We start from the raw sequence: 72,089 nt of genomic DNA, 5'->3' as shown, positions 1-72,089 counted from the left end.
CTGAGATTCGAACCCGGGTCATCTCATTGCGTAGCACCAGAATATGATAAAAAAATGTTTTTGTAATTAATGAATTAAAATTTCATTGTGAGGAACTGGGACCCGATTTAAAAATTTAAAACCAAATAAGCCTGGTTTGTGGTTAAAATGCTTTTGAATGATTTATAGCAAAAAAAGAATTACGAAACATAATAGAATCGAGGCTTATATTAATTCAAAATTTCTTAACTTATAAATGTAATATACAATTGTTACGGGAAGAAAAACTTGAAAAAATTAAAGGGTCCCTAGAAACTCTCAGAACTTGTGATAAATCGTTTCTTTCTTTCTTTTTTTTTACGAAAAATATTTATTTTGCGAACAATAAAATTTCGTCGGGATTTTCTATAAAAAAATGATTTGATCTTCGATATAAAAAAAGAATTGAAATAAGAGCGTGTTAATCTTGAAACCAGAAAAATTAATATGTCGATTGATTGAACTCATTCTTTTTTCTAATTCATAAATTTCGTCGATTATTTGAAGTAACACTTAACAAATTTTAATGTATGAAGATATATTGATATAATATTAACAAAATAACCATTCAAAGGGCACATATTTAAATACAGACTATGATAGTACGTAATACTCATAGGAATCAAGTGGTATAAAACAGTGGTTGGTAACAAATCTAAAAAAAAAAATTAAAAAAAATTGAGGTAAATAAGGAACATGGTCCTCTTTCCTCTTGCCAGTTCCCAATTTAGAAATCCGAGGCTGAAGTCACAAAATTATCAGTGACCACACTAGTCGTAACTTTAAACCAAATTTACTTCTTGTTTATTTACTTAAAAATGCATATTCTTGCTCTCATATTTGTATGATCTGCACATCGCGATCTCATGCAAGAAATAAGAAAGTTTAGATGTTCTTCGGTTTTACTCTATCAGCAACATTTTTCAAACCTTGAAAGGTTGCTCTGCAAAACAAAAATATTATGTTTCTCAATATACAACGCTGGCTTAAATTATTACATGGAAAGGCTGGTCATTTTCTCAGGACCCCAAATTATTAGGACCATTGAATAAAATGTCACTTTTTCAAAAATTCTTTTTTTTTATATATTGCAGTAATTATTTGTTTTAATGTGATGTTTTTCTTAATTACTCTTGAGTATGATTGAAATATTTATAGCACTAAAATGCAATAATTGTTTTCCTTTATTTTGTTTGATATTATGTCGTTTTTGATAGTAATTGCTTATGAGATTATTATTATTAATTAAATAATTTGAAATTAAGAGTATACTATACCGCCGGGAAAGTTTTTTTATCTCAAATTCTTTTTCACCTCCATAAGTGATTAAAGATTTAAAGCATAGAAAAAGTGAGATCAGACAAACCTACAAGAAGCTATGATGTATTAAATACTGAAAAGAAATTTTAAAAATATAAAAATGTGAAAACAGATTATGAGAGGATAACTTCCGAAGTTCTCCTCCAATAATTTGTTTTCATTTTGATATTTTGAAAATTTTTCTTCGGCAATTGAAACTTCTTGGCTTATTCTAGGTTTGCTTGAACTCACTTTTTCTGTACTTTATATTTTTAAATTACTTTCGTAGGTGAAACAGAATTTGAGATTAAAAGCTGCTCCCCCGGTATAGCATTCTCTTTTTTTTAGTATGATTAGATTTTAAGCGTATTTTAGTTCGACGTAGATAGCTTTTATTAAAATTAACTCAAATTTCACTAATTGCGTTACTTTACCACAGTACTGACGTGAAATATCCTCAGTGGTAGACGGATCATGGGTTTGAGTCTCCTTGCCGTCAGGTTAACCGTAGGTGGTTTTCCTCTCCGTGTAATGCAAATGGATTCTGGATCTAGGCGTTCGTCTTCTGGATTGGGTTCAAAATTACAAGGCTACGGAGTTAAACATTTGTAGTCGTAAACTCAAAATCTGGTCGGCTGCTCAACGACGAAATAAAATGAAATAAAATTAAGTTACTTTTAATTCTTAGTTATTCATTGAATTGTCTGGGAATTTAAGGTTTTTTAATATTATTTATGTAACTCTGATCAACATCCAATTTTTATTCAATACCCAGATAGCAGGCAACCTTACAGCAAACATTGTTTTTTCCTTTTCATTTGGTTGGTTATAGAAAGTTTGACTAATTAATTCGTTTTTAAAGTTTTTAGAAATATTAGTATGCCAATCTTGTTTCCTTAAGGATTCAATAAAGCCATCCTACAATTTTTTAAAAAAGTATCTTGTTTTTTAGCATTTACTCTTTCATTTTAGCTTTATCCAGGCTCTCAAAGGCAACATTTTGTTTGTATTGAGAACTCAATGATCAGCCCAACCTCCACTTTTAAAGTGTTAAAGAAAGTATATAAAAGCCTGCGCAAATTAGTCTCGTTTCAGTAATGGTCATAAAATCTAAAATAAACCTTGAGAAACGGAATTAATCATCGGTTTGAGAACGCTTTCTACTTTTGATTTGTGAATGACGATTCCTCTACAACTTCAAAAGGTTTTTCTATCCTTATTTTGAACAGGTACATTCAATCTCGATATAAAAGGATTGTCTATGCAAGTTTAAGGCAAACCTCATACATAGCTTCAAGATTGCATGGTTTATTTGCTAATCATTTATAAACCTTGTTAGGTTTTGTGATGGTGGTTTTTGCTTAAACTAAAATCAACTGCACGCAGCTATATAGGTAGGTATTTTTCTAAAAAATAGAGGTAATTGATGGCTCTCAAATTCGTTTTATGCCAGGGTCCCGACTGATCTTTATCGTCCCTGTATTCATTATCCCTGTATACGAAAAACTTCGTAAATAATAAATAAATTTTTAAAAATGCTTAATGACGAGGAGAATATACTCAAACCCGATATTAATTAAACTCACAAACTGTAATTATTTTTTTAACGTCTTGTTTGTTCTTACTTATATGTCGTACTACTTCCTCAAATAAATAGGATTGTCAAAGCAATTTTGAAAAAAGCTTTTACATGTTTACTTGAGGAAAACAATTAACAAAAACAATGTTCAAGCCTTTTTTTAGCACATATGGAATGAGACCTGTATGACGAACTTATAAGGAAACTGTATGTTTGGTGAAAGACATGTAACTCATTAATTATTCGCTGTCGTTCATCTAGGGCTACATGTTATGCTGTTAAGATGTTTATTTTTGAACCTCGTTAAGAACATTTATTGCAACAATAAGCATGTAATTTTTTCTTCTTCTCTTAATAGACCCCGCTGATAATTCACCTTCTACATTCCCCACTTGCAAATGCTCTACTGACCAACATCTTCCAACACGTTTTACATGAAAAGAGAAATGTGCTAATAATTGGAATAAAAAGTTCTTTTTCTTTCTGCGGGAGAGTTTCCCCGCTGACTGATGCAAAATGGATATAACAATATATCACACGGATCGGACACGGTCTCATGCACACGCTTTGTTCGAAATTCTATGTCGAAAGTTAATTAAGTAAAGGAATAGTTTTCAATTTGTGAGGAGAGTATCGGGGTTGGAACAAAAACATTCTATATGGAACGTCGGAGAAATTGTTCTGAGAGTAAATGGCGTACAAAAGCAGTCATGAGGTGTTAAATACTGTTGAGTTTTATGCTCCAGTTAAAGGTTAAAGTGATGGAGTTTATGATGTCTTTTATACTTAAAAGCATTGTTCGTTTTAAGAAAAGAAGGAAAGCGAAAGATTGATTATACACAGATATAAATCTTCTTAAGAAAGTGAAAAAATAAAGACTCTCGAAAAAAAAAGAGATTCGTAGAATTAATTTCGTTTGTAAAACTAATTTTGTTTGCATTGTATTGTGTGAGATTTAAACTGCTGCTAAAAATAAAGTTTAGATCTTGACATATTTCATTTACCTTTTTTTCCGCAATAGAGATTCGAATATTTTAAGTAATTAATTAAAAATTGCATTATGTTAATAGGTCAACTTAGAGTATTTAATATAACTATACATTCTATTGATACCAAGGTTATGACAATATTAACTTTTTTAAGTTAACCTTTTTATTTCAATGCAACACTTTGATGATCCACAAAAAGTATACTCGAAACTCAGACGGTAAAGGGTAGTAGTAATGTTTTACCATTTCGCAAGTCGCAATTTTATCAATGAATTTTTTTAGGTCAATGTTATGAATTCCACTGAAGAATTACTAACAAGAAAATTGCCTGAAAATCTCTGAGTTGAATAGAACTAAAGAGAATTAAATAAAATCATTGTTTGAATGTTATATTTACTGACTCATGAGCCACCAAACTCAAAGATAACAACACGTGATGGTAGATACTCAAAATGAAAATCTCTCAAAACACGGATCTCAAAGGACTTACGACTCAAGGTTATACGATGGTATAAAGAAAAAATTTACATTGGTCACCGGGCACAGGGCGACAAACAATAAAAAATGGCGATTCAAAATATGTTAATCGCGACCCATACCCATTTTTTTTTTTCGAAAATACACCTCTCATGCTCCAAAACACGTGTTTTTCAACTTCTCATATTATTAATTACACGGGAAATCTGCATTCATTTCCGGAATGAAGGTCCGATTTTCAGATCTCGGGGTCCTCACAAAGCCACTCTGAGAACCTCTAAAAGTGTCAAGTTTCAGTTAACATGTATGGCTTTTAATTATAATATAAAATAATAACTTTTTAGACAACAGTAAATTGTAAACAACCTGATATCTTATTTATAAATGCACAATATAAAAATTCAAAATTTAATTTAGCTAAGCTATTAAAAAAATTCTAAAAATTATTTGATAGAATAAAAATTGTTGGTTATAATAATACTGTATGATCACCATAAATTTATGTTATTGCAGTAGCATACAGCATTATTATTATTATTATTATTGAAAAAAGGAGAGCGATTTTTTTTACTAAAAAATTAAAGGAAAAATTTGTGGACCCATATTAGTTAAAGGACAAACTAGTAAACAAAAAAATGAGAATATTTTTCCTTCATTGTAATTTAGGATGGCTCCTTCCAAGTTGGGAGCCTTGGACTCGTGCTCCGAATGCCCTTCTGTAAATCTGTCCCTGCAAGAACGTTCAGGTTACAGTGGTTAAAATTTCATTTGCGTCAATTTCATATTGCTTTTTTTAAATTTATGGTCGATAATATTCAAAAGTTATCTAATTGATATAATACCTTCATTGTGATAATAACTATTTCAGATTTACTTTGTAACGAAAAAAATTTATGTTTGTTGACCCTTTAAGGCAGATAGGACACCGGTGTCCCTTTCTGATATTTTTTTTCCTGACACTCTATTACAAGCAAATAAATGTTTTGATTTTTTTAATTATAAAAGGGCAGTCAATAGTTAAAAAAAATCTATATCATTTTGGGAATTATATCTGTACCCAATAGATTTTATAAACTACTAAATATATTTATACTAATTTGTATAAATTAAAAAAAAAAGCAGCCTGAAAAATTTTTTTTTTTTCATTCATAAATATATATTAATATATATTAATATATATAATATATATATATTAATATATAAATATATATTAATAATTAATTTTGCAAATTAAAGAAATTTCGTTGATGAATAAATATTTCTTTTAGAACTAAATAACTGCAAATAAATGCAAATTTGAAAAATTATTGTTTGAAAATAAGACTTGTTTGGAAGATTTTAACTTTAACGCAGAAAAATACACCGGTGTTTTATGCTGTATTTCATTACCATAAATTATTAAAATGCTATATATAATTTTTTTTCTTCTCTTATTTTGACCTAAAATAATAAAAAATAAGGAAAAAGTATGTTTAATAAAAATTCTGCGTCAAAGGGTTAAACATAATCTTTATGCTGCATTATTGGTTCAAAAACTCAAACCCTAGATTTCACTTGTTGTAAACGTAATATACACCACTTAAATTTTATATAAACCTATTTGAAGAGGTCAGAAAAATTTGTTTTCACTCTAGAAATGACGCATATAGTGTTTGCCGTATTTTGAGAAATTCGTTACATCAATAGAATTTTTAATAGTTTAGAATTATAAATTTTTGGAAAACTGGCCAAATGTTTTCAAAAATGGACTCGGTTAAAAATGCTACTAGCTGGTAACTAAACATTCTTAATTTTACCCTATATACGATAGTGGTAGGAACTAAACGCAAAAAATAGAATAAAAAAAGAATGAGGAAACTTAAAAACTGATTAGATTAGGTGAACTCCCCCTCTTACAATAAACCCTTCAGAACCTGATTGACCAACAAATTTTCGAAAAACTCGTTAACACATAAAAATTTGGGGATTTATTATCGTTTCAGATTATTTTTCAATAATGTTATGCTGGAGGGACCTGAGAAATAGAGCTTGGTCCAAGTTAGAACTTATATCTAGTCCGCGATCAATTCGAATATTGTTTCAGACGCCAGTATGTGCTAGATGTATCAATAGTTTGAATCTAGGGCCGGGATAGCCTGGTTGGTAGGGCACTGAGCCCATGTTCACGAGGTCGTGGGTTCGATCCCCACCGGGTGAAGACTCTCCGTGTAGAAAATGGTGACTGATGCACGTTAAATCTGTCTGGTCACAAAGTCCTCCATGTTCCCATAACAAAATCATACTTCTAGGGGTACTGATCCAGGAGTTTCCTTGTCTTCTGCATTGGGTTCAAAATTATAAGGCTACGGAGTTGAACATTAGCTGTCGTAAACCCAAAATTGGGTCGGCTGTTCAACGAGAAAATAATTTGAATCCTTTTTCCATGGGCTAACCGTAGGAAACTTTCATGGTTTCTCTCACTATGTAACGCAAAAGCTGTTTAATTCCATCAGTTTAGTACTCCATTTAGTTAATTCTGTTTAGTCTTCCGCAAAGATTAGAGTGATCCTAGAATTTCTTCGTACAAGGCTACTAAATTGAATTTAGACAGCCGTCAACTCAAAATGGCTGCTCAACGAAGATCATAAATTAAAATCATTCTTAAGAGTACTTTTAACTTAACTTCATATTTTTGCGAATAAAAAAGAGATTTGTTTGTTGGAAACAAAGTATTTTGTGCAAATTTATATAAATTACGTTTTTGCGACTGAAGAACACATTTATTTCGGGCCTACAAAATCAAGTTAGATTTCATTTGTTTGATACAATATTTAGATAAGAAAAACGAAATCCTTTCTGATCACTTTATATCTAATGGTATTTACAGTTGCTTCAATAGTTTAGAAAAAGTTAAAGATAGAGAGAGAAAAAAATTTAAATACAAAACTTAGAACTGATAATGTTTTTTATTTTTTATATTCTTTTTATAAGCAAACGATCAAAATTAAATTATTTAGACATCGGACTAACAATGGAGTTCTAGATCTCAATCTTATTTTTCCACTTCTCCCTTTCTCATTATTAAAAAAATAAAAAAATAAAAAAAATAAGCAAAAAATTATAATAAATAAAAACTCATGTATTTTGCATGCAGTGTGCCAAAATAATTTCGGGGGACTTTTGTTGACGATCCCTGTGTGTCTGGGTCAAAAATGGGCTCAATGTTTTTTTTTATTTCGTTCCCTTCACTTTAGGTCCCTAATAGCATATTTCAAATTCCTGCTTTCAACAATTAACAATTGTCCCTCAAATTCGGAGGAGGGGTGGTTTTAAGCATAAAATATTCTTTGACTTTAGATTAATGATAGTTCGGAGGACCTACTAGGTAGCGTCGTACCTACTGACCCCATTTCAGAAAAAAATTAAGAACCTGCAGGCAACGTCAAATTACTAATGAAGGTCAAGATTTCCAATGGCGTTTGGACTCTTTTTAATGAAATTGCATCTACTTGTTGCAAGGAAAAGTTTCTACCTGAAGTTCGCTGGTTTGCGGTTACCGGTTTTGTTTTTGCTCTAGAAAAGTGAGATCGTACTTATTTATCATCGTAATCATTTCGATTCCCTATCGGATTGATATTCAGTGAAATTTTTAAAACGGATTCACGAGAAGAAAAAAAAAGTGAATGAAACTGAAATTTTTGTAATATATATAAATGCGACTGTGCAATTCGGATCATCATTCATTGCAAACGATTTTCAATATATATTTATGAAATATATATAAATGCGACTGTGTAATTCGGATTATCATTCATTGTACATGATTTTCAAAATATATTTATGAAATATGTATAAATGCGACTGTGTAATTCGGATCATCATTCATTGTAAACGATTTTCAAAATATATTTATGAAATATGTATAAATGCGACTGTGTAATTCGGCTTACCATTTGGAGTAAACAATATTAAAAATATATTTATGAAATATGTATAAATGCGACTAGCAATATGTATAAAAACGACTATGAAATTTGGCTCACCATTCAATGTAAGCAATTTTCAAAATATATTTATGAAAAAATAAAAATAGTTCTTTCTGCTGTTATACGGACCTTCAGGCCCAGTATAACAGCTTAAAAACATATCAGACCCAAATTATTTATGCATTGTGTTATTCTAAATAATCTTTGATTCAATTTATTGCAACAAGAATAGGGAAGAATAAACTAAGAAATCCATTACCTTTGCAAAGCTGCCAACTTTTTTATGCGCTTTATAAAGTAACAGTAAAAGAATAATAACAGTTGGGAGAATTTTCTAAAAATTAAGAAATTTCGCCCAGAATTCATAATAAGCCTGCCTAACTTATAGATTGCATGTAATTTGCTTGAATTATTAATTTTAAAACCCAAGGATTGCACAATCAAAAACATATGTTGGAGAAAGTTTTTTCTCAATGACCATACAAGTTGGCAGCCATACCACTGAAAAAAAAATTAACGCTATTAACATTAAAGTTAGATTTAGCCGATCAGCTTCCGGAGAAAACTGGAAAACTGGAAGTAAAGTTTCCATAATAATATTCAAAAACTCATTGCTTTAGCTTCTCAATTTAATACTTTTTGAACAAAAATCCCTGGTAAGGTTATTTCCTTCAAATATACCCAAAGATAAATGATTTCTTTTAAATAATAATTGGAAGTAAAGCTGTATTTTCGAATTTTATTTTAGAAACTTTAAAACTTTTTTTCAATTTTACTAACTAAAATATAAATAAATTATAAAAAAATAACTTTTTAAATTTTTTTTTATTGGGACGCGATTCAATGTAAATTACCAGCTTAATGCACGTTAATTTTCACAAACTGGCGACATTTCAATGATGAATAATGATCAATGTTTTGGCGATATTTGCAACGATTTGACAATATTTGTTAGGATTCTTATAAGTTAATGTGTACTGGCGATAATCTGGTGAAATATAAGGTTTTTAGCGAAATGCTTCATTTTATTTTATTTTTTTGCCTGATTTCTCGGTGTTCTATCATGGAATTTCAATTATTATTGTTTCTTGCATGACAATTTCCTTAATGTTCAATATTATAATTAGAATAAGATTTTTAAGTTTTATTTTTCATTCGTATACTTTTCGGATGCGATTGTTTTTGTGACTTATAAATTTCTTCAAGCGTTTATTAATCTTTTTAGAAGAATACAAACTTTATTTTTTACAAACTTTAGTTTTACTGAAATTCAACCCATTAAAATATAACAAGTGAATTTAAATAATAACTAATTTTGACTAATCTTCAAAAAATTCTGTTCAAAAGTTCTATTAAAAGTTTTTACTTCATTTTTTCTTAACTTTCAACTGTATTCTTGCTAGAAAAATAACTATTTGTATTGTTCAACAACAGCTAACTACGAATTTAGGTTGAAACTTTAATTACTGTTATAATTGTATGGAAAAAATATCTTCTTTTCAAAAAAAAAATAAAATTAAATGCATGTTCTCAATAATTCCAATCAGAATTTAGAAGAATTGGTGCAGTGACTTTATTGTCTAAAACTCATAACTGAACTGAAAAACACAAAACATTATTTTGACAAAATTATGAAAAACATTATTACAGTAATGCATGGAATAGATATTAAATATTAATAGCTATCCTGAATTGATAAGTTATATTAATTTTAATTTAATAAACTGCAACCTTTAATGGGAATGATCGAAACATGTTTACGTTGATTGTTTACAAGAATAGAATTGTTTAGTTTCTCCCACACCTACTTTGATGTCACGTTTTACTTTCTTTATAATGGTTGGAACGATTATAAATTAATGTTTTATTTTCTTCGTCAGTTACTAGTTTATTTACTGAACATTTAGTTATCAAGTCCATTTACTGAAATTTAAATTTAAACTATACTTTTTTGCTGAAACTAGAAATTTTATGTTGTTTAATGGAATGGGGATGAAAGTTTAACATCAAGACGGAAAAGAACTAAAACCGGTAAGAAAATAATTACTTTCTAGCTTGCTTCAAATTTAAAAAATGTACTTTTTTGCAAAAACTAGACATTTTGTGTAGTTTAATGGAATGGTATGTAATCAGGGATGAAAGTTTCTTTAATTTTATAAACATCGTTGAACAGCCGATACAATTTTTTTTTGGTATTACGACTACCAATACTCTTTCGTAGCCTTGTAATTTTTGAAATCAATCCAGAAGACAAGGGAACTCCTGGATCAATTATGGAGAGAAATTTGTATTCGTGGAGGGACTTTTTGATGGAACAAACCCTCATTTGCGTTACATGGTGAGGAAAACCACGAAAACCTCCTGATGGTAAGGGGACTCTAATCCACGATCCGTCTAAAACTGAGGATATTTTACTTTAGTGCTGTGGTCCGTGCGAGTCGGGTGCGGAACTCGTAGATGAAAGTTTATTAACATCACGACGGGAAGCAGCTAAAACTGGTCAGAAAATAATTTCATTCTAGTTTGTTTTTCGGGGATATTAGTAGCAAGAAAACGCCCCAAAACTGAACTTTTAGAATTTGATGAAAATTTTACAGGTATTAGAAGTACTGATAGAAAATCAATACTCCAAACTAGCTGTCAAAATACAACGGAGAGGCTATAAAAATTAATGAAAATTAACAATGCTACCTTTCGTGACGAGAATCCAAAGAAAAACGCATATTTCCGAAATCAAGTAATCAAAGTTTTCATTGTGTGATTGTTTATATGTATTAGAGTGATTTTGCATTCAAAACTATTTGAAATCGGATTTAATTATACATTTTGCGTTTCATGATATATTTTCTGTGATTCTTTACAAGAAGTTAACGAATTAACTCAAAGATATAATTTTTTTTGTTTTCTCTCATACTGAAAAATAGTTTTTGGATTGGTAAACTTAATAGTGCATTCTTAAAATTTTTTTCCTAAATAAGTTGAAGAAATTAGCAAGATGCTATTTTTTTATGTTGAAAAGTGTTGTTGATAGAGCTGTTTATTTTTTTAAAATATGAGTTTTCTAAAAAAAATCTTTTTAAATTGTTGGTGACATTAAAATAATATTCTCACAGAAGATAAATATTTTCAACATAATGCGGATAAGAACAGTCACACTATATACAGAGCTATTTTTTTCTAACTATTATACTATATATAGAGCTGTTTGTTTCCAGAGTAAAAGTAAATAGTGAGGAATAGTGTGTAATAAGTAAGAGCTTATTTCTTCAAGAAATAAGCTTTTTACGTAAGAACTTGTTTACACCTCATAAAAAAAAGCTAAAAATGAAAAAGTTTTACTACCAGTTTTTTCTCACTACAATCTGATTTTCTGCCTGTATACAATGAAAAAACTTTAAAAACATTTTACGACTTCATATTGATATAAAATATTATTATTATTATTAATAATAAAATAAGAAGATAAATAAAATAAGAAGAAGAATAATAAGAAAAATAATAATAAGAAGAAGAATAAGACAAAGAAGGAGAAGAATAAGAATAAGAAGAAACAGAAGAAGAAGAAGAAGGAGTAAAAGAATAATAAGAAGAAACAGGAGAAGAATAAGAAGAAGAATAAGCATAAGAAGTAAAAGAATAATAATAATAAGGAAGAATAAGAATAAGAAGAATAATAATAAGAAGAAATTGGACACAATGGCGTAACAATATTGATATGTTTTTCATTTAAAATATTTTGCTTTGCTTTCCTACAGCATATGAGATTATTATGTGAAACACTTAAACAGCTTTATAATGTATATCACAGGACAAAAGTTCCCATTGAACTGGATTGCTAATCCCCTCTCAGTTTTTGACAACAGTTATATAGGCAATTATTTATTGGTATTCAGGTTTCTTCAGGATAAATCCTTAAGGTACCTCAAACCCTAATACCCTGTCGAGGGGACTTAAGGGACTCCGACCCTTATTTCTCACTGGGCCTCATTACTACAAAACAGCCTCAGAATTCGGGTAACAAAAGTCTTAAAGATTTATGTAGCCCAAAGCGTGACTGAGACCTGGATCTGTCATTAAAATTCCCGGCCCTTAGAAGATTATGATTTATAACGTTATTAATAATTTTGCATTAAAATGTTGATTGCAGATCTATTTTAAAAAATTCAGACGAACAACTTAGAACAAAACCGACCACTCACTTTTGTAATACATTACGATACATTTTTTATATTAAAACTTTGGTGCCAGATGACGCAGGTATCAGAGCTGATAACTTTCTACGATTTTTGGGAGAATTTCTTCTGGTGGTATCTAAGTTTATGTTTTAATGTCTGCTGTGACACTAACTACTACAGAGTCACCGTATTTTCAGAAAATATTTTGTCTAGTGGTAGCAAAAGTTATGTATATTTATCTGTAATATAAAAAAGAAGAATTTGTGTGTCCCTCTTATAACGTCTGAACCGTTTTATTCTAGCGTCCTGAGATTTGGAACAGCAAATGAGAGAGTTTAATTTTAGCTACCGATCTTAAAATTTGTTCAAAACATTCCTACTACATCGTTCAGGAGAGACGTTCGAAAAATGGAATTTTTTCATCGGTTGCTATTTTCTCCATGTTAACTATTCATAAAAATAAAACTCTCAAACGATTCGGTTCGTATTTTAATTATAACGTATCAGTAATGCTTTCTAGCTTATAGCTCTCGTTGAAAAAGGAAGTTCATTGCATGTTCTTTAATATTTAATTATTTGCTTGGAGAAAATTATTTGGTTGTGGTAAATTTTGACTTTCACGAGTTGACATCGAGCAACAGCATCATGCTAAATGATATTGAATATGGTTAATCTTTATTTCATGGAATGAGCTACTAAAGCGTACTAATCTAATAATGTGAAGCAACCTGAAAGTGTAAAAAAAGGTAATAATGAATCAGAAATATTGCAATTAATTAACCTTCAATAAATATGTTGGTGTATGTCTTTCAGTTTTGTACATGATTTTGTTGTGTCGTTTTCTGTTCGAGTAGTACTGAATCATTGGTTATTATCTTTTCTTTCTTTATTCCGTAACGAAATTCAGCTAGTATTAACGGATATTTAGCTAGCATTTTATTAGCTTGTTATGTGTTAATAAAAATTCTACGTCAAAGAGTTTAAAAAAAAATTATTCTACCTTTCTTAAGTTGGCTGGTGATTTTCTGTTAAAATTATCATGCAATATTTTTTAATCTTCTACAATAATGATCTTTAAGTAATTATTAATTGTGGTAATTATAAACTTATAATTTTTCTGTAAAGCATGCAAATGGTAAAGCGTTTTTGTCACAATATAATCAATTTTTTAAGAGCCCATTTCAGATTTATGAGGGCAGTTGTAACACTTGCTCAAGTGAACTAATAAATAGCTGTTAAATAACTTTTTCTTAGTCAAGCATTAACATACTTAAATTTCCAAGCTATTAACTTTTTTAGAATAGAAAATGGACTAACATAAAAATGAAACCAGTTATTCAAGTAATGTAATGAACATCATAGAAAAAAAGAGAGCGAGAGCTTAATGGTGTTGTAACAATTTAGATTTCAAACTAAATTACGCTTCTAGTCCTATATATTTAGCTTTTCCCTCTAGAAAATGAATACCTTTAAAGGCTTATTATATATATAAAAAAAGTTCACTTTTTTATGCGTGTTCAGTATTTTTTAGACCTTTTAAACAATCGTACTTTTGATGACTTTAGATTGCAAATAGTGATAATATGCATTTGTTAAAGTTTGGGTCTGAATTTATATTTCAATTGGGATAAAGAGTCATTAGGACGAAGAATAAGTGTTTTAGTCCGAGTTCCATTTTAGAATTTTGAAGAATTTTTAATGACAGGCTTGGTCAGGTTCTGCTTTATCGATGATCAATTTCACATGATCTTTCCAATTGAATTGGCATTTATAACAAGACCAAGATATTTTGCACTTTTGATAATGGGGATAAAGAAAACAACTTAGCTTTTTAGAATAAAGCTTTTCTTTATGTTGGCAATTAGTAACTGTGCTTTTTGTTCGTTAATTTTAAACGTCCAGTATAGTCACTAAGTTTCTATTTCATTTAGCTTTTTTTTTTAATCTTCTGTAGGTTTTGGGGTTTTTGAACTTCACGCGACGAATCCAGTGTCAACTGTTTTGGCTACTAGTGTTATCCTTTTACCTTGATTGAAAACGTTTCTTGCTGGCACGTATTGACAGCCGGCGCACTTTGGCTACTAGGACATTCTGATTATTTAAAAAATTACATTTAGTTTCAAAACTGGAAATTGGGTTGCTTTTAAAAAAGAGTTAAAACTAAAACTTGAATATTTGTTATTTTTTAACATAAATTGGGTACTAATTTTCAATGTTAGATGGAAGCGGCAAACACTTTTTTTGAGTAACTCTTTCGCGCCGACTGTCTATGCCTGCCAGCATGAAACGTTTTCAATCAGGGTAAAAAGCTAAAACTGGTAGACAAACTATTTTTCAGCAGATTTTTTGCGGATGAAGTAATAATAGTTGATTTATACAACTCACCAATACTCAGTTCAAAATAAAAACTATGTAGTTACACTTTGAACCAAAATTGTTTTGGTATGTGATTAGACTAACATTAATTAGTGCGAAAACAAAATAAGTCTTATAAATTAGCTATACCCGCATTTAAGCCAACACTTTTTTTCCAGTTATGATTCTGTGTTAATAGGGAGATATCGCACTTTTACATTAACTTCGATACGTAAGATTGAAGCAACTGCGCATACTCGCTTTTATTTTAGATGCTACGTATCTTTACGTAATGTTGACGTGATTTACGCTACTTAGACAAAGCTACAAGCTCGTTGTTTATACACTGCTGGACAATTGCTAAGGACGGATAACACTATCATCCATAGCCAGGGCCGGCTTATGCATGTCGCGGCCCCTAGGCAATGCTCGTCTCGGCCCCCCCTTCCTACCGTCTTCTTACTTCCTAATATATTTTTTCGCTAACACAACACTTTATTCATAATTACGCTGTTTTTTACTACATAGGTACATTTACTTACTACATTGCTTACTACATTTTACTTTTGAAACACAAACTGTAAAACTCTCTTTTCATTCACAGTCGTAAAACTCGCAAACAAATTGCACGAAGTGAAAATTCAACGATTACATTAAAAATATTTCAAAAATGTTGTCTATGACACAATACAACGTATGTATTTAGCGGATCGGGGAAAGAACCAGTACTGCCAACCTTGTTTTTACATACTCTATGGTAGCTTGGCCATAGAATATACATACTTATGGTAGGTACCAGAACAGTAAGTGTGCATTCACAACGTAGTTTTTTGCGCGTTTTTCAAGCGTGTTGTGTTAAAAAAGCTGCTCTTGCTGTATAGTCATCTGATTAGTCGGCGTTAAAATTACCGCGATAAAATTGCTTGCGATTATATTACTGCGTTATATATGAACTAACTACCATAATATTAATATCCAATTTGAAATGCGTTCAGAAATGTACTAAAATAGCGTCGATGAAGCGTACAGAGCAAGACAATCGTCATTGAAATTTCGAATTAAATTTTTATTGTTTAAGAAACATTGTCAATTTTTTCCTCTGTAGCACAGGGCCCCTGAACGTGGCGGGGCCCCTAGGCAGTTGCTTACAGTGCCTAATGGATAAAACGGCCCTGTCCATAGCAACCACAAAATGTGGAAAATTAGAATAAGTGCGGGATATAGTAAGAAGAGGTATGCGTAAGCAAATTTTTTTTAACGTCTGTTCATCACGTGATAGCGCTACTAAGAGTTTTAAAGGTTTTGACGCGTGTGGAGAATTGTTGTTTCAAGTCAAAGTTTTACAGGAAAGATTTAGTTGACGAACTTGAAATTTTCGGCATGTCTCGCCGATATCACTTAGATGATTTTAAGCGTGGCCGAATTATTGGAAAGATCGAAGAAGGGCGAAAAATAACAGATGTTGCCAGGGAGTTCGACATCGCTCACAGTGTTGTTTCACGGCTGTGGAAATCATTTAAAACTACTGGAATATGAAGTAGGCGGCACGGGGAAGGTCGTGTTAGAAGTACGACGCCTGCAGAAGACAGATACATCGTCCTATCAGCAAAAATGAACAGGCGCACCACAGCTCAGTAGGTGGCAAATCAATTTCTTGCTGCCACAGGAAAGCAGATCTCCCGAAAAACTGTTGCCAGACGTTTGAGGGGAGGAGGACTATACGCCCGCAGACCTGTTGTGTGTGTCCCATTGACCAGACAGCACCGTACTGCCCGTTTGCAATGGTGTCGCGAGCATCACAATTGGACTGAACAGGACTGGGCATGCGTACTATTCTCAGATGAGAGTAGGTTCAGTCTGTCATCGGATTGTAGACGCCAACTGATCTGGCGCGAGAGTGGTGCTGGTTATCGTCCGGAAAATATCCAGGAAAGGGACCGATATTCGACATGCAGTGTCATGGTGTGGGCCGGCATCATGATCAATTGCCGCACGCGCATACATGTGGTTGCGAATGGGACTATGACGGGCCAACGATACATTTAAGTTATACTTCCTCATGTTCGTCCTTTCCGTGGTGCTGTCGGTGATAAATTTGTTTTTATGGACGACAACGCAACATGTCATCGAACACTCGCTGTTCAGGATTGTCTAGACAGCGAGGGTATTCAACGTCTCGTATGGCCATCAAGTTCTCCAGATCTAAACCCCATTGAAAATGTTTGGGATGCTTTGGGGAGGCAACTTGCTGGTCGAAACTATCCTCCGACAAACAAGAACACCCTCATCCGTGCACTGACAGAGGAATGGGATAAAGTGCCTCAACAGCTGCTGGATAATGTTGTGCAAAGTATGATACGACGTGTAGAATGCTGCATCACACTCCACGGTGGACATATCCCGTACTGACACCTTTCTTCAAGTTGCCTGCTGATATTTAGATGTATTGTTCCATTTTTCCGTACGCAACATCAAATGAACATTTTTTTCCCAGATGATTCATAGCTTTAGTTCTTTCCAGAACAATGCATATTCTTTTTCTAATATTTGAACAGCGTGGCAACTATATTTTATCCTACTAGGCCTCATGTCTCGCTTAATGTTATGCTACATTGCAATTTGTGATCCGTCCTTAGCAATTGTCCAGCAGTGTAGCTATAAAATGTTGCTTTCTGTTTAAGCCTGCCTTCGAACTAAAAACTAGGACATGCAACGCGAATTTTAAGGAATGCATTGATGAAATTTAGAAATGAATCGTGTGATCTTGCAACAATTGCTCCATTCAATAAATACGTAATTTTATTGGTTTTTGTTTAACATTATGGTTGTTATGGTTGGCACTAGTTCCATAAGAAACTAGCTATATTTTCACTATTTTAGAAGTATAAATTATAATGAAGTTCAAAAATATTAACCGCAGTTTTACGTAGAGCAAAGCATCTTGAATCGTATGTTACAGCTTTAAAGAGATAGTCTACGTCCATTGTAGATGTTTGTTTTGATTTTGTAGTCAAAGTTAAAATGATATTCCATTAACGTTTTTAACTTACGGATTTTTGCAAAATCTCTTGTTTTCTCTTACGTAAGCAGTGTTGCCAGGTGCTAATAACCGTTTCCCCCAGATGGCGTTGCAAAATCCCCTAAAAATTAAAAAAAAAAAAAAAACCCAAAATTTTTAACTTAATGTATAAGTATTAAAAAATAGTACACAAGTTAAATAATGTATAGAAAACGTTGCTTTAATACTTTTTAATACTTTAACATCAACAAATTAATATTTTTTACATTTCAATCGTTACATAATCTTTAATTTCTACTAAAATATTTAAGATATTTTTTTCAATACTTTTTGACCAATATTTTATTATCAACGATGTAGTCTTTTTAATATTTTAATTCTCACATTATGCTTAAATTTTTGATAAAATATCCAGCATATTTTCGTCAATTCTTTCTGATTTGTATATGTTTTCGCTGTTAAACATTTTTAACATTGAAGAAGTATGTTCAAAATCCTTTACCCTTAAACCTTAAAACTGATTTTCGTGTTCCCAATCTTTCTTGTACTTTTGTACATGCTTATTTTTTTCTTTATCCTTTGGCATTATTCTCAAACCATGAACATTAAAAATTAAATAATTTGAATTCAAATTCTCCAAACGTACAGGTTGATCGAGCTAAATAATTACCTACTACATTCAACAAAGGGGTTTAGTTCTAAAATTAAATCTTAATCTTTTTGTTTTGGTTTAACATATTGATTTTCATATTACCATCTCACACATTCAGTTATAGAATTTGATATTAGAACGTAACCAAAATGAAACTAGTAAAATTCGCAAATAACCCTAAAACAATTCCCCTAAAATATCCACTAAAGATAAAAGATCCCCCTAAATTTAGGGGAAAACTCCTAATCTGTCAACACTGTACGTAAGTCTGATATTTTTTTAAGGGCGCATTTCATCAGAACTGATGCATGCGCAATTACTTAAAATCTTACGTACGAAAGCTAATGTAAATTTGCAAAATCTCTCTAATGTATTTGTACTTCACACTTCCGAAGAGATCAATCGCTATCTCATTCTATCTTCACAACTATAAAGTTATTCAAGGATAGAACATATTATCATTTCTTCTCACAGCATTGATACATTCATTATTAAGTTTGAAAAGTTAATTTTAGAAAAGAAAAGAACGTAAATTAACTTCATAAATAGTCATGATCTCCATTTCATCAAACAAAAAACGCCCCATTTGTTCTGAATCACAAACAACTTGTGTCCGTATGATCAACTTAACAAGATAATTCACTTCCATAAAAGAAGGCGAACGCTCTCTGAAGACAATACGTAATAATCGCCATCACGTTTTGTGCCAAAGTTGGCGATGAACAGCCTTGAACTTGAACGTCAGCTCGCCACCTGGAAGCATTACTAACCTAAATTTTAGAGAAACACGGTTTCACCTCGAGAAATTTCTACTACTTTTCCCTCCCGTCGTGGAACCTCAATGCTGCCGGATCTTTATAAAAAAAATTAAATAAATAAAAGTGTGTAATGAAAAAATTACTTTTGTCATGAGAAACTTTTTTTCCCGTTACCGCCAACATTGGCATGTCCGAGTAGTCATCATCAGGATAAAAAGGACATTCTTCGTTGACTTTGTGGGTGTTAGGTCAGACGGAAATTATGATGAGGAAAAATTAACATTTGTATAAAGAATCTCATTTTCATTACAAATCACTGCGTGAGGTATAAATAAACTGTTTCGGATGTTTTAACAAATGCTTCGATCTTGTTGTAGTTAATGTAATGAAACAATCTCTTACTTATGAACTCCTACTTTTTTCAAATTAAAATAAAGTGTCATAAAACAAATAAACATACGACGACAAAAAAAAAAGAAAATGCAATTAAAACTTTTAAAAGAGCTGCTGTATTACCTAATATTCCCTATCATCTTGATATTATTGAGATAGTACTTTTATTGATTTTGTAAACTACGGTATTTATTCATTTTCTGTTTCCGTTTAAAAAAAAAACACAATTTAAATTTAAATAAATTATAAACTAAATATTTTTTACAGTAATGTTCAAAATTTTTAAGGCATTCTTAATAACTTGCTTGAGAAAATTAAAATACTTTTTTAGAATGCTATTTTGTTACATCCCCCAAATTTAGTTGAAATTATTCCAGTCAGTTAAAATATCAATATTGAAACGGTAAGTGACACGACAGTGACTGACACTGATATTTCCGTTTATACCGCGTAAGTCACTGATCACTGACTGAGTAGAATACAATCTAAAACTAAAAAATTGCATCGTTTCTAGTAATTACTGAAAATTTATTTAACATTTACTTAATTTTCATTTATTACAAGTCAAATATTTATTTATTTCAATCTGTTATTAGTGCGCTTTGCGTTGCTATACCACAATGCACTTCTAAAGAGCGCCCTACCCGTTAATAAGTTCTAATATAGAAATCTTGAAAAAAAAAATCTTCTTCGAACCTTATTTAAACTTCTCAAAATAAGATTTAACTACTACTAAGCCATTGTCACAACAACCTAACGTTTCTGTTGCTGAAATGTCTTTTAAAAAATGCTAGTTAACACTGAATTATCATCTGAAATTATGCAGTTTTGTCACAATAAAAATTTGTTTAAATGAATAATTATAATGGTTGGTTCCAATTGTTTTCATTGTAACCAAACCTCTAAACTGGATATTTTTCATAACCTAATTTGATGTTCCGATTCTAATTTATTTGCGGTCATGAAATTTTGGCCAAAAATGTACTATTATTGTGCTGTTTTTTTGTTTTGTTTTTTCACATTTAATTACGCATTTTTTCAAGTAAATAATTTTCACATATCAGTTCTCTGTCTTAATCGTTTAAGTTTTTCACCTAATATATTCAATGGTGCAGATGATATTTTAAGTAATGAAATTAGACACAAAAATGTACTCTCTCCGAAAAAAATATACTTTTTTTTTCGATGAATTCGGACCATCAAAATATGAGAGGGATTAGTCTCTATTTAGAAAATACGGTCAATGTAGATGGTCAGATGAGCGATCGAAGTTTTGTATTATGTTTCTTGTTCTTTAATGTAAATTAAACTTTTTGCGTATTTTGCACTATGTTTTGGGAAGTTTTCATACGAATTACGAAAAATTATTTTCTCGTAATTATAAAAGTCGCTTATCCAAAGACAATTCCTTGTAAAATATGAATTTGTAAAAAGCATTTATTATTTTTTGTTAAATTGAAGTTATACAAATTTTCGCACAATTTTAAAATATGTAATTTTAAACGACAAAATAGAGATGTCTAAGATGACGTCATTTCCGTCAGTTAGAGATGCAATCAATAGTAATACGTTTCTATTGGGATAATTATACGAGTCGTGCAATTGGAATAGTACAAACGGAAATTGATTGAATGATAGTGGAATACTGATCTAGTTCAGCCTCTGTCTTGGACTTCGCCAAGTTCAAATACGAAATTTAAAATTGAACACTGAACTAAATTTAATTACCAAGTTCAAGTACGAAATGCGAATTCAGTGTCCCCAGATGCGTTGGCAGTCAAAAATTAAATATCGTTAAAAATAAAAAAAAATGCTAATATACAATGAATCGAAGTTTCTGCTAGAAATTTTTTAACTTATTTGTTGAGTCTGAAATAAAATTTTTAAAGAAAAATTAGAATATTCCGAAATAGAATATTACTAAATATTGGTGGTGACTTAAAGTAAGTCGAACATACATAGGTCATTAGGTTAGATGCATTAAAAGCTTCTTAGTGGCTTAGGGCAATTAAATATTCTAGTTATTGAGACAAATAGTGTATTCTTTCAAATTATGACAATGAAAATCTTAATAAACTCATAAAAAATGATCTAAAAAGTTTTTTCGGTCAATTAATTTTTGACTTTAGTGTCTTCAAAAGAGAATTACTAATATTTTTTATAGCAATCAATAAATCATTATATGATAATGTAAAACAAATGAAATATAAATAAATTATAAACAAAGAAATAATATCCCTTTGTGTTTTTATAATGCTGATTGAAACATGAGAACCATGTGAAAATTTCGTTTGTTACATAGGAGACAATTAAGAGTCCAAAGCGGTTAAGTTAGTGACTTTAACTTTATATTTAACAATATTAATGACATATCTATGGAATATTTTCTAAAAGGTAGAAGGGAAAAAAAGTACTTCGTTAGTGATTATCGAATTTCACATCCGTTCCAATTGAGGTCATTCAGTAAAAATTTTATGCTACTAAACATTTATTTGAATTAAATTAGATATTTAAAAAAAAATTATGACTACATAAGAGTTAATTATGATTACACTCGCAGGCCAATTCCAAAATTTACCTAAAAATAAACTTGATTTAGCATATTGTATATATTTGAAAGGCTTTATCATTTTTGTTAAAATTTTTCAACTTATCAAAAGATTAACTCTTTGAAAGTTAAATAATTTTAACGATTTGCTTAAAAATATAATTTCCTTTACAACGACAAATGTATAAAGCATTAAAAAGTTCCTTACAGTCAACTTCAAATTCAACTTGGAATCTTAAATATTTTTTTAAAAATATCAAAGCATAATATATGTATTTAATTTATAAAAATATCAAATCATTTAAATATGTATCTAATTACAATGAAATCGTGTTCAATGATCCGAATTTAAATTGGTATTAAATTCAAATTATAGTTAATGAGGAGCTTTTCCCTCCGGATTTTTTTGTCCGGTGCTTTTTTTAAACTTTCTTCTCCTTACTTTTTTGGCCGGTGCTTTTTTTGAACTTTTGTCCTCATACTTTTTTGGCCGGTGCTTTTTTTTTTAACTTTTCCCCCCATACTTTTTTGGCCGGTGCTTTTTCTGAACTTTTTTTCCCCACACTTTTTCAGCCGGTGCTCTTCATTCCTCACGATTCATTGTAAAATGTAGTTATATAGAAAAATATCCATACTTCCCCACAGTTTGATACATCGCCAAGTTCTAACGGCTGGATATAATGACTTGTTACATTAGATTTTAAAATTTGAATGCCAACATTATTATTATTTTGATACAATCAATACAAATGAATATTCGTGACTACCTGTCATCTAGTTTCGAATCGTTTGACAAAAGATGTCAACTAGTCTTCCGCTTTCGCTTGTCACAATTAAATTAAATCTTCAACCCTTTGTACATCATACAATTTAAATTGTTCCGTTCTGTTGAGTTTAGCTGGAAGCCTTCTTGGAGCAATTTACTTTTCCTTATCATGAAATGTTTTCCTTTATTCCACATATTTGTCACTTTTTGGATTGTAATTGGCAACGGAAACCCCATCAAGGAAATAATTCGATAAAATTGAGGTTAATCACTAATTTGTATTAAAAAATAATCTACATGAAATAATTTCATACTAACTGATTTTATTAGGATAAATTATGTATTTTATTTAGTATTCTACTTTCAACGATAACAATTCCAACAGTAGTCCAATTTTTTTAAGTGTCGCAATTGCCAAATCTAACGTATAGCTTTTTATAATATTCGCCAACTTTTAAGATTTTCGCGTCTGATATTGTTTGGAGAAAGCCAATTTTATGCTTTAATATATTACTCTTAAAAAAATATACTTTCAGAACCGATAGTAAAATGAAAAATCAATTGTAGACAAACTTGCTTTTTATATTTTGCCAGAGTTTACTGACGCCAAGGTATGATAATCGGTCATTTATATAAATGCTTTGCAGTGGCAGTTAATTTCATTCTTATTAAAACTAATAAATAGAAGAATTAAATTGAAAAGCAAAGGTTTAACAAATACGTTAAAATAAAATGGTTTGGAAGAATTGGCAGCTAGGTTACCAGAAAAGGCCAACTGCTCCGTATTCTAAGACTATTTTAAAAAATGACAGATAACTATAAACTAAAATGTGCGGAATTCGGTTACATTTGCCAAATTTTAAAAGGCTCAACACGACAATTTTGTAACAAAGCAGCATTACACATAAGCCTTTGAATTATTTAGAAGTAGAAGTGAGTAATATGCATATAAATGGTAATTATTAAACTGAAAATCATACATTAAAACGCTAAAAGTAGATAATATTCATACGCTGCTCGAAGCAACTTGGCATCTCTGAGTTTGAAAAATCTGATTTAAAAGTATTTTTATCACCACTACATAAAGAATTCAAAAAATGTCTATAAGAACCCTGAAAATTATGCCTTATATATGTAAAAGCCTGTCAAAATTAAAAAAAATGCTTATATAATATATATCTTTAATATATATTTTTACATATCTTTAATACTTTTACTCTGCTTTTTATCTATGACACAGAAAAATCTTAACAAAAATCGTACAAGCTGGCAGTCATGTTTTCGTAACATTAAAGTAGTAGTTAATCTATAACAAACAGAAAAATAGTGAGAATAAAGCGTAAAAATGTAAAAAGTAAAAATCTATTAAAAAGAGATTAACATTTAAGAAAATGTTATCGTATCGAATAAAGGATTTTGACCGATACTCGTATCAAAGAGGAAGTAGAGAAGAAGCGATGCCCGGTGGCTGAGCGGTAGCGCTTCGCGCTGTCGTGCCACAGGTCCCTGGTTCAATCCTCGGGCCGGGCAAGGTTGACTCAGCCTTTCATCCCTTCAGTGGGTCGATAAATTAGTACCAAGCATGCTTGGGAACTAAACACTGGGGGTTCCGCGATCGGCTGACCACCTGACCGGAACATCTGTTCCTGCACCCCAGAGCCCAAGGTCAAGAAAACTGAGATGGGCACAGTAGGCCTTGGCCCATTACGGGCTGTCGCACCGCTGAGTTTAGTTTTTAGAGAAGAAGCAAGATCTTTACAAAATATTGAAAATACCAAGAAACAATCCGCAACCTAACCGCATAATTTTAAAATATTTCCGAATCCTCGTTGCCGAAATTTTATAATATTTCCGCATAATTTATAGCTTCATACTCCTGTGGTTTTTCTTCCGTTCACATAATTATTTTTTACTTTAAGTATGAGTTACCCTACATATGTGGAGTATGAAGCAGAAATATTATAAAATTTAGGCAACGCGGATTCGGAAATATTTAAAAATTATGTGGTTAGGTTGCGGATGAACTCGAAAGCAACTAAAACAGAAAAGAACTTAATTTGGATTAAAAAAAAAGCGCACTTTTTATTTGCTTTCATGTTTTAATTACAATTTGTGAAATACTAAAGTAAGTTAACTAAGTAACCTAGGATAGTAAAGGAAAAGTTGCTAAAAGAATTCTTAGAAATGAAAAAGGTACATTTACATGAGAACAAAAAATAGCATTGAGACCAGTTTATTTGCTAAATTAAGACGTTTTGTTGAAAAATTAAAATTATGCTGATATTCGGCGATTGTGTGAACAGTAGCAAATTATGTAGTGTTTCATATATTTTTACGATTTGTAAAACGCTAATTACAAACTATAAAAAAATATGAACTTGGATTATTTGTAATTAAAAAAATATATTAGAAAAACAGTTTTGTAATCAAACAGGACAAACCTCTAGCATTTTCCTGATTTAATTTCCTTACGTTTTGCGTCAGTGCAAGAAAAATTGAAAGTAAAATCTAATATTTATTGGTCTTAAGTGCTAAAAAATTGAGAGTAATGTTTCGTATTGCGTATTTTTGTTTTCAAAATATAAAAAATGCATTCCTTGCCAATTCTAAGATGTTTACATTATTTAATTCTTTTCAACAACTACTCTCAAACTATAAATCTAAATGACAAAAATATTTTTAGCTTACTTATAACGCATTGCAGAGATAAGCGAACAATTTTATCATAGTTATTATAAGACTTCTACAAAACGCTTTCTACCTGGCTAAATAATTTTGAAAACACTTTTTCACGAAACATTTTTTGCTGATTATATGAGCTGTATTATTTTGTGATAACAAAATCAACAATTATTTTGATATAAAATTTAATAAAAATAATTTGTATCGGAAAACTCTGTCTGTACTTATACTTTTTTTTACTTCCTTGCCATTTAACGAACCACATTTTTTAGCTTATAGCTACCAATGTTAGATGCCGTAGCCTTGTAATTTTGAACCGAATACAGAAGACAAGGGGAATCCTGGATTAAGTATTGAGAGTAATTTGCTTTCGCAGAGAACTTTTTGATGGAATAAAACAGCATTTGCGTTACTTGGAGAGGAAAACCACGAAAGCCTCTCATGGTTAGCCTGGTGGCAAGAGGACTCTAACTTATGATCCGTCTAGCAGTGAGGGTGGTTTACTTAAGCACTGTGGTCAGTGCGAGCCGGGTGCGGAATTCGTATCGACCAGCCATCGCTGGGATAGTATTTAGTAACAGAATTTAAAAGTCACTGAATTAAAAAGTTCCCACATTATGATTAAAATCATTTTAGATTTATTTTAAATAATAAATTTGATCTGATCTGATAAATCTGATACATTTTATATTTGTTAATAAAGATAAATTTAATGCTTTATTATTGATTTAAAAAATTAAAATTTTAGTTTTATCAGTTGAAAGAGTTTTATATAATACTTCAATTTTACATAAACCTATTTTGTGAGGTAAGAAAATTTACCTTTAATTTAAAATGAAACCCTTTAGTGTAGTAGTGAGTTTGTTGCTCACTGTTTTTATTCAAATTAAACTTAATTCCATTTTACTTAAGAAAAATATTGCTGATTGTAATTAAAATTAACAAAATTAATAAAATTTGATCATTGTGATTAAATTCATTTTAGATTTATTTTAAATAAGAAATTTAATTTGATCTGATTAATTTTAGGTTTATTAATAAAGATTAATTTAATGTTTTATTATTGATTTAAAAGCGAAAATCCCGAGTTTTATTAGTTGAAAACGTTTCGTACGTATAATACTTCAATTTTACATAAATCTGCTTTGAGAGATCAGAAAAATTTACCTTCACTTTAAAAGTGAATATTGAATCGTTTACCTTATAAAAAGATATGCTTACAAAGAAATGATAAATATTTAAAATATCAATATGTTTTTTAAAATTAATTTAGAATTTTCAATTTCGGAAAACGTTGACACCTTTAAAAAATGCTACTACACTGTAAAAAATCTCGGTTAATGTTTATCCAATACTTGGTGCAAAGTTTGCTAATTGCACCATAAATAGGATAAATCAAAAATTATTTTATCTAGGTTGCACCATAAATTGGAAAATATGATCAAGAAATGCGTTTATGGCGCAATCGATTGCACCAAACTTTCGTACTATGACAGGCACGTGACCGATGACTTATTACGTAGTTGTTGACAAGATGGACGACTTTGTTGCTGAATCTTGATATCATCTCATGCAAGTTGTCTTTGAAATTGTCCATTTCTTTTGAAGGTAAGTAAACTTTTCTTAATTATTTGCATTAATTACAGTTCATTTCTTTAATATCAACTTTAAAAATTTTGTTGTCTGTTCCGAAAGTTCCTTCAAATTTCTTATAGGAAACTGTTTCGTTGTATGAATAATTAAATATTTTAAAATCTATATTAGCTCTTTTTCAGTAAATAAGGAGATATAACGATTTTATGTGCACAGAAAGCGCATTTACAGTTTATTTGGCTAAAGGAGCATAGCTTTCCGCCAAATTCACTGCCGGTGAAAATTTTCTAGGTTCGTGTTTTTATTTCATTCTACCGATCAAAAAAATTCGTATGTGCTTTCTGTTAGGATTAAAACTTTTTATCAATATCTCTGCTTTTGTTTTGATTTTCATGTTCTATTTTGCTCTTTTTCGTTTGTAATGTCACATAATTACACGAATTTTGGTCTATACATTCTAAAGTGCTTCTGTTGTAAAATTTTCAATGCGAATTATTCACCTCAAATTAATACTAACCGTTGTCATGGAAACTAGATTTCTCTTTACGTTCTCTGAGCGCACGAGGTAGGAGAAAAACTTAGTGGGTAATATTGGCGCTAAAGGAAACAAAGCGATATTTTTTTTTAATTCGCCAATAATACCTTACTGAAATTTAGAACAAAACACCGACAAGAATAAGATTTGTTTTAGAACATTTAGAAATTACCTGATTTCTTATTAGAATTTTTTCTTAAAATATATTTTATCAATATCTCTGATAAAATATTATTATTAATATTTTTTATAAAAAATTTCAATGAAACAAAGTATTGTATTTAAAAAGATAATAAATATATCTTTTTTATTAAATACATATGAAGAAATACTTTGATACTCATAGATACTCTGCTTTAGATACTTATTTTTCGATGTTTTTTTAATTTTTACTTATTTATTTTATTTTTTGTAGCTTTAAATATATTAATTTAGCCCACATTTGTGTTTTGCGGGTGAGGGGAAGGATAATATAACCATGAAATTGAACGTTTTCATTGATCCTCAAAAATGTCATACGTATTCTTTATAATATTTACAGTTGTTTTTGTTTTTTTAAATAATTTTTTTTTTGAAAAGTTTCATTTTAATTACAAAAGTTAAATTTTTTTATTCTGAAATATATGTGCTTCTATGAAACAAAAGACCTTTAGTTAAAAAGGCAACCCTCACAAACAGTATACATGTGGAGTTTTAATACTATCCACATGACTACTGCTTGTGTGTTAATCGTCAGCCAGATTCCACCATCTTAGACTCAACACGAACTCTTTTATCTATACAAGTGATGATCAATTTGTTCATTTATTATTTTAACTGTTTACAGTTCCTTCAGTAAATTTTTTACTGTGCCGCTCTGCATAAAATTCAAAGCACAATTTCTCAAGTGGAGAAATTCTATTTTGGTGTTTTAGCGCATTTTAACAAAAATAATAATAATAATATTTTAAAATATCAATATCTTTCATTCCTTTCCGGAATCTTTGTGGGTAAAAGGAGGCTTAAGATAAAAATCCCCCCCCCCCTGTATAAATAGTTGGTCTCGAAATTTTTGTTTTTCAAGGTAGTGAAATGTTTTAAAATTTTTTTACACGAGAACTACAATTTCTCAATTTTCTTTATATTGTATTTTAAAAATAGTAATTAAAATATGACTTTCTTTGATTTATCTTTCTATGTTTTAAAAAAGTAAGGATTCAAATTTTGTTTCTTCTGTACATTTTATTAGCATAAATTACATTATTTTTAATCTTCTTTCATTAGCCTAAGATACCAACAACTTCAATGATTTTAATTGAGAAAGAGACACAGGAAAAAATATTGTTATACCCAGTGCCGAACCAATTGATTCTGCCAAAATCACCAGAATTCCAGAAGGTTATAAACAGTTTTTTCACACTTGAAAAGTGCTAGTTTCAAGAACAGCTTACAAACAAGGAATGTGTATAGTTTCAAGTTTTGAGAATGAAGAACCTGTGCTTGGAAAAACAATTATTCTTTTGTAAATAGGCACCAAAATTTTATTTGTGTGTAATCTTTTTAAAACTTGTTGTGTTTTTTACAATCAACTAAAAAATTTGATATAGTTAAAGTAATAACACCAGAAAATCTATAATCATGAATATGTAATAAAAATATTGTTTTTTCTCAAATACTCACCATCAAATTTATAAAAATTTATAAAAAAATTTATAAAAAAAAATTACAGTATTTTTTTTCAAACTGTGGGAAATTTTACTCTTTTTATCAAGTAGTAAACTATGCTTGTAAAAAAGTAATTTAGCTATATTGTAGATTTTAATTCAGATGAGGCAGAATATGCCAAGAAATTTAGTATCTTATTAAAATATAGAAAATTATTTTCAGATGATCCCAAATTTCAAAACTCTAAACATTGAGGCATAACATAATTTTTATTTTAAATTACTGTAAATTTAAAATAAGTTTGAATTGAATGCACTCTCTTAGTAACAAAAACATACTATCGATCATATTTCTGAGTGAATATTTTGTATTTTTTTTAATGAATGCTGTGATATGTATAAAAAGTATAATATATTTAAGTTTTAAGATTTTGCTTAAAAATTATTACATTCTGTCTATGTATACAAATATCAAAGTGATTGTAAATGAATAAATTATGTTTAAATATTGATCTGTATATTTTTTGCTAATATTTCCAAGTTATTTCATTATTTTTACATTTCTTAATTTACTTCAAATTTAATATTTCCATACTCCAATGTAATTAATATTGGAATGTTTCCTTAATTAGAGATTGGGGGTTGACCAATACAATATTCGTCTACTTTTTTATATAAATTTTTACTTGTGAAAGTAATATTTTCATTTTTAAATAATAAAATAATTTCAAAATACAAAGTAATAAGAATTTGATTCAGCCTAAAATTCTTTTTATTTACATGCGGTATTAACTCTATAGCATCGGTTCGTACTTTAAATGAAATGTAAAAAATGATTAAATTTTACATATATCAATTTGAAGAAAGAAAAAGTTTTCATATGAACGAAAATATTTTTAAAACGACAAAAAGCACATAAAGTTAGCATCATTAATAAATATTTATAAATATTTATAAATAATTATATATATATATATATATATATATATATATATATATATATATATATATATATATATATATATATATATATATATATATATATATATATATATATATATTAATATTACATAACACATCTAAAATAAAAATAGTTTTATTAATTTTTATAGATTTAAATAATTTAATTATAATTTGATTTAAATTATATCCTCTTTTTTCAATAAATATTAATTAATGATGCTAACTTTATCTGCTTTTCGCCGCTTTAAAAATATTTAATAATGGTGCAACCTTCCTCGCTTTTTAGTTCCCTTCAAAACACTTATTTTTGGTGCAACCTTTCGCCGCTTTTAGGCTCTTTCAAAATTCCGATTTTTGGTGCAACCTTCTCTCGTTGTTTGGAACTAGTGAAAGCACCAATATATAGTAAAACTGAGCACGACTTTATGTAGCCAGCAAATGAATACCAATATTTGGTGCCGCATAGCTTGAAATTTTTTACAGTGTACTGGCCATCCAAAATTTCCTAATTTTGCCCTAAAAGGCTTACCAATCGCTAACCTATTCCAAAGTACTGTGGTAAAAAGGCTATATTCTGTACTGATGTAAAAAATATCGTTCTGAAAAAGTGGTTAGACATGATATTTACTAATTTTATATTTTCTAAATTTGGATAAGTATTGCGGCATCTTAATTTTTTTTAATTATATAATTAGATTATAATAAAAAATTATCTTGTAAATGAATTATACGTCTTGTTTGTTTCTCGAAGATAATTTTAAAATGGAAATAATTAAGTTATCAGTGCTTATTTAAAAAATTTTCATTATTATCGTTAGTAATATTCCTTTTTACCTTCAAATGCAGCGCTTCCAACTCATGGGCACTGCAACGAAGTACGGAGCAGTACCGGCTTTACGCATGGGCATACCCGGGCAGTGCCCGAGGGCCCAGGCACTCAAGGAGCCCACCCCGGGGTTCCTTTTGATAAATTATATTTAGAAAAACTAAAAATAAACAAATTGTCTTATATTTTTTTAAAAATAAATATATTCCATTGTATAAAGTGTGCATTTTGTTATTCTTTCAACACATAGTGATCGGTTATCATGCAAACAACAATAATTTGAATAGCTTATCACCGGGAAAACTTAAAAAGTCAACCGAAATCTATTTTTCTACGTTTTCCAATGAAGTTTTTGTGTGGATTCAATCTTTTGGGGAAATCAAAATGTATTTAAATTTGTTTAAATTATTGCATGTGTTAAAAATGCTTTATTTTATGCATGTGAAGTTTCTTTAGTTCGATTTTAAACAGTATACAATGTTATAAGTGGCCAAAAAATTTCTGTGCTGTGTGAGTATCGAGCGAAATTATTAAAAAATAAAGTACTAATAAAAATTAAATTAAATCATAATTATGAACACGCAGGCATTATCGTTGAAATAATTTATTTATTTTTCTTTTTTTGCCACAACACATGTGACACGATTTCATTTTGTCATTCAGTAAACATTATTAAAGCTTCAACTAGCCAAATAAATATTAACATCAAATTTTTAACACGATAACACACTTCAAATATGATTTTATTCTATTAAAAACATTGACGCAAGGATAACGTTTGAATAAAGTCATGACACATAAAAGTTATCCCCGTCATTCATTCTTTGTTTAAAGTTATTTACCCCGTGTTTAGAACATCACACATGTGTCTACTAGATAACCCCGCGGGTGAGAAACTTCAAAAGAAAACTGTTACACATTTCAAACATTTTCAAAGATTTTTTTCCCCATTGCCTTCTCCCGCAGACGATTCTTAAACTACTTTTCAGATAGGAATAACACACATTTTAAAAAAACAGGCGACCTCGACCTCGAAATATCAAGAGAAGCAAACTATTCGCCAATGGCTATTCCAACTCAACTCCTGACTCTTCAACATCATTTGCAATCCAACCTGTTGAGAAAGACGGACGGTTGAAAAAAGTAGGATCGCGCGAGTTTCCTTCCGCACTCATGTGTTGAAGCCGGTTTTCAAAAATATTTAGTTAGGAATTAAGAACTGTGTTGATTTTTCGGAAGTAAGCTTAGATTTTGGAACGTTATGTGATTTGTGAGTGTATGAAGATGTGACACCCCGAATTTTTGGATTTTTGTTTATTTTTAGAAGAGGATGATTGTAGGAAATAGATAAAATTTTTGGTTAATTATCGGCAAGCCGATGAGGAGAGAAGACTATGGTAAGCGATGTTTTTTTTCCTTTTCTTCTTTTTGTTTAAATTAAAACTAGCGACAAAATTTTTCAGTATGATAATTTACATATCTTTGCTACATTTTTTATTTATAATTTAAAGCCATTTTTTATTTATAATTTCTCTTTAAATTTAGGCAACAAATTATGAACTTCAATACTAATTCAGATATGTCGATACAGAATTTCATTATTGGTTATTTTTTTACTCCAAAAAATTAATTATTATCAGTCACAAACGAAATTATTTTGATTTTGATCATTCTGAAAAATTCTAAAACTGCTGCAATGAGCATAATAATAATATAATATTTTTAGATTTTGAGTGATTATTGATTGATTTTTATTCCCACGGGTCATAAAAATTCATATTAGTGGTTAAGAATTCATTTTAACATTACTACATTAACATTACCGCCTTAATCACTTTTTCACTTAACTGACTGTTTAGAATTGTCATAAAACATCTTAAAAAATAACGGTGATCGCAAATGTCAAAGATTGCTAAATTTTTGTCACAATTTTTTAAAATTTATTATGATTCTTGGAAACTCAGCTTAACACATTAGTGCCATTATTTAAGAAAAAATTGTGTTTTTCGTTAAGGTAATAAATGGTAGTAATATGATTTCATTATTCGTATTAATTATTTACATTTGTATTTCTAAACAAAAAAACATTTAGTATAATACTTATAAATTGCTTTTTTCAAAATATAAAGTATTAGCTAACAAAGGATAATAATCGCTTACAATATGCAAACAATGTAATTAACTCGATTGTGTTCGGTGGTCATTTTTTAACGAAAATGAAAACTAATAGAACTCATAATTAGATCATTGATAGTTTTTAATTTAGGAAAAACAACTATGTCTGTTATATACTCTCTGAGATATGTTAGTAATATGAAGCGTCTAATTTAGATTTGTAAGCTTTATACTGTATTTGTTTTTAAAACTTACTTGGTAAAAGAAAATAACTTTCTTTTGAATTTAAACATTAATTTACTAATACTTTTTTTCACGACGACATTTTTAGCATCATTGAAATAGATATAAAATGTAGGTCGAATGGAATGATTCTTCTCATTGCATTCAAGTGTTAACTGGTTAAAGTTTTCTTTCAAAATTCTTATATTGAAAGCAAAAATGTAATTTGCATTTTAAATTGAATTTTGCGCAAAATAAATTTTATTGTATTATAATTGTTAGGAATAATTAAATTATTTTTGTTATATTTTACTTACAATTTTTCTTCGGTTATTTTACTTCTTTTATTAGCTATTAATAGCTTTTATGTGAAAAGTATGAAATTTCAGATGATTTATTGTAACACAGATGTTTCTGAAGAATACTATTTTCATTTCTACGAATAAGCAAATGAAGATGTGATATGCTTTTCCAAGATCTTTAACTATTCCATCGTAAATACCGTTATGATTTACATTTCAAATTATTCATGCTTATAGTAAAAAAAATTTTCAAACCACTTTCATTCATAAACTAAAATATAAGTTAGAAAATGTTGCCAATCTTTAAAAAAATATTAATCACCACTTTTTGCATTTTTAGTTACCTGTGGTAACATTTAACTTGCATTTTAAATTATTCATATTTAGAAAAAAAAATTTTGTGCATTCACTTTCATTAGTGAACTGAAAAAAATATGCTATAAAAATGGCAAATTTTAATCTTTTTTAAAGAAATTTTATTAGTCATCACTTTTTGCATTTTAATTTCCCGTGACAAACCTGCAACTATAAATGAAATGGTTTTGCTAAGAGTTTTTCTTCTTTTCCGTCTTACTTTCTGCCTTTGTTATCAACTTTTTATCGCAACTAAGAGTCTCCGTCCCCTGTTCCCTTCGTTCACCACCCCCAGTAGTTGTTTCTCAATTATCATTGAACATCGAGAGAGAAGAACAGTTTATGTCCATTTTTTTATGTTTTGAAGATTACCATTTACTAAGTTCTCGAAGAGAGATAACTTGGGAAATCGGTTTCCTTCGAGAGTTATTACACAGTGAAGATAGAACGTGCTGTGAAAAAACATTTTCTTTTTTTTTAAAATTAAACTTCCAAGGACGTTAATTGATCTGCCCCTTGATCTTCCTATAAGTCGGTAAATAAGATCGTTTTTTTTATAATACATATAATTATTATAATTTTATGAAAGCACATTTTATTAACATGTTCATCGTAGCGAAGTGAAAGGAAAAATGAATTTTAAAAATAATCAACTGAATTGGAAAAAATATTTAAAAATATTAATTGAGAATGTGCGACGTACAGGCTTAACAGTTAATAAGAAGCAATAAATAAGAGATAATTTCACTTGTTAAAATAATATAACAATGACCTTCTGCCATATTACAGTTTGCTTTTGAAACAGTTATTATCTCTCTTTAGTTTTGTTAAAATTTATGTATGGCAACATCAAATCTATCTCTAATTTTTATTTATTCATTTTTTTGTTGCTTTTGACATCAAGTAAAGCGTTAGCTTATACTATGAAAATTTCGAGAGATAAATTTTCCTGCAACAATGGATAAATAATTGTTATTTTAAGGGAAAAGAATTGCAAAAACATTTAAAATTGCAATATGGCAATAACTTTCAAACAAATAGGAATCCCCCCCCCCCAAAGAAAAAGAATTCTCGCCAAACTTATAATTCTAAAATAGTCTTTACGCCGAATTTCAACCATATAGTTGCACTTCAGCGGGCAGTAGAACGACTGACATAATTTTTTTATTGCTAGTTAAGCAGTTAATAACTTTCTAATTTATAAAATCTAAATTGTTCTTATTCCTTCGAGCTCCTTGCTCATCTTACTGATTTCTAAAATTAATTCAACAATTTCACGTTTCTAAATCTTATAGGTTTTAAGCAGCAAAGCAAAAAGGAACGTAAAAAAAACAAGTGAGAACAAATTCGCATAAAAAAATATTAAAATTGCAACAACTTTCGAACAAATTGAAACTTAGAGGAGAAAAAAAACAGCGTGTTATGTTCGTAAACAAGCATGGCCCATTCAGCACGCTAAATTTTATCTCTGTAGGTGTATTCCTGCGGCCGGTAGAGCGGCTGTATGGTATTTTTACGGTTAACAGCCTTAACGGTTAATAATTCTCGAACTGATAATCGAATGTTAATTATTTTTATTCCATCGTAATCGCATACATTCGCAGGCCTGCCAACTACTGCGCTTCTTTATTTTACAGAATGGTAGACATTTAAAAATTAAAGCTTTCGGAATTTTTAGTAATTTTGCACACATTTTAAGAGCATTACCACGTAGGAGCTGTTGGAAAGTCAATGAATTTTTCTATCATTCATAGGTACTGGTGCTGAAAATATGTTTAAATTAATAAAAATTAATGCACAAAAATATAAACTTTTTTGCACTAGAATACATTTTTACAAAAATTGTAGAAAGTTGGCAGCCCTGAATTTTATAGCTGCCAATCTAATTGCTTTTATTTATATTTAAAAATGGCAAAGAAAATGTACAATTTGCTATCGTTAACAAATTGGTTTGATAGTGATTTTGACCATCACTACCCCTAAATTTTTTTTAATAAATATATAAAAATCCTATGAATTCTTTTAAAAAATACATTCAACCGTAAAATCTGTTATTTATATGTCTACATTTACAGGACTGCCAACTTTTTACTCTTTTTGTAAAAATTTATTCCAGTAGTTCCTAAGTTTGGGTTTTAATGTATTATTTTTTATTCATTTAAACTTATTTCCACAGCACTACACATAAATGATTTAAAAGTTCATATGCAACGCATTTTGTGCCAGCTCTTTCATAATGAGGTTTTTAATATGTTGGCAAAATTACCAAAAATTCTGAAAGCTTTGGTTTTGAAATATCTACTCTTCTATAAAATATTTTGCAAAAGGAGTAGTAGTTAGCAGGCCTGCATTTAAAAAGAATCTTAACCAGTAACTGAAAAGACAGCAATTATGAAATGCAACTTCTGATGCAATTACGAATTATGACAAAATTTATTCTTCAATTTAACTCATTTAAGACAACAGTTGCGAAAATTTAAAATTTACTGTATATGTGAAAAGTACCTTTAGTAAAAAAAGTTGTCGAGCATTTATTCTTAGATTAATCTCATATCTGCTACAACCTAAAAAAAACTACAGCTTGAAATTTTGACGTTGCTTAATTTCAGATTAAACTGTTGACACATATGGGTGACAAAATAATACAAACACTTCAATACTAACATTATGTCAACAATCTTTCTAGCAGGAAAGATTTTAGAAGATTTTCCATGGCAAAACAGTTGGCATAATTTGGAAGATCAAGAAGTTTTTAGAAATGGTGTCCTTTTTATCTATGCAAAATTCCAATTCACCAAAATGAGCTTTGAAAGTTAATTTTTTTTAGCTTTAATACCACCAAAATGAGCATTACAAGTTAATTTCTTTTTACCTTTAACACCAGCAAACTAAGCATCGGAAGTTAATTTCTTTTGAGCTTTAGTACCAGGAATTTTGAAATCATTCTAAAGGATTGTGATATATGCGTTTAGAATTATAGTAGTAATAAAAAAAAGGAAAGAGGCTTTTAAACTTCCTGCATTCATATTGGTCGATGCAAATTTTGTGAAGAGGAAACCATTTCTAAACGCTTTAAGTCTGATCTTTTAAATTATGTCACAAGCTTTGACGTGTATAATCTTGCAAGACATTTTCTGCTGAAAGAAATATTGTTGATATGGAGTTATTATAGAAGTTTTCGTATTATTTTGTCACCCATCTGTATCGATCAAGAGTTCTGGTATCAATTTTGTTAAAAAAAAGAAGAGAAAAAGAAAAGAAAAAAAGCAGTTGAAAATTTTCTAATATTACCTTCCACTATTAAAATAAAATTTCATCCTTCCTTTTTCTAATTTCTACTGTAATTATATATATATTTATAGAAAGAGAGAGAGAGACGGAGTGAGAGAGAGTAAAATATTCTAGAAGCTACAAACATAATAATACATAATACGAAAAAAAATTATATTAATATCATTACAACTTTTTACTTTTTAATTATTTCCAAGTGCGCATGAACTCTGCTATCTTATTAATATATTATCAGATTTGCCAATTATAAATTTTTTATTACTTGTATTAAAAAGTTAAATTATTAAATTATTTTGAACTATTTTTTTTAAAACTTTGAATCAAATTTCAAACTTTAAAGGTAATCATTTAAAAAACATTTAGTAAAAAAAAATTTTTTTTTTAAATAAAAAAAAAATTTAAATGTGAGTCTAATTTGAAGGAATCAAGTAAAATAAAATCATTTATTTAATATTGATTGAAATTGCTATCTCATTTGAGCCGTTCCAAATTTCTCTTAAAAAATAGCTCATCCCGAAATAAACAGTCTAAATATTTGTTTTTACGTACCCTATTGAAATGAGAGCGAGAATATCTCGAAGAAAACTTATTGCAATCTAACAATCAATCGCCATCAAATTGCATGGGAATTCGAATACTAAACTACACTACAAGAGGTCCTTCATGAAAAGGAATCTTTCAACCGTGGAATGCAATTTTCAGATGATAGTTCCAAATGATGAAATAGTCATCACCATACACACATCATTAGAGCAGGCAATTTTTTCACGATCCGAAAAATGACTTCAGTTCACTTCGTTTAACTGCTCCATTCTCACATGAGTTCAAATATCGTTTGGACAGTGAATTATTCTTCCATCCGTTTAATGTCTTTCAACTGAAAATAAATATTTTCATATGCTTGACCTTTTTATATTGTTTTAAAATTTATCGGAACTATCTGAAAGTTGTTCGTAAAAAACTTTTGCTAAACTGAAAAAATCTAAAATTATTTTATTGCTAGTAATTAAACAAATTTGTGAGAAAGTGACTTTTATTTGTTCGTTAAAAGTTCGTCTGTTAAATTATTTCCTCGATGCTGACATAGGAATCGTATTATTCAAAAATATTTATTAAGTTTTCTAAACTGAAACTGGATTCATTATTTCGTTGATTCCAGTCTAAAACTCAATATTCTGTGCACATCTTAATATGTTTTAGTTCTAAAAGTGAAATATAGAAATTTCATTTGAAATTGTTTTAAAGCTTACTTGAGTGATTTAAAAAAGGATGAGCAATACTTTTTACAAAGGTGGCAGTTTTCCGTCCCATTGTTCCTGAGTATCATTTCTAGATATGATTTCTGAATCTTCTCCATCCTATACTGCGTAATATAACTGCAACATTTTATTTCATACATAAAAACAACAAAAATAGTTAAACAAAACAATGTTTTCAGCAAAAATGCTCTTATAACAATGTGAAAATGTTTCTATAATCATTATATTGTTCTGTACTTGCTTAAATTAATTTGCAAATTTCTCAATAAATATTTCAAAGTAAAAAAAAATTTTTTTTTTCATGCTGTTATGACATTTTGTTGGAAAAAGTTGATTGGATTAAAAAAATGAACTATTATTTTTACTATTATCGCCAAGATTTTTTTTCTACCTAAATTAAAAATATTAAAATTATTGAATAATTCTCCGATTCTTACATATTTTATGAAGCTGAACAATGCAGCGCTGGAATAGCTTTACAAATATTAAAATAAATAAGTAAACAAATCACAAACGCTTTTAATTTAAAAAAAAAGGGGGAGGGTTTCGCTGCACCGAAATTTTGCATCACTTACATTATTCGCATTAAGGGCGCTGACCGGAGGTTGATAAAATATAATAATACAGTTATGAACAGCTGTTACGAATTCCAGCTGTTTTAAAATTAGAATATTAATCGCTGAAAGATTTTATTTCGAGTCATGAAAAAGACTTTGAAAAACAGCCTTAACATGGAATTTTACTGACAAAAGAGTGTTGAGACTGCTGTTGGTTTACTGTAATAAGTCTTAGAAAGATAAGGCCAAACTTTCTAGGCCTGCTATATTAAGCGTAGAAAGATGTTGTTAAGTATCATATTACTAAAACGCATACATCACTTTTAAAATTACATTACTATTGAATTACATTACATTTTACTATTGAAACCTGCCGACCGGCCTGAGTAGGGGAACTGGTCTTGCATCAGAAAGGTTCTAGGTTCGAATCCCGGATGCAAAGGCATGGATGTTCTTTCATTCTCTGTACTATCTGTCCTTACTGTGGGAGCAACATTGCCCCACCTAACATGGTGCCCCTGAAAGAGTGGCCAGCAAATTTACCCTTCAGATGACTGTATGACGAAAAGTCATTCTCCGATGGGCATTGGAAAAAAAACTATTGAAATCCACATGTAATAAGAACCTTATTGTGGTTGCAACGAAATCACTTTTTCAAGAGACCAACAGAGAACGAGGAAGCTTTGCTACTAAAATTCAGTATTATTTCCAACAGTGGTAACAATAGTTATGCATCAAATTTGTAAAATATTACTTCCCGATGAGCAAGCATTTTTTACCAAATTTATTTTTCAAACGTAAATCAACACATAAATAAGGCAAAAATATTATGCTATATTGCATTTCCATTTGCGTTCACGTCTTTGAACTTTTATTATTACCACGTAATTTACTAAAACGCCGGCAGTTTTCAACCTTATTCTTAGGTTATTAAGTGCTACATTATATCTACATGAAAAAAATAAAATAAAAAGGCTTGGTGCACACGCCAACCACACGCTTCTTCAAGGCGGATTTGCAAATGATTGCCTTCTGACCCTCTTTGCTCAGTCGCAACACAATTGAACAAAGGAAGATCCTATCAAACATTGCGTGTGCCACACTGCTAACTCCTTTTGGTCGAGCATCTAATGGTTTAGTAAGTGCGTAAAGAGTGCTGCTGTTCCAAGTTCAATCGCAAAAATGCTTTTGAAGAGCCCAAGATGATCTTTAGGACAGTCAGCAGACGATTATTGGTGAAAGGGTGAATTGTCATGCTTGAATAAGCAGATCTTTTTAACATATTTTTGTTGGCTAATTAGGAGTTTTAGTAGATGTGATAAAGTCATGTTCCTTAAAAGGAAGTTAAATGCATTATATGAAATGAATTTGTTATGTCCATGAAGGTTGTATAGTTTATATAAACTGTTAGTGTTTTATGGGGGTGATTATTGTTAAAGAGTTCTAAATTTAATATAGGTTAAAGAAATCAAAATTAGATTGGTCTTGGCAGGTATTGGTTAGTTTTTGAATATAATGCAATGTATATATATTGAGGATATATCGATAACGATATTTATATTTCTTCATCAATCTATTAAGCGCCAATTGTTCTCTTTTGGAACAAGTGTATCTAGCAAAAAGAAAGGTATTGGGCATTTAAGTTATTTTGTTGTTAGAATTTGTCTAAAGAAAGCAAAGCATTTGTGACCACTAAATTATATAAACATATTTTTTGATGAAATCATGCAAAGGTCATATTTTGAAATTGATTGTTAAGCTGACAGAGAAAATGCTCAGTTAACGTTCTTGCGTTATTACAAAATGGTGATGGTAGAAAGCAAATTATTCTATATTACTATTTGGCTAATTGGTACAAATGGTAGAAAGCAAAATTAAGGCCTTAACTTTGCTTTCATAACATTTGTTTCTTTCTTCAAATATTTGAAATGAAAGCAAAATGTTGGCTTTAATTTTACTTTAACGTTTGAATCTTTATTCACACAAATAAATACAATAGAATAAATATCTAAATTATTTTATCGACTTTTACAAGAGCATATAGATAGACGAAGACGATTATAAAAGATATGCTTGGTATGACAAACGATCATATGCCTAGATGGTTATGTGTCTTCTTTCTGTCACCACAGCTTTTTTACCCTTCCAATCGAAAGTTAGTCTCTCAACTTCCGCAGCAAAGAACCATATTTATCATATAGATATAAATAATAATGTTTATTGAAGTCTATAGACTTAACAAACATGTAAATTTCAAAATAATATTTTATTTCTGGCGTTTAAATGTAATAGAATTTTCCTTTCTTAAAAAATAATAATTTTTTTTCCTCAAAGTGCTAAACATCACATTAATCCCTCAAAAATTAATTCCGGCTAGTATGAAAACTATGTATAAACTTGATACGACTGCAAAGGTATTATTTTTATCAGAGCTGTTAGTACCCTGGGAAAAAAAGGTGGTAGAAAAACCATTAGATTTCTAGCTTTTTTTAGCGAAGAATAAATATCCATGATTACCAAGACTTATAAACAGTTATTTTTCCTCTATGGAAACAGTCTGGTATATTCATAACAACTTTTAATAATCCCTGACTGCCAGGATTCTTTAATTTTTTTCCAAAAACGAGTAAGGTTTGACATGGCTTTACTACCAGCTTTTTTCCCTTTCCAGGGCAAAAATAGCCCTGAAATATATGCAATGATGTTTATTAATTGCTATGAAAACTAAAATATTTCACATCATTCAATTGAAATATTCAGCACATAGATTAAAATTCATCAGCAGATTTGAGCACCCCATCAGATAAAGGGTATCCACGACCTTTAAAAAATTAAAAACTGAAGACTAACTTTCTGTTTAAAGACAATTGGAAATTTTATAAGGTTTATTGCTTGTCCTTAGTTTCAGAAAATCGATTTTGAAGTATACTAATGAGTCATGATATTTTTGGCAAATATGAATCTTTCGAATATCACATTAAATTTGATTTAAAATGCTTTTGAAGCAACACAATGTAGAAACAGTTCTAAAATATGTAAAAAATGACGAAGAAATATTGTTCTTTTTTCTTTTATTGTTATTGCACCACTTAGGGTTATCAGCTTTTACTTATTTCGAAAAAAATTATTTTTAGTCACAACAAAATTTCCACCTCGATACACTTATTGTCTGCCGCGATATTTCTATTACAATAACTCATTAAAAAGAACCGGATTTGTTAAATTGTTTGAAGGAAATTCATAGCTAACTTTTTTATTTCAACTTCAAAGTTTCACTTTCACGTTTTAGAAAGAAAAAAAAATAGGAAAACAAAAATTATTTCCTCATGAACATTTATTCAAAAGAACAGAGACATATAAAGTTATATAAAAACAACTCAAACATTTTACATTTAAATAGGACGTGTGTGACTTCTTTAAAATTAATATTGTCTAAAATTAGGAATAAGAACAACTCAAACATTTATATTTGAAAATGACGTATGGAACTTATCTAAAATTAATATTTTCTAAAATCAGGGCAACCAACTTTCTAAGTTTTTCGTGAAATTTTTGACTAATGGTTTGTTTTAATGTATTATTCTTAACTTTTAATGCATTATTCTTCGTTTTGTGACTAAGGTTTCTGGTCTTTTTCGCATCACTACTTGTAAGTGATTCAAAAGTTAATATGAAATGTCCCTTTGTTGAAATGCCCCTTATATTCAATGCCCCATTGTTGAAATACCCCTTACATGAATTGCCCCTTATATGAAATGCCCCTTTGTCTATTGTGGAGAGGCTTTTAAAATGTTGTCTAAGTTAACAAAAATTCTGAAAGCCTTTGCTTTTAATTATTTACCACTCTATAAAATCCTTTGCAAAGATCGTATTGTCTGAAATATTAAATAACTAATTAGTACAAAGGCGAATAAGTTGTAATTTTTATCGCTGCACTGCCGAGTAGCGGAATAAAATTAGTTCGGTAAATAAAAGATTAAATTATGATGTCTTGTTAATTTTCTCTGTTTGTTTACTTTTTAAAGTAATTAAAATATATAGAGAACATAATTATCATAAAACATATTTTATACGTTTCAAAATAAAATTAACAATTTGTACAAATGTTTACCAGGAAACATTTTTTAAAAAAAGATAAATTAGTTCGAATTAACAAAAATATTTTTAGTGACTCTATTTAATCCCTGTTTTTATTTTCCTTTACATTTGATTTGTTTTATCCCTTTCTTTTAAGTTTTAACTTAGTTCTTAGAGTACAGACGTTTGAAATTTCCTTGAATTAGGATAAATTTTACAGGGCATTAATACATTTAGAAAAATGTAAAAGTTTTTGAATATCCTATATTTATGCCTTTACTAATCATGTCAATAATTTGAAAACATTCAAAATTGTGATGATGCAAAAGTTGACTGTTTTTTTTTTATTTACAGCGTTTTTTTACTCTTTCTTCTTTTTGTGTGCTTCGAGCTAAGCTTATGGCTAAATCAGATCGGTTTACCTCGATTACGTAATACCATTTATGTTTGGCCCAGTATAACCGATTAAAGCTCAACAATAAATTCAACAATTTTTACTTTTGTGTTCTCACTACTCTAAAAAGAGTAATTATTGGCAGCTAATAAATTTTGTGATTGTTTACATTCGGAACCCTACCCAGAACACAAAAGACTTCATTGATCAAGCATTGTGACAAACTAGCCCTTGTGGTTGATTTTTTAATGGAACTAACTAGCATTTGCGTTGCATGGAGAGGAAAACCACGAAAGTTTCCCTCGGTTATCTCGACAACCAGAGGATTCTAATCGATAATTTGTCTATCACTCAGGATATTTTACGTCACCATTGTGGTCAGTTCAAGTCGGAAGTGGAATTCGTATCAACCAGCCACCGCTGGTATTCGAACCAATGTTACCTCATTGAAAGGCGAACGCTCGATACCCTGAGCCACCGCAGCTCGAATTAATTCATTCATGGATGGGATGTTTTCAATATGATTGGCGAATTACATTGAAAATATACAACAATCAATAAATGTGATTTAAATAATATTCGCCTTCTACTATACATAGATAAGATATATATATATATATATATATATATATATATATATATATATATATATATATATATATATATATATATATATATATATATATATATATATATATATATATATATATATATATATATATATATATATATATATATATATATATATATATATATATATATATATATATATATATTTATACAAAATATACATATACTTATGTAAGATATTATACTACGTTTACAAAGGTTCTTAAATAATGTAACAATGATTGTAAATTTATGTTAAATTCAATAAGAATTTCTTTTTTTTTCCCACGATATCACTTTAACATTTCGAGGTCTGGAAGGACAATTTTTTTTTACTGATATATATTTCATTTGAAAAATAACACATAGATGTATTAAATGATCGAGGCTCATCTTGCTGTAACCCTTTTTAAAATTGTTAAAGACCGTGACAATACTGTATAAACACTAGATAGTTATGCGTTTGTGCTAAGTACTAGTTAAATCAAAAACAATACCATTCCCTTTATTGCTCTTTCAATAACCTTTTAAATATTATAGAAAAATAATTCGACTGAATGGAAACATTAACTAATTAATAATAAATGAATAATTAATTAGTAAATTAACACTAGAAAGACTGAAGCTTTGTCTATACCTATATTGCCCAAAAGCAGTCAGAATAACGGCATTGTGAAAGAATAACTAATATGTAAAGAAATTTGTTTAATTAATCTTTAATATTTTTTACATTATTTACAGTTATATAACAAGTTATTAGTAAATATTAACAATAAAAAATCTATTTCACTTGGAAAGAAAATATTAATTTATGCATTATTACTTGTAAATTTTTTGCAAATAAAAAAGCATTCAAAATGACTTCCTTTAGGCGATCTAGTGTTAAAAACATTTTTTGGCGAAGTTGGCAGTTATTTGTTTAAAAATGGTTCCAACTGTATTTACAAAACAATACAACAGCTTTTAAAATTCAGAATAGTCATTGATATGATCAGTATCAATGACTAACATTATCAGAATCCCATTGCAGTATCAACGCCATTTGCATTTGTCATGATTCAAATATTTGATTTCTCTCTAACATCGTCGACACCTCCTCAGTTATCTTGGCCAAGCAGCGCGTCAGCCCTCATTATGATTCTAGAACTATGTCACTAACCTCTTCCTTCGACGGCGAACTTGACCAACTGCTTCAAATATTTTTTTCTTTCCTCCTTCCGATCACATACACACCCTTCGGCAATACCCGAAAACGAATCGTCTGCTTATTTCTTCTATGACCGGAATTAGATCAACAGTGAATTTCGAATTTTTTTTCTTCGAAATGTATTTTGTTGGAAAACGGATTTTCTCAAAATGGAATCATTATTGTTCGATTCACTTGTTAACGAAATACGAGAGGCCCCGAGAAGGGAAAGTTTGACATCAATAAATGTGCCAAGAACATTATTTTCATCAGTTTAGGTTACGCTTGATGTCACAACATGACACTTGTTCCTTATTTTAGTGTATCCGGAAAAGGAAAAAAAAAAGTAAATTAAAAAGGAAATCAAAAGCATAGCTTTTACAACTCTCTCGATTTTTTTTAAAAACACTTTATTTGCTAGGAAACCTATTACCAAAGTACTTAGTTATAAGGATCTTATATTAGTTTATCAGATATCTATTACGACAATTAAAAGTATCCCTAACGTCAATAAGACTTTGTCGTTTCTTCATATCCCTCCTGTAAAAGATATTCATTTTCAGACAGAGCTTCATATAAAATTTAGTACTTTGTCTAGTCATCAGTGATAATATCGAAGTGAATTTTACTTTAAGTTTATTTAATTATTTACTTTATTATTTTATTTACTTTAAAAAAAAATTCTAAATATCAATTTATTTTATATACAGGGTTGCATCTATTTTCTACTCTTTTTGTAAAAATTTATTCTAGTGGTAGCTATACTTATGTTTTATTGTATTATTTTTTTTATTTATTTAAACTTATTTCCAACACCATTACACATATATGATTTATAAGTTCACATGCAACGACACTTTGTTCCATATCTTTCGCTGTAAGGCGAGATAATTACAAAAATTTTTAAAAAATTTTTTAATAGAATTTTTTAAGAAATTTTAAGTAACCTAATAGACACGGGCAAACTCTGCCGTCTAAAGTTAGAGCAGATTATTAAACGTTATAGTAAAAAGATATAAATAATAAAAATATAATGAGAAATGTTGTAACTCATCAAAAGCCAACAACAATAATACATACCTTTAAACGAAAAAAGTGACTAGTTTTCCTAAATTAGTTTTGTCAATCTCCTTTTGGCACAATTTAAAATTTAAGTTTAAATTTATTTAACGTAAGACAAAAAATTTAATTTCTTATAAAAATGTCCATATTTCCATAAATATTTGAGCTAGCCTTACGAAATTTCGTGCAATTAGCGCATATAATAACCAAAATAAATTCTACAAGTTACAAATATTTTGCTACATTTTTTAGCATTGGGTGTTTAAAAACGCTATTTTACATTTACAATTTATTGTCGGTTCCTCAAACTCCTAAAAGCTTTAAACTTCATTGATAAATATGAGAAATTGCATTATTGCATAAGGAGGATTTTCTGCCTGACCCGGTCTTGTTTTTTGATTTCCTGAAAGTGAATGAACTGATGGACCTGGTCTAGCTCCGCTAGACCAGTGGGGATGAGAAACAGCAGCAACAACAGAAATTGCATGAAGTAAACACTTCGGAAGTTGCAACATGATTCCTTAAACATTTCTTGAGAAATATGAAGAAATGAATTAGTATTGAAGTTTTACCATTATTCGGTTCACCCCTTTGTGTCTCATTTTTGCTACCACTTTAAAACATTTGCCAGGCTGTGGGAACCCTGACAGTGATTTCATTTTTCAATTTAAGTCTGTCTCAAGCTCAAAGGTATCTATAATAGACGCCAAACGAGGCGTAAGTGTTTTATTTTTAAACGAACATTTTTTTTAATTACTTTGGAAGCAGACCGTCGGTGATTAATATATTAAAGATAAATAGATAAATGATTTTAACGGGAGAAATTATTCACATGTGAAATATGTAGTCGGTGATTGAAATGTTAACAATAAATAGATACATAGACTTGTTATTTTCCTTTTTTCAATGTTTATGTGTACTTCATAAATACTCGATAATGTAAACATTTCATTCGCATGCAACACTTCATCATAAAAGTGGAGAAGTAGACATATTTCGAGAGCTCAAAATAGACACCCATTCTCTAGACTCAGCAGACGTGAATAAAGGAAACAAAGCAGATTTTATAATAAAAACGCAAATTGTTAATAAGAGAATGGGAAATAAAAGAAAGGTGAAAAACGAAACTAGAAAGAACTGTGACTTTCTGTCTTTTTCGAATGTTTCACCTTTATAATTTATGACGAAAATACAGTGTTTACAAGTTTATCTTTCAGTTTCTTGGGATTATTCATTTTAAAAGAATACTTATTTGTTTAAATCTTCTGATTTATAAATGATAAGAAGAATGAAATAAATAATAATATTAAATTAAATTATATGAAAATGTGTATATGATAAAATAATATACGAATAATAATTGTACAAATTATGAAATGATGTATAAATTATTAAATAATGTATAAATTATTAAATAATATATAAATTATGAGATAATGCATAAAATACGTCAAAAATAAATCAAAGTTGTCATATTTTTGTAACTAAAAGCTTTTTTTCTTCCCTTTCCTAAACTGAATATCGTAGCTTGTGTAAGAGAAATAATGAATAAAAATTGTCGAGTTCAATCTTGTCTTTACTATTTCTTGCACGTTTGACATTAAAAAAAGGACATCTAGTTCCTCTTCTTTGCACTACAGCCCAGAAAAGGCCAGGGCTGTCTTTGTTCTTCGAGTTCGAGTTGAGTTTCTTCCACCGGAGTCTGTGTCAGACATTATTTGCGGGGTATTACCCTTTGATTACGGCTGGTACAACATGTGGACCAGATGTGATGGTACAACATGGTATACCGTGAACATAGGGTTAAGAAGGGCATCACCAGGAAATTATTATTTTATGAAATTAATGATTTTAAATATTCAGGACTATACAAGCTTAATTATCTTGATACGAAGAAAAATTGCTTTTTTTTTCATGCTGATGAATAGATTTACTTCTATTTTTTGACGACATCCCCCCGAAAAAATACAAGTGATTTTTTTTCATGTCAAGATAATTAGGCTTGTATAATCTTGAATATTCAAGACATATTTTTCTTTTTTATATAATAGAATGACGATTTTACTTCTATTTAGCGCATAGTTAAAGTAATTAAGTTCTATTTACGTTCAGCAATTGAAAAGGAAGACAACTTAGAATTGAAAAAGAATGAAAAGGCCTTTTAAATAAATCCTATAGAGACAACTAATTTCCACTACTTATACAACAATAGCGCAAGCATAACTGTTAAATAAATATTAAACGAATCGACCTTTAACTATGGAGAAAATTGAGTCAATTTCAGAAAGAATTCTGAATAAAAGAAACATTTACATAGCTCTCGGTTATAGAACATTTAAAATGAGTTCCACTTTAGGAATAAGTCTGCTATTAAAGCATTGGACTCTGAAGTCTTACTTAAATATTTAATCTCTAAGTCCAATTCGTTGTAGTATAAAAAGATATTAAAAGATGTCTTATCAAAACTATTATGATAATAATGTGTGATGGATTTTCCAATTCCCATTCTAGGCAGTTCTGGTATACTTAATTCTAACCATTAGATTTTGGGTTAAAACTTCTTGAATCATTTTACTTATTTATTTTTAAATCCTTGCTGTTTTCAAAAAAAAAAGGAAGAAAAAACGAACACATGTTTTTGTTATTTGAGATTTTAACGATTACTTGCAGAAAACAAAATCCAAATTTTTTGTAATGAATATATTATGAGTTGACAAATGCTACGTCGCATGCTCAGAGATGTGCAATGATTCGCTTTGATCGAAAATATTTTCTAGTAGTAGTAAAATTTGCTATTATGTTAGATTTTCATATTAGTAAGTTTAAAGAAAGACGATTTCGAGCACCATTACATTAAAACATATTAAACATATGCATAAAATGTCGCTTTGTTGCAGGCTTCTCATAGTTAGACTTTTAAAAAAGTTTTTAAAATAAAATGATTTTCTGAGAATTTTAGTGCTTTGAAACTGTACCACTTCATAAATTATTTTGGTTGTTTTATATTTGAATTTTGTTATCGCTGCATACGATGTTTAACATGCCAGTTTTATATTTTTTAAATTTTTGGTGCTCTTTTTAATAAACTTTTAATAGTATAAATAAATACTAAGTTCATTTAAATACATACATTTGCCCAGTTCCTGGCAAAATAAAAACACCGAGAAACTTTTTTAGGAAGAAAATATGTTTGATATTTAATATGCTACTTATAACTTTTTAAAATTGAAATGAAAGCTAACATGAGAGAAACTACTCACTATCTTTAACCCTTATCATTCCAATCAGTAACAGATTGCGATAGGATGCGAACCTCAGTCATCTCATTGGGCGGCAAACGCTCTAACCCCTAAGCCTCCGCGACTCAAATTCTACAATTTTATTTTATAGTCGTCGTTGATAAGTCGTCCAATTCGGAGCCTACGACTAACAATGTTCAACTCCATAGCCTTGTAATTTTAAACCCAAATCAAAAGATAAGGAAACTCTTGATCAAGCATTGGAGCCAACTAGCCTTATAAGAGTTGAAGGAATTGACCTGCATTTGCGTTACATGGTGAGGAAAAGCACTAAAACCTCCAACAGTTATCCCGACAGTTAGGGGTTTCTAACCCATGACCCGCCTACCACTGAGGATATTTTATGTCAACACAGTGGTTGGTGAAAGCCAGAAGCAGAATTCGTTTTGACCAGTCAGTGCTAGGATTCGAACCTGGATCCCCTTATTGGGATGAGAAAGCTCTTTGAAGTCAAAGGAGTATGTAACCTTTTATGAACACCAAGCTGGCAGCTATGCACATTGTGTACGATTTGACAGAGGAAATCGCTAGAGCAGCAGAAAGATTGTCCATCAGTTTTGCAGATTAATGAGACCTCAAAAGACTGCGGCAATGCAAGTCTGTTTCCTCCAATTCTCTTGTTAACAAGACCACTTAGCGGCGAATGAAGATGTTTCAGATCATAGGTCGTTCTGCAAATCTGAGTCCTTGTGATGTCCCTTATTTCCCTATAAAGTTTGTCCTAATAATCTTGGAACACCTTGTATCTACACTCCCCTTGCAAACCAGCTACAAATGAAATATTTTTAATACCAGTTTTTTCCCCCTTCCCATCTTACTTTTAGGTCTGCCTAGTTTTAAACGCGAAAGTTCTACCATTTTTTTTCTTCATAAAGTGGTAAAAAATTTGTGTAGCTTTATATTTTCAGAAACAAATACTTTGAGGAGATCAACTGAATGAACCCTAAAAGCAGTCATTCTTTTCATTTCTGTTTCAAAAACTTTCGATTTTAGAAAGTGGTTTCGAATGGGAAAGGACTTAAACTAAATAATGCGTAGAAAGCACGATTTTTTATCGTCGTGTTTTCATAAAATTAACAAGCTAAGCATTCCCTTTTAACAAACGTTCTGCATGGCATCACAATTTGTTCAACAATCTAAAACGGAACAATTGATTCGACTTAGTCTTTTGACTCCTCCGTTTACATGGTCCACTGCCCATATTGATTGCGTATAACAGCATAATGTTCAAGACAATACTTACTGAATCACATACCAATATAATTATTATGTACTAGATATTTGCATCAAATGTAACAAGTCAACGTTAGCATTAAATAATGCCATTAAGTTCTTTGAGCAATTTAGACACGGAGCCTGATAATTCATTTTTAATAGAGTAAATCGAAATTAAGTGGAGTGGAGAAGCAGTCAGATGCTATTGTGTCAAATAAAATTTAATGATGTTGATGACTATTCACCTTTTACTATGGTTAAACTGGCATAGTTTTGTATGGTAATTTGCTAGAGGACCATTTGTTTATTTCATGCCGCTGTGGATTTTATAATAATATTTGAAGCCACTAATTCCTTAGTAAATAATTGATGAATCGTGCACCATAATTAATTTTTAATAGAGTAAATCGAAATTAAAAGGTGGCAGATGCTAGTGTGTCATATAAAATTTAACGATGTTGATGATTATTCCAGGGTGGCCACCCACCTGGAAAACCTTGAAAACCTGGAATTATCAGGGAATTTTTTTTATTCTGGAAAAAACCTGGAAATATCAGGGAAATTTGGATTAATGCCTGGAAAAAATCAGGGAATTTTAAAGAAAAGCTGGAATTTTTTTCTTTGATAATTTTTTTAATTTCACTAATTTAAATTATTTACTAATTTTCTTAATTTAAATTATTTCATCCATTATACCCATTTTTTTTAAACAGAAATGTATCTCCAAACAGTTGAAATATCATCAACTTAGCTATACTTTGCTTGCATCAAAATTTGCTCCATTACAGCTCTGTTAAACTAGAATGTCACATAAAATTCTCCCACGGTTGCTAAACGAATGTAGAAATCTTTGACGGCTATGGGACTGTGCAATTTAGGAAAGATTCTGGTGGAAAAAGGGATTAGGACATTAGCTTCTGTTTTTAAATTCTTTCATGAACTGAATCCATTTATGGCTCAATTTTGTTCCGATGCTTTGGTGGTAATTTTTTTTTCTATTTTGACAAAATGTTTTTGTATTTTTAACTTTATAAAATTCTCCAAAAATTAGTTGGTTATAATTTAATAATAAAAGATTTTATGTCGCACTCTTTTTCAGAAGGCTTTTCTACTCCCATTCAAAGAAATCTGTGAATTATTTTTTCTCAGCAAACCAACCAATCACACATTTTTTTACAATCGCTAACAGCAATGTTTGTTGACAAATCATTACAATTGTTGCATTAATGCTAATTTTTTCCATTTCGTTTTAACATTTTATAACATATTCTAACTTTAAAAAAAGGTTTTTTTAAGAGCCAACTATATATTAATATTTAATTTTATTCTTATGTTTGTCAATATATGATTTTTGATTCAAAATTTTATACCAAAACATTAAAAAATAAATAAAAAATCTTGCCAAATTGTCAAAAAAAATTATTTTTTTCAAGATGATATGTTAAAAAAATAGCATTTTGAATAAAATATTTTATAATATAGACACTTTTCTTGTACACATCCTATATTTTATAAGAAAAAAGAAACAAAAATCTGGAAATTTTAAGATTTTTATCTGGAAAACCTGGAAAAATCAGGGAAATTTGAAATCTGATTTGAGTGGCCACCCTGATGATTTACTATGGTTAAACTGGCATAGTTTTGTATGGTAATTTGCAACATTTGTTTATTTTATAATAATATTTTTAACTCAGCTAAAATTTCAGAATTAGCTGTAGCTTCAAATGGTAGGTAAATGAAGCCATTAATTCTTCAGTAAAGTATTGAGGAATCTTTTATATAATTAGTTTTTATAAAAGATTCCTCAGTGTCTGATTATTCATTTTTAATAGTGTAAATCGAAATTAAATGGAGAAGCGAAGCAGTCAGATGCAAGCGTGTCATATAAAATTTAATGATGTTGATAATTTTTCACGGTTTACTATGGTTAAACTGTCATAGTTTTATAAGGTCATTTGCAAAAAAAAATAATTTGTTTATTTCAAATAACGATAAGTTTCATAATAATATTTTTAACTGAGTTAAAATATCAGAATTCGCTGTAGATCTAAATGGTCGATAAATGAAGCCACTAATTCTTCAGTAAAGGATTGAGGAATCGTGACTGATAATTCATTTTTAATAGTATAAATTAAAATGAGTGGAGAAACAGTCAGATGATATTGCGTCATGAAAAGTTTAATGATGTTGATGATTATTTACGGTTTACTATGGTTAAAGTGACATAGTTTTGTACGGTAATTTGCAAGAAGATCATTTGTTTATCTCACGCCGCTGTGGATTTTAATATAATATTTTTTACTGAGTTAACAGTTTTTTCAAATAGTAGCTAAATGAATGAAACCACAAATGCCTTAAGAAAAGGTTCAGAAATTCTGCCATGATAATTCATTTTCTATATGTCTTTTTCAATGCAAAACAGTGAGTGCGGCACATAAAATTGAATGAAGATCATTGTTTATTACCCTCTGATTAACATGGCATAGTTTGAAATGGTGAATCGCCAAAGATTAGAATGATGCGAGGACAGAGCCACGATGGCTCAGGGGAAAGAGCGATCGCCTTTCAATGAGGTGAACCGGGTTCGATCCCGGTCATTGCTGGTCGATACGAATTCCGCATCCGACCACAGTGCTGACGTGAAATATCCTCAGTGGTGGAAAGATCATGGGTGGAAAGATCAAATCCTATAAAATAGAGTTGTGAATAAAGTTTTCATTTTCTTTGTTTATTCACACATCAGAAACCTTGTCTACAGTTCAACTTCGCTACGTTAGTTATAAAAAAGAGTTTCTTTACTACCTTTTTCTTATTGGCAACAGCTGTGCTTGCATTTCACAGACTGTTTTAAAATAGAATAAAAATTGATATAGCAAAACAGGGAAAGATATCAAATGAAAAGCTGAAGCTTCTCTCAAGACTACTGGAAAAAAACTAAAAGTACCAATATAGTAGTTTAGCGGTAAATATTATAAAGAATGGTTTAAATTTAAACTAACGAAATTTAATTTAGTATCAGCAAGTTAAACGTTTTCCATACATATTTTCAATAACCTTCATATTATTTATTTTGCTTTCATACAAAAATTTAAAATCAATTTATTATCTAAAAGTTGGTTTGAGTATTCATACTCATCAATATTTTGTTTTGTTGACATAAAATATCCTCAGTGGTAGACGGATCATGGGTTAAAGTCCTCTTGCCACCAGACTAACCATGAGAGGCTTTCCTCTAACGCAATAGTAACACAAATAGTAACACAAAAAGTAACACAAAAAGTAACACAAAAATTAACACAATAGTAACATAAAAAGTAACACAAATGCCGTTTAGTTCCATCAAAAAGTTCTCCACGGAGGCAAATTTCTCTCAATACTTGATCCAGAATTTCTCTTGTCTTCTGGATTGGGTTCAAAATTGTGAGACCACGGAGTTGAATATTTGTAGTCGTAAATTCAAAGTCGGTTGTTCAATGACGGTTATAAAATAAAATTAAATCAGTCGGTTTGATGAAATTCCGTCTGCTGTTGTGTCTAGCCTAAGTAAATTTCGACCAATCATAGAGTGGGTTCTATTCACGTGACTTTTTCCTATTCATATTTTAGTTCAGAGAATAAATTCATATTTACACCTAATTAAATTTCTAAATATTTTGGTTACATGAAATGTTATAAATTTCATTTTTAATATGGTCTTAATCATAGTCTTGTTAGGTGAAAAATAAATATCAGATAGGAATTTTTTTATGTATTCAGATAGGAATTTTTTTATATATTTTTTATGCTGTCCCGGGCAATGCAATTTTCGAGCTCTGGTACAGCATTAAATAAACTTAGGAATCTAATCTGAAATTAACTTGGAAAATAAAAGTGGTGGAGATTTTTCAGGCACTGATACATTATAATATTACATAATTTGAGTTTATCAATATTTGAATCGAACTAAATGTTTAAGATTTAGCTTTCACTTTATTTTCAAAAATATCATTACTCACGTTTTTAGAAGAAAATATGTTTACATTACTATCAGAATAATTTACTTTACTCGAAAATCGACGAATAATATTTTCATCGCCTTGCCACATTTTTCTTTTTTAGTACGAAGCTGAAACCCCTATTATTATGTAGTTTATATAATATAGAAAAGATTTGAAAATATTAATGCAAAAAATTAATAAAATTAAAAATAATAAAAATAAAACATCCAAAAGGAAAAAATGCGCTTAGCAGCAGAGAAACCAAGAGGAATTAAACAACTTTTTCTATCAAGAACGTATTCTTGTTAGAACATTTCTTCAAGAATATATTCCTGATAGAAAAAGTTTTGCATTTTATGACAATTCAAAGTTGGTACCCCCTGATGACGTCAGCTTTGATTGTCATACTTTTTTCAATGTTTTTTCAATTTTTTTACTAATTTTTCTTCATTGTCTCATTTGTAGCCCATATAAGTAATATAGTGTCTTCGTGCCAACTATTATTGAGACAATATTTACATTTCAATGTCACTTAATCCATAAAGACTAATTCATTTATGTCTCTCTTCGAAATAATCTGGGAAAAATGCACTAGTTGTTCCTTCCTTTCATAGCACATTATTATTGCATAGACATTGTGCCACGATGGCACTGTGATTAAGGCATGGAGATACCATCATGAAGAACTAGGCTTCTATTCCCGGCAGGGACTGGAAAACTTACCAGCTTCTCAAATCTTATCTGGTGAATAAAGGCGGTTGCAGCGCCTTGTTGATTCCCATCATAATGCTGTTGTTCGCGAAATTTTGGTGCCTCAAGGTTCTCTAAGTGAAATCTCATAATGGGTACTTACAGTGATGTATCACATAGTGGTAGATGACTATATGAATTTATAGTGGAGTCTTGAGGATTAAGTGAAATCTCTAACTGTGTGTCTATAGTGATGTCTCATATAGTGACAGACGATTATATGAATTTATTGTGGATTCTTAAGGTACACTAATTGAAATCTCAAACTGGGTGCCTATAGTGCTGTCTCATATAGTGGTAGACGATCATATGAATTTTTCTGAGATTTGCACACTATCTTTTTGATATTCATATTATGTTCTTGTTCTGTTGCAGCGAGGACATACGGGCGTCGCACCCACGGGAGTCCTCCTCCTCTTCAATCTCCTCAAGATGACCACAGGAGGTCTCGGACCAAAATGAAATGCCTCATCTCCATAGGACTCATCTTACCTGCACTGGCCGCTGTCATTGGTAAGATTTTTTAAATTTACTCCTCCCCTTTCCTCTTGAGGATGCTATACCACGGGAGAAACTTTTCATTGTGAATTCTGTTTCACCTCCATACGTAATTCAAAATTTAAATGAAAGGGAGTTCAGGTTCCCCAGCGTGATTTTAAATTATTTATATAGTGAAAGTATGTTTGCCACGAACAGTTTCTCCGGCGGTATATTGTCCTTTTCAATTGTACTGTTGGGTTACTTTCATATATAATATACGTATGCATAAAACACTACATTAATCAAAATATTATTTGTATTTTTAGGAATTAATGTTTTTTAAATGATAGTGTATGATTACCATTTTTTTCATATTTTGTCTCAAAAGCCCATTCCCGTCGAATGCCTTGTCAACGAAAAGTTTTATTTTGGCCTACTCCGTAAGGGAGTCCGAAGTAGATTGCTTGGAAGGATTTTGTATAATTATTCTCACTTTTCATACTTTGTGGGAAAAAAAAACACCGGGAATTCTATAAAATATTCTATACAGGAATCGCAGTGTCCTACAAAAGAATTTATAGCAAGAGATAATCTATATGTTTAAGGCTAATATCTCACTTCAAGTTCATAAATATATTTGGATGTAAAATGTATTTGGATGTAAAATGAATTTGGATGTAAATGTATTTAATGTAAACAAATGCCACGTTTAAAAAGCCAATCAGGATCGAGATACCTACAGTACGTACGTCACTTGAAGGTATCTCATTAAATTAAATTATGTAGTAAGTAAGTTATTTTTATTTCTGTAATAAACTCCTAGTAAGACCGCGTCTTCACAACAACAAATACAAAATAACTGCCTAAAATTGGAAAACATAGTTAGAAGTTAACTTTTATGTAGTAATCACATAAATGAATGCAAATGAATTTAAATGAGTCTTGAATCAAATGAATTTCGAGTTTAAAAAAAAGTTTGTGGATAAAGTTACAATTGTAACCCAGCAAAATTAGTAAATTTATCTTATTAACTCAATCGAATCTGAAAATAAAGATGAAGAATTCAATCTGTGTTAATAAAATAAAAAAAAGAGATTTTTAAATTGAATAACTTTTAATTTTGAAGTATCAATCTGTTTACCGTCAATAAACAAAAATAAATGTGTGGCAATTATGGTAATTGATGAACCAAGTGAAAAGAGGTTATAGTACACTTGTTTATTAAAAAAAAAACTTAAAATTAATACAATCGTTTAACGGAAAATCATTTTAATGGAACTCGTGTTTTGTGGAAGATTTTTCTACGCCAGTTGGGAAATAGAGTAAACTCCTCAGTAAAGGCCTTATTATGAGATAATAATAACAATAAAAAACACGAAATTAAAAAAAATCGAAATGAGAAGTCTGAAATTCGAAAAAAGACAGTTTTTTTTATGTTTATCTATTCATAATAACTATTATACAGATACCATTATTTTTAAATACGAAGAAAATATATTATTTAAAGATTAAGTTATTTTTTAATACAATATAACATTAAAATACGTATATTTATACATTTTCGAGTTGCTTAATTTTGTCGTGTTTAAAACAATTCTCATTATCGTCTGGCCGTATACAAACTGCAAGCGATTTTAGTTTATTTTCTGCAGACTATTTTAATTAATTTAACTAGACTTTTAAAAACTTAAAATTTCGGTATTCTTTTGAAATTAAACTTTTAATTATAAATTAATGAGTTTCTATACGAAGGTCAATGAAATTAAATGAAGAAAAACAATACTACAGTGAGACAATCAACACTTTTTTTTATTACTTAAACTAAAGTTTACTTTGTTGATGAGAAACATTAACCGTCAATTTAGAAAACAATTTGGGTCAACACAGATTTTTTTTTTATTCTCAGAAAGTAATTTTATTGTTGTTATATATTTCTGCTCTAAGCTTTTTTCTATTTCATTCAAGATTCTAATCTATCAGTTCAGCGTGTACTATTTTAGGGGAAGAATATGCTATTACTTTTATTGCATTTTTGCTGGTTCCAGTTATTTATCACATTGTGTAAATGCATAATATGTATGCAGCGTTATGAAACCTTAATTCCTTTGCGGACTCAAAATTTAAACTACTAAAGCAGATGAAACAATCGTTTTTTTTTCTTCACTACTTTTAAGTCAATATCACTTGTTCTAATTTATTGACACAGTTTAAGAATTTTACTCTTTTGATTCGGTGCAATTAGTTTCGAAAGTTAATTGAGTTCAAGTTTTAAATATGACTCCTTACTTCAACTGTTAATTTGATTATTAATGTAAATTTAATGTTTTTAACTTAATTATTAGTAATTTTAATTTTTCTAAATCTTTCACAAAAATATTTTATTTTATCGTAGACGCGATATATATTGCATTTTATTGTCGCATATCATAAAATTATCATTATTATTTTTTAAAGAATAAAATTAAAAAACAGTTCTTTTTATTATAACAAAAATATATTGTTATTAATAAAAAATAAAAAAAACTTTTTTATTGCTAAATTAAATAATAATTTAGAGAAAAAACTAGTATGTAAACAATGAGGAAGTTTCAGATTTACTGTAATCAGATTACTGAAAAGATGTCCAAAATCATCACAAATATGCTAACGTAATGTTTGAATGACTCTTTGTCTCCGAATTGTTAACTTTGTCTCCGAATTGTTTAACGTAATGTTTGAATGACTCTTTGTCTCCGAATTGCTTAACGAAATTTTTAAAAATCAAAAAATGAATAAAATAAAAGTATCAATAAATAAAATTACTAAAAACGGATTTATTTGACACAACATTCTATACCATTTTCCTTTTGTAGAACATTGCCAATCAAGCAAGTCAAAAACAAGTCCTAAAATAAGCGTGAAAATTCCTGTGAGAAATATCATTTCCTTTACGCCTATGTTTCTCGAAATGTCAACCGACAAAATGATTAATGTAATTCTGTATCTTTACATGGAGTAGGTTGAATGGATTCATTTTGAATATTTATTTCACACCTACCTAACCTAAATGCAAATATTCATGTCATGGGACACAAATTGAAAAAAGAGAGAAAAAAAATTAGTTATTAAAAATTCTTTCCGAGTTTATTTTCGCATGTCCCATTTTATTCACGATTCTTAACGAGGCAGACTTGAGACGATCTAACCTTTAGCTTTTGTATCCTTTTCAAATGACGTAACGAAATTTCCTTTTTGTTGCAAGAAACATACAATGTACTTTAAATGTAGATTACTGGTACTTTATATTCATATCCATCATGTTAACTTAACCAATTTGCTTTTTTCAAGGTCAAGACCACTTTGGACAGAGAAATAAATGCTTAGTAAATGTGCTAAAAAAAATATTAATGTCTTAACTTTCACAAAAAGAATAGACTTGATACTTTTTATGAAATGTTTTCTAGATTTCCTTTAACATTTTATTTAATGAGACTCGTAAAATTTTTTAGTTTTTAAGCTGAAATTTTATCAAACTCATAAAATGATATATATAAAAAAAATTTATACGTGTAAATTTGATTTACGACCTTAATAATACAAGGACGTAAAAAATTAATTTACAAAAATAAGTTATCGCGCCGACTTGTACTAAAATTGTAGCGATTACCCTGACTTTCAAATAATTCAAAGATGAAAGACTTGGTTGTGTCTTATGATGTTTTTAAGTAGTACTGACGAAAAACAAAGTTATTTTCTTACGTAATTGTTGTAGCCTTCATAATCGCTTTAAATTTTATGGAAGAGCTAGAATCTCAGAGTTGGCAACTCTGATTAAACCATTAAGGCCCGACCACAAATGACGAATACAAAGACGTAAAAAATGAATTTTCGAAAGAAAAAAAATTCTCGCGCCGATTTGTACTAAAATTGTAGCGATTTAACCGACTTTCAAATAATTCAAAGATAAAAGATCCTGTACTGTCTTATGAAGTTTTTAAGTACTGGCGAAAAGCGAAGTTATCACTTAAATGTTGTAATATTCATAATCACTCTAAATTTAATGGAGAGTTAGAATCTTAGAGTTGGCAACTCTGATTTAAACCATTGAGACTCGACTACGAATGTCGTGAAAAAGGACTTAACGAAAAAAGTTCTAGTGCATTTTGTTTAACATCTTACGACGAAGCGTCCTATGTATTGGGAAATATTTGGTACAATTTTATCACTTAAAAATTAGTGTTTTAAGATAATTTTTCCGATTGTATGCCTTTATGAGGCAATTGTCTGTGTAAAAATATAATTCGATTTACCCTTATTTTTCAGATTGTATTCTTTTACAAAGCAGCTGTCTGTGTGAAAATATAATTCGATTATTTTTCTGATAGTATGATTTTACAAAGTCATTATTTAAAGCTTAGGTTTCGGGAGGCTCTCTCTTCTTTTATCTCCTTCTGTTAACTAACCTATTAACAACACGCGTACTTTGCTTTGACTTTTGTCTTTATTGCGCTCTAACAATATCTATTTCTTATTTTGATACATTCATTGTTTGATACTGCATTCTTAAAACACCATTTATATATATATTTTTTTACTTGCCATCTGATACCAAATACAATACCAAAATCATGTTCTTATTTATATTCTAATTGGTTTTTTGTTTGATACTACATAGTTAAAAATCAACATTTCCATTTTTATTCTGATTTTTCTTTACTGTTTAGTACTGAGAATTGTTAAAATTACCATAATTTTTTAATTCTGATTTATTTACTGTTTAATATCACATTAAAAATTAACGTTTTCATTTTTATTCTGATTTATTTGCTGTTTAATATCACATTAAAAATTAACGTTTTCATTTTTATTCTGATTTATTAGCTGTTTTTATACTATATTGTTAAAATCACCGTTTTCTATTTTTATTGTGATACACATGGCGATTATTGTGATTCACATGGCTTTTCTTTAAGTAACTGATGTGGATTCATAGAGTTTATTTTCATGAAACTGTTATTTAGGCTATCACTTTTATAGCAGGGAATTTTAAGTTAAGTTTGAGTTATAGAAAAAGTGTCATGGTTATGTTTGATTTGGTTTTTTAAACATTAATTCCTAAAAACTTAAATGGTCTGAAGTTATAACAGAAAAATTTACGGACTATAATTACATTCTAAGTGTTACTTAGAGAGTTTTCATTGAAGCAATAAAAATTAAATTTATTAACAATTTATTAACACTACCACCCCTCTATCTATAGAACCAAGTCATATTATTCCCGAAGCCATATTATTTCTAATACTCGTTGATGTTTTAAATTTTTTTTCAAGTTAATACGAGTTTTTGAAAAGTTATCTTAATATTTGATCTTGAAGTTGCTTCATATGCACGTTTATAAGCATAAAGAGGAAAATGAATTTAAGTGAAAAAGTAATTTTTACATAGAATCAAAATTCATAAATCCCCACACGAATTCCGCAGGTAATACAAAAAATTATCCTAAGGATATCACTTAAGTGACGTATGTATACTCACAATTGTGATTATACGTACACGTACTTACATATCACGTTTTAAAGTACTAAAAAATATTTTTTTTTTTGTATTCGTAATTGGTGTTTTTTACTCGTTGGTGGTGTAATAAAATAAAAAATTGTGTCGAAATAGTAAACAAAATAGCATCGAATGTATGTAAAAAATAGTAAAAATATAGCGTAGTATCTCCCGTGGACAAGATAGAGTTGGGAGATTTCAAAAGCATTTTTATCACTTGGACAAAATTATGTAAAACAGAATCTCACCTTGACAAATTAGCTTGGGTCAGAATCTTACTTGGGCAAAATAACGTGAGGCGGAATCTTACTTGGGGTTCCAAACTACGCATATTTTAGTCCGTTTGCCAGATCACGGATAGTCAAAAGTTTATATCATGATTTAGACTCTTATCAATAATATTAATTTATTTAAGCGAAGATTTTAAATTTATTTAGCCACTTCATTTCTTTTTCTTCTTTTTTAATTTTCTGAGTGAAAAAATAAAATAAAAATAAGAAACATTAAAAAAAATTTCGACCTAGAAAGCGTTTTTACCCCTTTTAGTTACCTAATGCGCCGATGCCCTACATTTCTATTTTATAATTTGTATTCATAAAAAGAAAACGACAATAAAACACAGGGTTTCTCTTTTCAGGTGTCGCTGCATGGGCTGTGAGTGCGGATGTGGTAATGAACTCTGGCAACAGTAGGAACAAGGCAGATAATCACATGATGCAGGTAAGGGTCAATGGCGTTTCACCCAAGTTACACACACCTTTCCTTTTCTTTTATCTGTGACATCTTTAACTGAGAGATTGTGAAATGGATGGAGTTTCATTTTGCAAAACCCGGTTTTTTTAAATTTTTTTATTCCTCCTTGTCTTTTGTCTGGTCAAGTAACATAATAGGAACGAAAAGCATAGCCATTTGAAGAATAAGACTTTGATGATAATAATGAAAGATAATAACCAAACAACACAATCATAAACACATTATATTAAAATTGTTGAAAAAGAAGGAGTTTCATTGCTACATTGAGTATCAGTTTTAGTGCAAAGTGCCCGGAAGTTTCAACTTTCCTCGATATTTGAAGTGGTTGAACTTAGCAAATTGATGTTTTCAAAAATTTCGTGCATAGCATTTAAATGCACTGCGAAGTGCTTATCTGGATTTCTGATAATATCTCGGAATTTTGCAAATTCGTGGTGTACAAAACAATTTATAACACCCCTAGCAGCAAAATAACTTGGGCTCTCATTGGGCCAATATTCATGAATTTTGGCTTAGTAAGGATTCAAAAGGCCTTAATTTTCCTATATTGGCCCTATATAGAATTTCCCTATTCACTTTATATTTCAAAGCCACTTTACAACCAACATCGGTTCTATATAGAATTGTCAGATTCACCCGATATTTTATATCCATTATATGGTGCCAATTTTGAACCCATTGTTGCTAGGCACATGTTATAAAGAATAAATTGTTATCGAAGATTGCTACCAATTTAAAAGTTGCGGGGAGAAATTAGTTGAACTATACTACTAATATACTTGATAATGTAAAAAAAAAACAACATCCTTTGCTTTAAAAATTAGAGGATGGATGAAATTGACATGTTTCGAGGTTTCAAAAATAAGTCCATGCTTAACATTCCTTAGACATAAACGGGGAATACAGAACATATTTGAAAAAAAAAAAGAAACACGCAATGTTGGTAACAAAAAATATAAAATATATAAATTTGAAAATAGAAACTAGAAAAACCACTTTAGTAAAGAGAGGTAAATCAGACCAGGTTATATTTTGAAGCACTATAGATAGTTGAACAGGAATTCATATCATTAATTAGGGAATCGGTAGTTCATATGAATGAAACAAGATTCCAGAACATCAAGATGAATTGAAGAGACAAGGATGGGAAGAATTTTGGCTTCATAGAAGATAAATTTATGACCAAAGTTTCAACAGAGTACTGTAATAGATGATTTATCAAATTCTTAATGATGGATACATTTGTTGTGTGCCTTTAATCTAAATTTTAAAGCACGTCTAGATTGCCTGTTTGCACATGATGAATTTCTCCATTTTTATAATTTTTGAAGCTAATGAAGTTTTGACATTATCAAGAATATCTTTCCGCTTTAGTTTCTGGAATTATTCATTAAGAAATACACTTATTATTAGAGCCCGGATTTTGATGACCTAAAAAATCTCAACTAATGCCCTTAAAAAGTGCAAAAAATGCCCTTAAAAAGGGCCAAAAATGCCCTTAAAAATGCAAAAATTGCGCAAAAAATGCCTTAAATAAAGTAAAAATATTGAATTAAAAAAATATTTTGGTCTTTAAAATTATTATGAGTCATTTAAAAAATATAAAGCAATGCAATACTTGTTCTACGTTCATTAAAGGTTGAAAAATATGTTTTATATCCTAAAATAACAAAAAAAAAGGAAAATATATTGACACCAAAATATTTTTATTTTGTATAGAAACTTTAATGGATATAACAACTTCCATCTCATAATATTACTAAATATCAGAATTACATTGGATTATTAAATGTTTTTTGATAATTTGAAATGTAAACGAGCGTCTCTTGTCTGAAAGTAAATTTTCATTCCTGCAGAAGCTTCTTTCAACGTCTACTGATGTTATAGGTGCATACTTGAAAAAGACAGTCTCACTTACTTACAATTCTTCTTTAATTTGAAAAGATTTTGCTTCACCTGTTAATATTCTATAGATTTTCTTCATTGTTTGGAAGCCAGTGTAATAATGAGAATTGATAATAAATAGTAAAAATTGGAAAAAATTAACAAAAAACTTTAAAAAATGCATTAAAATGCAAAATACACCCCAAAATTTAAAGAAAAATGCCCTATAAATCTAAAAAAATGCTCTAAAAGACAAAAAATGTCCAAAAATGCAAAAAATGCAAAAAAATGCAAATGTCATCAAAATCCGGGCCTTACTTATTATATTGTTATACTTTTATTGTAAAATTTTGTTGCTATTTGCCTTGAAGATAAGCATTCACACATACGTAATAATATTACGCATACATTTATCTATTTTTTTTCAGCAGATTGGTACAAATTTGGTTAAGCAAAATAATAATATGCTAGTGGGAAATTTACCTAGGAATTTCTAAAAATGAATACTCATAAATTCCTTAATTTATAAAAAATAGACTAAATCAAAGAAAAAGAAGAAAGTAAGGTTTTTAAAGTACATTTTATGGAAATTGAAAATTCAAAGTAACCTTAAATTAAAGTATTTTCCATCGGTCAGCTAAGGGACCTCGGCGGGGACCTCTCTTTTTAACCAAGAACGGAAGGTTTTTTGGTTTCATCAAAACATTTTGTTTTCGATAGTAACTGTTATGCTGTGACCTCCAACTTTTTTTCACTCTCAAATGTAAGAAAAGAAAAATACTATTTTCCTTAAAGGAGAGTAAACGATATGAAAAGGGTGAACAATAAGAATTAAAAAAAATATTTCAGACCATTCATCTATAATTTTTTCCCCAAAAGTTTTAAAAAATTGATATCAAGTTCTCTTTACTTATTTACTTCTTTTTAAATTTTTTTTCAAGCAGAAAGTAACGAAGTCTGAGGGAGCCATTTGAAAGAAAAAGTAACGATTTCTTATAACAGTCTCGTTAAAAATACGTGTATTTTTTCCTGATAAAAGTAACGAAAAAACAATTAAATTAATTAAATTTAAAAAGTAACGAAGTAAAAGTACGTACTTTTTACTTTTACTTTCGCTACATGTAACGAAATTAAAAGTATTGCCATGTAATCAATTGAGGCACCCATTTGATTGGCCAGTTATTAGTTTAACAAGACGTCGTCAAGACGGCGTTTCTAACATCTCCTAAATGTTTACAAATCCCTAAGAACTATTCTTTAGAAAGGAAATTATTTTCAAAACCATCCAGAACCGGAAATCTTATCAGAAACGAACCAGATCAACGAACCAGAAATCTTATCAGAAATTTTCACTCTTTGATGATTACCTACATTATTTCTATTCATATTTTAGAAGTTAAATAAATAAATTTCAGAAGCATTTTTTTATTTTTAGCGTAATAGGACGACGATAAAGAAGTCTATGGATGCAGTTGTTTATTAATCATATATCATAATGATTTATAATGATGTGCTAAATAAAAATATGAACCAAATTGAATTTTTTAAAATACGATTTTTTAAAATTTGATTTCTCAGAAGTTATTGGACCGATTTCGTCCAAATTTTGTATTTTGCCATGTAAAATTACATTCGTTAAAATGATGTAAAAAATGTACACTTTACTGTTCAAGCTTTTCATCGACTTTTATTAAATAAAAAAAAATAAAAAGATATTAACTAAATAACTAAATGTTAATTTTTGCTCGGAATTATCTTTAGATAAACGAATTTTATAATTGCGTGCAAATTCAATTTGCTTAAAACGCTCTCAAAATATGGCGAAATACTCTCATGTCCATAAATTAAGAATAATGAAGTTCAGGCACAGAAAGAGACAGAAACCAAACAAATTTGACTTATTTGTAAAGTCTATGTATTAAACAAAAGGTAAAAAGAAAAAAAGATGCTATATGTTTGACAAAATTAATAAAAATTGCGATTTTTACTCTCTGGAACAAATTTCAAAAAAGAACCTATTTACAAAAAACAATATAACATGGTTAGTATGATGGTTAATAAGGAGTATGTCTCCCGGACGATGCCATACGGGCCGTACAACGCCTAGGCATGCTGAGTATCAAATTATTAATCTGATCTTGGGGAATATTACACCACTCATCAAGCAATGCCCTCCGAAAGTCCGGTAGACAGGTGGGAGGGGGTTGACGGGCTGCAATTCGTCGGCCAAGCATATCCCACTCATGCTCTATTGGATTCAAGTCCGGTGAATATGCTGGCGAATCCATACGGGTGATATCCTCCGATTGAAGGCATTCGTCTACAATGTTTTCACGGTGAGGACGGGCGTTGTCGTCCATAAACAGAAATTCAGCACCCATGGCACCCCGAAACAAACGTACATGTTGTTCCAGAATGACATCCCTATGGATGTGGCCCGTCATCGTTACACTCTGAACATGCAGGTCAGTTCTGGAACCAAGAATAATTCCTCCCCAAACGAGTCAACCTGCACCACCGTAACGGTGTCGTTCAATGGTGTTGTCTTGGTGGTAACGGGTACCTGGCGCTCTCCATATGAAAATCCGGCGAGAATCAGACTGCAAACTAAACCTGGACTCGTCGATAAACATCACATAAGACTACTGTTGCGGTGTCCACAACGCATGCTCTCTACTCCAGGCTAATCGCAGGCGACAGTGAGTTGCTGTAAGTGGAACACATCTGACAGGCCTACGAGCATATAGACCAATGTGCCCTAAGCGTCTGTACACGATCTGCCTTGAAACTGTCGTACTGGTAGCTGAAGAGAGCTGACGAGACAGGTCTGATGCTGTGCTCCGTCTGTTTCTTTTGGCAGTAACTGCCAAATACCGGTCTTCATTCGGCGTTGTAACTCGGAGGCGACCTGTGCTGTAACGTCAACTTACATTACTATCATCTTGGAATCGTTGCTAAAGCCTGGAGATGACATTCTGGGTGATTCCAAATTCCTCGGATACTTCCAACTGGGTACGTCCACATTCCAGTCGTCCGATGATTCTGCCACGTAAAAAATCATCCAAATGCTTCCTTTGCTCCATAACTATGCTGTTATTGCACTGAAAGGCTTTTAAAGCGCTTGTGAACAATTTTACATCTTTGTCACCATTCCTTATATACCCCTCTCTTACACTCTCGTCATTGTGACGTACTACCAGCGTCATCTAGTGGTTTCCTGTAATTTGCATATTCTTCTTCAGGATGTGTGTGATAATTTTACAGGTGAAATTTTAATTTTAGAGTTTGATTTCCGTGTGATTCTGAATTATCCTTAATTTATGGACATGAGTGTACACAAAAACTGAAATTAACAAAAAGTGTCCAAACTTTGGAACGCTCTCTTGACCAAACTATTGGGACCATATTTTTCAGATTGCGACTACCCCCTGAATTTTGAGGATCAGAAATATGAATCTGTCGAAAAAAGGCATGTTTATTCAAAGAAAGTACATTTTTGTATCTGATTTTGTAGCTTAAAATATCGTCTGCACTAATTACTTGGCATATTTGAGGTCACCCCCGAGAATCATTAAGATTGAGTCCTAGAACGTGAAGATCCACTCATACGATCAAAAGTTATTTAGATTGATCCGTTTATTTATTTACTATTTTTTTACGCACTGTAATGTATGATCAATGTCAATGTAATGTATGATAAAGTATTTTGAGATAAAATGATTAAGATTCAATTTCACTTTGACTCGCTTTCCTAGCTTTGCATCAACAGTGATATCATTAACTCATTTATGATTAAAATAATATTACTCAAAAACTTTTTACTTTTAGAATTTTCCTATGGAAAGTGATCATCGTAGAGACATATTTGGATCGAATGAAGAGAGTGATAAGATTCGACCCCAGAATCGAATGCCTGAGTCAACAACAAAATTAACAACGACGACAACCACTACAACTACTACAGCAAAGCCAACAACACAAAGCTCAACTACCATTACTACAACTACGAGCACAACGTCAGCACCTGGAACACTCTCCCCAAAAGAAGAAAACGACGTGAACGCCATTCTTTCAAAACTCATATCGGCATCTGGGGCTGCTTCTGGGGGAACTGGACCACGATTTGTGGTGGTTGCCCCATTACCCGATGGTACGGATGCTTTTCAGAGTCCACCTTCAACATCAACCATCTCGAGAGCAGATCATTCTCAAAAATCTCGAGATAATTCATGGCACGTATCTGGTCCGAGTCGGCACGAATCAGATCTGCAAACCTCTGCTTCCTCACACAGTAAAAGAATTGCCCATTCTACAGCCAACCAGCCGATTCATCAAAAAAACCTAACCAATCGAATTGGAGCTAGCACAGATGGCTCGTCTAATCGCAGAATCGGTCCTCAACCGATTGTAATCTCAGCCAATGATTACCACAATGGAAATACTTTTAATGGTCCTGAGATAGAAATAACAGGCTTTGATCCGTTTGATTCTATGATGCAAGATGCATTGTCGGCAAGTCCTTCAGCACCCAAAGTACACCAGTCACCAAACCATCCAACGTACAACAACAAGCGCGGGCCACCACAAGGAATCTATGGCAACAGGAAACCTCTACCACTTCAAACATTCGATCACAAGCCTCAACAAGTGTTCGATCCTCACATGATGAATCAAAACAAGCACACTGTTATCAACAGTCATAATCCTGGTTTGGTTGCTCTGCCACCAGGTATGGGTCCACCTCCCTCAGTAGGCTTAAAGCCGATTCAAAAGCAAATGCATCATGCAGATCCACTACAAGCAGCTGAATCGAATAGGTGGGGTTATCACGGCCCTCCTGGTGGTTCTTATCATCACAAACCTCCTGAAGGTATATCTTTGAGTATATCTTCACCCTCACACAGTGGAACACACGTGTCTGCTTCAGAGCCAGTGAGTGTTATAAAAAGTTTCTTCCTGCCATTTTTGCCAAAACCAAGATTAAACATGAATGCCAGAGTGGTATTTGGTGTTGTTCTGGACAAGGGTATGGGTTTGGGAGGGGGTAAGAAAGATGCTGGACATCATCCTTACCACTAAAAGAAAAAGCCTTTTCCAAAATCAAGAGATGATGTGATAATTGATTCCTACGGAAATTATCAGTAGAATTTTAGTTGCAGTTGAGCTGCGATTCTTTTGACAATTTTATTTGTATACATGGCTGAATTGTTTGATATTATTCAGCCTGTACCAAATAGCTACAGTCACTATGTGGTGAAAAATGCTTTCTTATTTATTTCCATGTCCTAAGTTAGCAGTAATAAGTTTTATTTTTCTGAAAAAATAAATTCCTGTACCCATTTCGTTCTTGCGTTGAATTTTCGCAATAAAATTTGCAAAACCTCTCTCGTAAATAATAAACAATATATCTTCTTAACCATTTAAGTTATTTATTTTGAGAATCTCAAAAAACCAGAAAATGAAATTTTTTCTACACACAAATTTAAATAATAGTTTACTGAATATATGTATAATTTTCAGTAGATATTATTAATGCAACAACTGTGAATTCAGGTCTTTGTTCATGAATAATAGTTTAAACATTTTCTGATCAGTATTTTCAATCTGGTTTTTAAAATATCATACTAAATTTTATAACCTTTCTATTATGACAATATAACAATTATTACTGTTGGTAACTATTACTCGCAAACTTTCCTTACTTATTCACAGTATGATTATCTTGAAATTTTATAATTTCTTTTCTTTTTCCTAGATATTGCCAGTATCATATACGGGATCATGAACGGTTTAATGAAAGTAAAAAGTGGTAGTTTTCTCTTAAATTACATTTTGTTTAGCTTAGTTTAAAATATTGATTTCAAAAAGATATTAAAATTAATTATTACACTGGCTAGACACAGATATTGTTTATTAGTTTTATAAATATAAACAGTTTTTTTAAAACACCATCTCCCCGCCCCCCCTCCAGAGTTAGCGTTTACGTGCAAAATCTGGGAAAAATATCAGGACACAACTTTGAGACCACGGGAATTCGGTAGAATATCTCAGAATTCTATTTGATACCCAGAATTTTCATAAAAGGACCCTCGAACAAATCACATTTTATTGTAGAAAGATAGTGATATTAAACCATGAAGTGCTAAAAGTATAAGATATTTTGCTTATTTAATGACTTTGTATGGTAGGTGGATTATATTGGAATCATTGAAACCTAATGAAAGCGTTACTTAACATAGATATTATTATTTTGCATTAAATATGTTTCAATTTTTCTACATTCTTTCAGCGTTTTGGGCACAAAAAAATTCTTCATTTTTCATTTTAAAAATAGATCATATTTTTCGTGAAAATAGCGACAGGCAATAAATTTTAATCTGGCTAGTACCTTCAAAATTGTAATTTCACACCCTGATTTAAATTATATATATTTTTAAATAATTGGTAAAAATAAATTAATGAAATAATCCATGTTGAATAAATATAAATCTTAAAGATATTAAATGTAATAAAGTCAATGAAGTAAAAATATAATAATTTTCCTACAGAATTAAATTTTATCTAGTATAATGAAGCTAATAATAAAAATTTTATTCTTTCTAAATCTTTTAGGTCTAAAATATTAAGATTATCAGTGTAATGATTGTAATATTACATTTCTTAGCACCGGATTCGTACAATAGCTTACACAAAATAAAGTCATTACATAATGTTAACGCGTACACATAATGTTTTGTATTAATGATTTGCTTAAATGAATTTAAAATGCTTTAATACGTTGTTTTCTAACGAAGAAAATAAAACTTTCACCCATCTTATTAATTATAACAGAAGACGGCAGTCATAAGGTTTAAAAACCGGTTTACAACTATCTGTCAAATTTTTTAAGGGGTAGCAAAATTGAGATAGATCAACACCACCTGAAAGAGAGAAGGGCTCAGCACGGATCATTTCAGTTGTTTGATGAAACAACCATAAACTGCACAGTGGGGTAAAATAAGAACCATGTTACAATACCCGGGCTACAAAATTACGCAGTGGGAGGCAAATAAGAAAGATGTCACTGCGTTCGGACTACTAAGGATCCGATTTCTGGTTTATGGTAACCCATCGAAGACTTTCTCTTATCTTAGAGGTGTTGGACAAATAGAGATGTTATGAACTATCTAGGTCAATCAAAAAATATTTTAAAACTGAAAGTAAATGTATAAGGATTTACAAAAACCTTGGGAACGCCTATGTTATGCTCAAGCGAAATTTTTAATAATTTTGAAAGAAAATTTAGTACTACTTTTTAATTTTTCCAAGGTCCTGGTAACCCTGGAGAAGAAATAACTTATATCAGTTAAAATGATGCAAGCATTCCATATTAAGTAGAAATTTAAATTATTTTTTATGTGTTTGAATATTTTGTTCTTGTTTGTGTATGTAATATATGTTAAATTAAAATAAAGTTATAAAGTGAAATAGTTTGTTTCGATTCAATTTCATTTTACGTATATTTTAAAGCGTACTGAAAAAAAAAAATCTACTAAC

General features: G+C 29.9%; 1 protein-coding gene and 1 long non-coding RNA gene across 2 annotated transcripts; both read left to right on the top strand.

The window, feature by feature from the left end:
• The first annotated feature begins 26,995 nt into the window (after positions 1-26,995).
• On the top strand, positions 26,996-29,956 carry LOC122271110 (uncharacterized). The gene is made up of 2 exons (XR_015430751.1): positions 26,996-27,283; positions 29,067-29,956. It is a non-coding gene; the product is annotated as an uncharacterized LOC122271110 (long non-coding RNA).
• Positions 29,957-32,339: 2,383 nt separating this feature from the next.
• LOC107442511 (uncharacterized) lies at positions 32,340-70,868 on the top strand. Its single transcript, XM_016056097.5, has 4 exons — positions 32,340-32,632; positions 56,280-56,417; positions 62,554-62,636; positions 68,382-70,868. Exons 1-4 carry the CDS (start codon positions 32,614-32,616, stop codon positions 69,630-69,632), a joined length of 1,491 nt encoding a protein of 496 aa, XP_015911583.2. The 5' UTR covers positions 32,340-32,613; the 3' UTR covers positions 69,633-70,868.
• The last annotated feature ends 1,221 nt before the right edge of the window (positions 70,869-72,089 follow it).

Source organism: Parasteatoda tepidariorum, chromosome 2 (assembly GCF_982258835.1).
Source record: "Parasteatoda tepidariorum strain Cologne lab strain chromosome 2, Ptep-v5.0, whole genome shotgun sequence".
NCBI lineage: Eukaryota > Metazoa > Arthropoda > Arachnida > Araneae > Theridiidae > Parasteatoda > Parasteatoda tepidariorum.
This window is presented reverse-complemented; position numbering and strand designations above follow the sequence as displayed.

Excerpts from the sequence above, each read along its gene's own strand:
- LOC107442511 (XM_016056097.5), top strand. Across the intron at positions 56,418-62,553 it reads TGCACTGGCCGCTGTCATTG|GTGTCGCTGCATGGGCTGTG; the intron begins GTAAGATTTTTT and ends TTCTCTTTTCAG. Across the intron at positions 62,637-68,381 it reads CAGATAATCACATGATGCAG|AATTTTCCTATGGAAAGTGA; the intron begins GTAAGGGTCAAT and ends TTTTACTTTTAG.